The following is a 72089-nucleotide window of genomic DNA, read 5'->3' on the forward strand; positions in this document are numbered from 1 at the left end:
TGGTCTTCAGGACGTGAAGGAGGTAAACTAGGTGGTAGATCTTCTGCAAAACAGTCTTTAAAGTGTGCAAGAAATTCTTTATGCCTAGGGTGCATATGTTTTTCTTTAACTTGTAGTTCATTCACCCAAATTAGATAAGATTTACTACTTTTGCATAATGCACATTTAGCTTGAGTATGAGAAAGCAGTGGAAAAGCATTAGATGCATGCATACCATACAATGTAATATGTTTTCCTTGAAATTGAATATTAATTGAATGTGTGGAATAATCTATATCAAGGTTATGCTGGTGATGCCATGGCATACCTAAAATAATATCACTGGACTATAATGGTACAACTAGAAAATTCCTTCTTTCAGTGTATTCACCAATTTGAATTTCTAAATCATGCACCTCTTGTGTTCCATTATACCTTGTGCCTAAGAATGCTGCTTTAATGCGATAATGCGTAGGAACAGTTTGTAATTTCAATTCTTTCACTAACTTTGCAGAAATAAAATTATGAGTACTACCATCATCATGCAAAATAATCTTTTCTTTTCCATGCACTAAACATTTCATTGTCAATAAAGAATGTGGAGTTGGCATACCTGGTAAAGTATCCGAAGGAGTAACAATGTCGTCTTCATCTTCCGTAAAATCAGACATTTCTTCATGTTCTTCATCTTCCATTGCTCCAAGATAGTTGATATGGACAGGTGGCTTCTTCGATTGGCAATTGGCTGCTAGATGTCCAGGTTGGTGGCATTTGTAACACACTATAGGTTTGGCTTTAGATACATTGTTTGCAATGGCAGGAAGTCTAGGAATATTAGGATTTGGCTGTGGAATTGGCTTGGGGTTTTGATTGGTATTGGATGGTAAAGCAGATGGTTTTGCCCAAGACTTACGGAAAGATGATGAAGGTAAATGACTTTGATTAAATCTTCTAAAATTTGAGTTGAATTGCTTAGATCCATAGTTACCATTGGCTTGAAATTGCTGTGGACGCTTGTCTCTTTCTCGAAGTTTGTCTTCAGTGTCATGAGCTAAAGAAATTGCGTCTTCAAGAGTTGCAGGCTTGAACATATTGACTTCAGCGTAGTAATGCCCAAGTAATCCTGACATGTACTTGCGCTTGTGAGTCGCTTCAGGTACGTCTTCAAGCATGCGTAAGTGGAGTAATTATGCATTCCAAAAGTGTTTGGTGTACTGAGGAATAGGCTCATGATCTCTTTGCTGAAGAATGTCCCATTGCTTTATGGCTTTTTCATGGAATTGTGGAGGAAGGAAATTCTGCATAAACTTCTTCTTGAAATTCTCCCAGGTAGTGGGACAATCTATGCTCTTACGAACCATGGTCCACCAAAGAGATGCTCTATCCACTAAATGATTAGTGACACACTTGATTTTATCTTTTTCAGCGTATGTTTCCTCATGAAAGTAATCATCAAACTGACTGATAAATGCAAGAACAGTTTTTCCATCTCGAGTGCCATTGAAAGTACGGAATTTGAAATTTTATTTTACTTATCTTTGTTTCTTTGCGGATGGATTGAGCTTCGAGAGTCGCGTCGATGGTACGTCAGATAAGATCTTCAGATTGTGGTTCTTCTTTGTCGGTAGTCAATCTTTGTAAATTGGCCAATTGAACTTGTAATGCTTGCCGGGCTCATCGTTCTTCATCCAACTGCATCATAATTAAATCCAGCTTTTGCTTCATCGTAGGTTCAGGTAGATCGCCTTCAGCCATTAAATCATCCATATGTGGTTCCGTCATCCTGTAAAACTTCAAAAGACCTCACACTCTCAAAATCCAATTAGCGGGATGAGCGTAGCTCAAGTTCGGGTGTACAAGGCTTATATATTTTTGTGTGTGGCTTTCACAATCTTCGTCTTTGGCTATTGCGGGATTTGTAATCTTTGAAAAAGCTGCGTTTTGACCTTCTGCGTGTGCTGAAATTGGTTCAGCAAGTCTGCGTATGCGAACAGTACCTTCCAGAGAACAACTTTGCAGTTCAGAGCTTCTGCGCAGGAACAGTCCTTCTAGGAGTTTTGGACAGAAGTCAGTTTTGACTTCAAGTGACTTGTCTGACTTGCAGAGTTGCAGACTTATGAGACTTGTAGAGTACCAGAACTTGCAGAACTTAAGTGACTTAGAAGACTTGCAGAATTTGTAGACTTTGTAAATTTTGTGTGACTTGATTTAGTGTAGTAGGCTTGAGACTTAGGCAGCAAACGACGTCGATTTTTAGGGGGGGGCGTTTTTTTCACGGCGCGAAAATCACGATGACCTCCTCTGATGCCGCCGACTGTGATTTTGAAGCTTTTAAGCTTCTTTAAACTTAATAAGCTTTGTATTAAGCTTTTAAGCTTATGAGTTTTTTTGAAACTTATCTCTGTATCTCCACGACTTGTATAAGAGGATGTAGGAGTGGTCCTCCGTCGTTGCAGGCCGGTCCTTTGCGATCAGAGGATGGAAACAGAGATTCTTGACCGCCAGGAATCCACCCGTATCGACTGTTCGCGATGAGATTGACCGTAGAGCTCGATCGTTCCAGGAGCTCCGCCTTCGCACAAGATGGGTAGCGATTGGAAGCTCTCGATCTCAGCTTCACTCTGATACCACTGGTGCGTAGATCGGATGCCGTATGCTCGCGTAGTGAATGCCGAAAGGTCCCCAAGAACAAAAGAACTCTACTTTTTGCACAAAACTCAAGGTAAAAAGCATGCACGACATGAACAAGAGACCAATTGGGTGCAATCTCCCCCCATGCCTTGTGTGAGTGCCCCACAAAGCATGTATTTTTATGTATTAATCATCTTCAAGCTCAAATAATAGCCCCAATTACAAAATAGCACGCTTTTGGCTTTTGAGTTTGCTTTAGCACAAAATAGAAATAAAGCTAATGGGCGGCGCCCAAAGAGTCAGGCATACCCAATACAATGTCCAAATACAAATATCATAATCGTGCGCCCATGCGCATACAAAATAATAAATAAATATCCAACGCCTCAATAAATAGGCGCGACAAAATATAGGCGCCATGCCTAAGGTATACGCCCATCAAAATATAAGTGATAACTCGAATACTCGCTATCCTCCAATGCTCTCCTCCGCCACTGCTGCTATCTCTACACATCAACTGAAGCATTCACAATCGTTAGTAAAATAATACAATTAAATCGACAAAAGTGAATACCTAGCAGTCTTCAGCTACATAAATAAATCAACTGGTTAGAAATCAATCCTAACCTTAATTTATTACGAGTGCGCACTTTAAACTAATAAACGTTTATTAATTTAATATGTATTTTGCGGAATCACCCGCTATGGAATCACCCACGTACACACTAAATTAATGAAACGTCCGAAAAGGATAGGCGTCCCCATCAACTTCTCGCACAAAGAATCCACTTTGTGTATGAGCTTTGGTCATCAAAGTTTACGGAATCCATCGTAAAACCTCACGGAATCCACCGTGAAATATGCCTCCTGGCATCAATTATCAAGTTGTCATTTTCCAAGCAAAAGGCTGCTTATGTTCATGTTCCTTGAACAAACATCCCTACTCAATGACACCCTCCATAATTGTTCCACAACCTTAGTGATGATCACCATATGTCCTCATTGAAAGAGAAAAAACATGCAGACTGAAGCTATGGTGGAAAAAAAGACAAATAGTATGTGTGTGTGTGTGTGTGTGTGTGTGTGTGTGTGTGTGTGTGCGCGTGCGCGTGCACCCGTGACCCCATGCAGACTGAAGCTATGGTGGGAAAAAAGACTGAAGCTATTGAGAGAGAGAGAGAGAGTGTGTGTGTGTGTGCGTGCGCGCGCACCCGTGACCCCATGCTTTTCCTTTATGTTGTTTATCTTATTAAAAGAAAATGAAAGTGGTTTGGGAGCATGCTATGCATGCTACATAGAATTGGTTTTAGGTTTGTGAAATCCGTCAATTATAATATGGTATATATAATATAGATGTATATGTGCATGCATTGATATATGTATACATATGCAGACTTCTACAAACACCCCCTCCGCCCATACATAGTGTAGTCACACATATCTCATCCATAAGTATATCTATATGGAATATTTATACACGAGTACACATATACACATATATGCATGTGTGTGTGCGTGGAGAGAGAGAGAGAGAGAGAGAGAGAGAGAGAGAGAGTTTCTGTGTGATAATAATATGAGACAACAAAGAAATAGTACAATTGAGTCTTATTTGGTTATGAATGATGCAATAAGCATATTAAACAAGGAATAAGTAGAATATTTACACAAATTAAGAATTACAAAACAATAACTTGTGAAGCAAAGAAGCCTTGAGATTGTAATAGGAATTATTGAATTATTGAGCTTATATGAGTTGACAATGTCCATTTCAAGTTTACCTACAAGGGATTTTATTCGTGTTGGTTTTGTCATTTCATATGTGTTCTATTTTGTGTAATGGAATAAGTTGTGAGTTATACTCAAACTAGGTGTAGAGGGTAGAAAGGATGAGTGGACCTTCAACGTGATACATGCCTTGCTACCTAAATCTCTAGGCATCTTGAAGGTTGGAAGGCTCTCAAGAAGGCTTTTTTTAAATGATTTTGCATAAATGGAAATGGTCCTACCAAAAGGCGTGACATGCTTTTAAGCATGACGTGTATCTTTGAGAAGTAGTTGTCATGAGATTGTTGGCCACACATGCTTGTGTAGTGCATTTGATAGGTACAAGGGTTAAAGTGATGAGTGGTTAGGTGTAGGATGCTCGAATCAATCAGTTCGGGGAGAATTTTGGAGCAATCACAAGTGCTTGTGTGGCAGCTGTTTTGTAGGATGGGAGACTAGTGGTACGTGGGTGAAAGAAGCCAAGGTATTTCATACGCAGGTGTCAATCATCCACAAGAGAAGGCTCACACTCGCAAGAAGCACCAAGGTAATAAACCTTGTTATCAAAAGCGCACGAAGGTGGAAAACAAGAAGCATGATGAGTCGTGGGAGGCCTATACTGATGACTCATGAGTAAGCAAACTGTTACTTCAGTATTGTGAAATGTAAGGGGAAGGGCGCATTTATTTAAAGATGGGAGCACTGACGGCACACAAGGAAGACGTGTGAAAAGGAATGTTAAAGGCGGGCCCCCGGGTCGGGGTGGGGCCGCCTGGTCCCATGTTAAAAAAAATAAAGGAGGGTCACAGGACTGTGGTCTTTCGATTAAGGGGGCCTCTTGGCGAGGTTTAAGCACTTTGGCAGGCTATTATTAACCGACACATAAACCCCTTGTATGTGGCTGTGCCACCTCGCCTTCGCTTTTCTCCACCGTTTCCTTCCTGCACAGCCATTTTCTTCTCAGGCAGGCCTCCTTTTGATCACAAAGATGGCTTCTTCTTCTTCTTCTTCTTCTTCTTGTAGCTCGAAGTAAAAAGGCCGTGTGGTGTCAGTGTTTCTTCCCCTTCTCGCAATTTGCAGCTTAAAGTAAAAAGGCCGTGGCGTGAGTGCAGCTGGATGATCACAGTACCTCCACCGATCAAATAATTGCTTGTCCCTGCAAGCCTTCCGCAAACATGAAAGGAGCGAGAGCCGTGGCCGCAGCTGCTGCCCTCGGCAACATGCTCAACGGATGGGACAGTGCTACCCTTGCCGGTCAGAGTTCCTCTCGTGATAGGCCATGCATTTCGCTTTCTATTTTCAATATCTCCATGAAATTTCCTTGCTGGAAGGAAGTATGAATCTCCTGAAGGAGAACGTGAGGCGTTTTGCTTCTGTTCCATTGGCTTTGGATAATTAGATCAAGTCTCACAGTCGTTTCTGAAAGGGGAGAATCCGATGTGTATTGAATCGTTAATTTGAACAAACTAATCCTGAAAGGTAGTTGAAAGAGCTTACAGACAGATTGCTCCAAGTTAAATAAATGTCTGGCACATCGACCAGAAGAACTAACCTGAGACAAAAATCCCCTTACAGTTCTTTACAGAAAGCTTTTGACTGACAGCTGCAATTATTGGGCTATAATTATTCTGGCTTCGCCAGATGATGATTTTCGATGGGAATAATTCATAAAACCACTGATCACAGAGGCCTTATTTAGGCTTTCCAAAACAGGTATAGACGTCTCTGCATGGCTCTGCCCGTGCATGAACGAGTAGGAATTGCTTTTGGAATTTGCCCTAAACTGTCAACGGAAGTGAAGCGAATCATGAGAGTGCTCTTTTTTAAGCAGTTGGCTTGAAGGCATCCTGAAGTTGGATGGCTTGAAAGTTTTCCAGATGGGTGCAGTGTCAGAGTGGCATGTCCTGTATAAAAGCATCCCAATTTAGCATGCCAATGCATTTTATGCATACTTCCATTTAACATTCACATGCTGTCAGGAATCCACTAGCTTGAGTTGCATGGACCTGTCTTGATACTGTTGGTTGGATGGGCATCGATGTGCTTATACTTGGCCAATCACACAGATGACCATTTAACTTGCCAATGTATGCCAGTGGATGGTCATTGGCAGGATCATTACTTTGGTTTGGGAATGGTGCTGAAGTGGTAAGTTATTTGTTTGAACAGGTTAGTATAGCTACTTCAGTGGAAACATGTGCTATGATCAGCGAGGATTCAAGTTTTGTGATGATATTTGTGATTGTTCATACTCACGAATACATGGTGACTGATCAGGATGTCAGCAAATGTGCTCAGTCTATGTTGAATAGGCTACTCACAGTAAACCTGTTTGCAGGAACTGTACATTTGTGGAAGTTCTGTACAAATGACTAGCTGTTGCAGAATTGTAAGACATGTTATTGCACATAGGTGACCTGGACACTGTTCAAAGATATGCTTGGGCTTTCACTGAGAAACATAGAATGTATGAACATGATGAAAACACAATAACTCAGACAAAGCAGAAAACAGAAAAGTAGGGAAGGAGTGTAGAATCTGACGAATGAATGAATGAATGTTGTAATTGGTGAGTGAAAAATAAGATAAAGTATGATGCTCAAGGAGCAGAGATGTACCACAACCACTGACTCTTGTGAGAATGGGCTGAGGGAGAGTGCCAGAGTGTCATCCTCTGTGTATGAATCCTGAGTGCAGCAATAGCACCAAATCCAATGAACATGCAGCTGGTGGAGGTGAGGCTGATGTCATGCAGCAGCTGAGGGCCAGTTGGATTGATGAATGACTGTCTGATGGTGAATGACTGAAACCTGATCAACAACCTGCTGAATGGGCAAAATGCAGATCAGGCTGAGGTGTATGACTGAAAACGTAGCTGGATCTGATCAAAATGCAGGCTGGATGGAGTTGCCTGCAGGGTTGCAGGTGATGAGGAAGACTGAAAATGCAGCTGGAACTGATAGTCACCTAGCTGGAAACAGGCTGTGACAGCTGCAGATCAGGTGCCTGGCTGAGGATGAGGTCTCAACAGCAGTAGGATAGGTCGTCTGATGTGGATGACTGATGTAGATACTGGAAACTAGGTTTTGGCAGCTGCAGCAGGGTATGGAAGCCTCTGAACAGCAGCAGACTGGTTGAGGATGGTGGCTGAATGGTGGATGATGACAGTGATGCATATAGATGTAGAGGGTAGGCAAAAGGATGGAGGGTGGTGTGCATGCTAAGTCCCTTTTATAAGAATAGTTGGAGCAAGAAGATGTCTTATGTAGCTGTCTAGAGTGTCATACAAAATGGCATAAATTCCTTCTTAGGGCTATTTTAGTGAGCCAAAAAAAGCCAAAAAATAGGGTAAGCAAGTGTTGGTGGCTCAACGCATTGGACTAGTACCAGTTGACCTGAAAGGAGGGCATTGAATAGATTTTCAAAAAACCAAGAAGCGTCTTTGTGTCTCTTAGCTCACTTTTTGTTGCTTGGGACTCTAGGCTCACATTATGATTGCTTGCCTTGGTCAACCTTATTAGAATTAGCTATTAAGGATAGTGGAGGCTTGTGGGGCCCATTGAGACCTTAGATGATCTTGGAATGTGTGGGTTGTTCCATTTTAGGGTGGATTAGATGGTCTTGTAAGTTGCACAATCACTTTAGGTATCGAGTTTTAGTGATAATTAGGGTTGGCCATGGTTGAATAGTTGTCCAACTCTTTTGATCTCAACCACCACTCAATAAAGATATAGTCTTTGCAGTTGCCACCCGTCCTCTATTGTGATCCTCAACTTCTAACCTACTTAATGCTGTCTAGCACACCTGAACGAAGTTTTAAATGTTTTCCTCTAAAATGAGATGGATCAACTTGGTCACAAATTCAAGTTCATGTGCTATTCACAATTAGAGCTTTTATTAGTCACTACCATAAACATAAATCTTGCATTGGTATGAAAAGTTCCAGCCATATATCTCAACGATTGCATTGAAGGAAAACGAAAATGCCTAAGTGGTGTGCGCAGCGAGAATGGAGTGTGTTCAACAGTAGAGAGTGCAGAGAGAGTAGAGACTTGAGTTGGGTGTGTACCAGTGTGGTACACACAAAGAATGAAAGAATGTATTTATGTTTTAGGGTACGGTACATTTACACCCGCAAGAGTGCGGTCACATGTACAAGTAAAATATATACACGGGAAGTGTAGTGGTGTGCGCAGCGAGAATGGAGTGTGTTCAGCAGTAGAGAGTGCAGAGAGAGTAGAGACTTGAGTTGGGTGTGTACCAGTGTGGTACACACAAAGAATGAAAGAATGTATTTATGTTTTAGGGTACGGTACATTTACACCCGCAAGAGTGCGGTCACATGTACAAGTAAAATATATACACGGGAAGTGTAGCGAAGGGCCTTTACACCCAACAACCTCCCACTTAAAGGTCATGAGCAAACCTTTAACCAACTTCCACTAGTCGAATACAATGCTCATGTTGAGCCTTTGCAAGATTTTTTGTGAGAGCATCTGCAGGGTTATCTTGTGTTTTGATCTTAGTCAGTGTGACTAGACCATCATCCTGAACTTGTCTGATAAAGTGGTACCGTACATCAATATGTTTAGTACGTGCATGAAACATGGCATTCCTAGCCAGACATATAGCACTCTGGCTATCACATCCAAGTACAGGTGTTTTGGTGGGCAGCCCAAAATCCTTGACCAAGCGACCAAGCCAAACAGCTTCTTTCGAAGCTTCAGTGGCTGAAATATATTCAGCCTCAGTGGTAGAAAGTGCTACTATCTTTTGCAATCTAGAGCACCAAGAAACTGCCCCACCAGTCAAGGTAAATATATACCCACTAGTAGACTTGCGAGTATCCAAGTCACCTGCCATGTCTGCATCACAATATCCCTGCAGATCTAATGTACCCTTTCCATAGCAAATACATTTTCTTTGTGTGCCCTTAAGGTATTGAAAGATGCATTTCACTGCCTCCCAATGTGCTTTGCCAGGGTTTGACATAAACATGCTCACAATTTCCACTGCATGAGAAATGTCAGGTCTAGTGGCAACCATAGCATACATGAGTGATCCACAAGCTGAAGCATAAGGAATACCCTTCATAGAGTTGGCTGCCATGTCATCTTTTGGGCAATCAGCTTTGCTGAGCTTAAGGTACGGTGGTAATGGAACACCAAGTGACTTAGCATCTGTCATAGAGAAACGATCAAGTACTTTGTTGATGTACTTTTCTTGTGAGAGAAATAAGAGCTTCTGCTCTCTATCTCCCGTCACACGCATGCCCAAAATATGTTCAGCTGCACCCAAGTCCTTCATGGAAAAGGCTGAATTCAGCTGTCTTTTCAATGCATTAACCTGGCTCTTATGCTTACCAACAATAAGCATATCATCCACATAAAGCACAAGGATAATAAGGCTTTCATCATCAGCCTTCTTTGTGTATAAGCAGTGATCTGCATTGCTTCTTTTAAACCCATGTGAGAGCACGAAGGCATCAAACTTCTTATACCACTGTCTAGGAGCTTGTTTCAAACCATACAAGCTTCTCTTAAGCTTGCACACCAAATGCTCCTTTCCTGGCATAACAAAGCCCTCTGGCTGTTTCATATACAGCTCTTCTTCTAAATCACCATGCAGGAATGCAGTTCTAACATCCATCTGATCAAGTTCAAGATCCATAGATGCAACAATAGCAAACAATACCCGAAGAGTCGTCATTTTGACAATAGGTGAAAAGACTTCCTGAAAGTCAATCCCCTCTTTCTGAGTATAACCCTTAGCCACAAGCCTGGCTTTGTATTTGGGTTTGCCATCCACACATTTGATTTTGTAGACCCACTTGTTAGGAATAGCTTTCCTATCTTTGGGCAATGAAACCAAATCCCAAGTATTATTCTGATACAATGACTTCATTTCTTCCTGCATAGCTTGCTCCCACTTTTTCTTTAACTCACATGACAATGCCTCTTTATATGTAAGAGGCTCACTCTCATCTGTGAGTAAAATGCAGTCCAAAGAGGGATCAAACCTCTGTATGGGTCTCCTGACACGTGTAGACCTTCTCACCCAATGATCTGTGTTATCACGCAATGGATCTACATCCAAAGGAATGTCAATGACCTCATTATTTGGCTGCTCAGGTTGCTGTAATAAATTTTCAGGCTACTGTAATTGATGTTCAGCATGCTGATTTTGTTGCCCAAACTGATTTTCAGCATCCCTTTGCTGCCCATTTGCATCTGGCTCAATAATGACACGCTGATTATCATAACTAGCATCAGATGGAGCTGAATTTCAGTGGCTGATGGCTGTTTAAGTGGCTGATCATGCTGAAATTTCACTTTCTTTTTGTCTACATCACTAGATGTGGCATTTTTCAGCAGCTTTGATTCATTAAATACCACATCTCGGCTGCGTAGCACCTTTTTCATGCTTGGAACCCAAACTCTATAACCCATTTCACCATCATCTCCATAACCCATGAAAATGCCTCTGAGGGATTTCATGTCAAGTTTAGTTCTGCTATCAACAGGCACATGTATATAGCATTCGCAGCCAAAGACCCTTAAGTGGTCATATGAAGCAGGTTTGCCAGACTAAACCTCTTCAGGGATGCCACTATCAAGTGCACGATGTGGAGGTCGGTTGCAAATATGCACCGCGGTTTTAAGTGCCTCCCCCCAAAACAATTGCGGGAGATTAGCTGTGGACAGCATGCACCGAATCTTCTCACACAAAGTGCGATTCATTCGCTCAGCCACACCATTAGATGACGGATTATAAGGGGCTGTAAGCTCTCGTTTAATCCCATTTTCATCACAAAAACTATTAAATTGTTTAGATACGTACTCTCCCCCATTATCTGTTCTTATGCATTTCAGTTTTAAGCCCTTTTGAGTACTAACAAATGCATAAAACCTTTTAAAGGCATCCAATGCCTCACTTTTCTGCTTAAGCAAATAAACCCATAGCTTTCTAGAGTGGTCATCAATAAAAGACACAAAATAACGGAAACCACTATGAGTTTTTATTGGCATGGTACATACATCGGAATGGATGAAATCCAAGATACATGCCTTCCTAGAGGCTCCATGAGAGTATGAACTCTTTACATGTTTTCCAAAGACACAGTCATCACAAAAGTCAAGCTTTGAGTTTTTCACATCAACTCTTCCAAGTGAAGAAAGTGCATCCAAACCCTTTTGGCTCATGTGTCCAAGACGCTTATGCCATAGCTCCATGTGTGACTGTACTTCTGCAACTGCAACAAACTTTCCAGGAAGTGCCTTGCAATGAAGATAATACAAAGTTCCCTTTTTACCACCTCTAGTGACCAGCATAGATCCTTTTTGTATTTTCCACATTCCACCACCAAAGGTAGTGTAGTAACCCTTGCTATCTAACTGCCCAACAGAAAGCAAGCTCTTCTTAATGCCAGGTACATACCTAACATCATGAAGAATCAATTCCTGGCCATTTTCAAGAGCCAGGTGTATGGTGCCCACTCCTTCAATGTCACATGCATGATTATTCCCTAGGTAAACTTTCCCAAGATTACCTGCTGCATAAGTAGAAAAACACTCCAAAGATGGAGTTACATGAAATGAGGCACCACTCTCAACAATCCACGATTGTGACAAACCATCATGAGCAGATAACAAGGCATCTATCACATCCCTTTTAGTGATATACATGTTTTCCATTGTCATAGCATGTGAATCTGAAGATGCAACCAACAAATCAGCATCTTTATTGTCTTCTATCTCCTCAATGACAACACTAGATACCATATTTGCCTTTTCTGTTTCTTTAGGGGTAGAGCTGCTATCCTTCTCATTCTTTTTGCCTTTTGCATTAGCCTGCTTCTTGCGTTCTTGCTCCTTCTTATAGTACCTACAATCGGGCTTTTTATGCCCTTTGCGTCCACACTGATAGCAAGTGACATCTTGCTGTTTTTCTTTGCTTTTGCTGTGATTTTTATGCTTATTTGCAGCATTTGACTTCTTTTCAGTCCATCCTCTAACATTATAGGCTGATCCACTGTTTTCCCCACTAGACTTGCGTCTAATCTCCTCATTGAGGATAGAACCACGTACACCATCAAATGTCAAGTTGGGGTTGTTGCTCAATGATACAACCAATGCTTCCCATGAATCTGGCAAAGTCATGAGCAAGAAGATAGCCTTTAGCTTAGGATCAAAAGCCGGCAAGCCTGCATCCTGTAACTGACTCAAAATACCTGTAAATGCAGCCAAATGCTCTGAGGTGGGCTTAGACTCATCAAGCTTTAAGTTGACTAACTTTCGCATGAGATGGACCTGATTAACAGGAGTAGTATTCTCATATGTAGCTTTGAGTTTCTCCCAAACTGCATATGCACTGTTGAGTCCCTTGATATCAACCAAGATATCATCAGTAACTGCCATTTTGATGTAAGTAATGGCCTTTTTATTCATTTTAGCCCAATCTTCATTTGACAAAGGAGCAGGTTTTTGTTCTGCCAAAGCATCTTCTCAATCCTTCAGAAAAAGGATACCTTGCATACGATCTTTCCAAAGATCAAAGCCATTGCCATCAAATTTGCGAATCTCAAAAAGATTCTTTGTGTCAGCAGTGGATGCACTTCTAGCCATTTTTCAGCAATAAATTTCTGCAATAGAATGCTGAATGCAATCAGCCAATAGCAAGGTTGCTGTATATAACAGCAAATATACAAACTTGCACTTCAAAGTGTGCCCAAGAAGCAGATATTTTACTGTAATTGCAGTCCAAAGGGCTGATTACAGCATATACACAAAGCAAATCTGATACATATGCATACAAGACAGCTCCCACTTCAATAATACATCACCGTAATGCCCAAATGCAATAACCTGAGTGCTGTATGTGCCACTGTTTCACTGCACAATGAGCATTCAGCAATACATGTACCAAGAGAAGCTGCCTTTTCATAACATTTGATACATCCCAAGTCCAAATTTCTCCCACTTAGCAGTGAATCTGCTGTAATTCCACTGTCAAAGCACAAATCGGCTCAAAATACATCACTAATGTGAAAAGCCCCAAATTTTCTGCAATAAATCTGCCCCAATTGCATTAATACATGTTTCCGAGAGCATAAAACGGGCAAATTCAGTAAAATTTCATAAAATTTTGCAAAAGCCCCAAATTTTCCGGGTCCAAGTGTGCACGAATGTCAACCAATCTGACTTAGCTGAGCAAAATTTCACCAATACAGCAAAAGGCCCAAATTTTATGGGTCCAATGTTGAGAAATTTTACTCAAACGAGCAAAATTTCACCAAATTTGGCGAAATCCCCAATTTATACGTGCACAATGTCTGCAATTTTGACGCAGATGTCTGTATTATGCATGAACAGCACTAAATCTGGAAAAGCCCCAAATTTTCTGGCTCAAATCTGCACAACTGTGAGATTTGTGCTTGCGCACGCGAACCGGGGCCTGTTTTAATGTGACAAGTCACAAAAATTGCAAAAAATGACTGTCGTGACCTGTCGACTGATCACACTGATCAGAAATGAACTGCCGCCTGTCCACGCTGACCACGTCAGCTGTCGCCTGACTGTCGCTGAGCAGATTTGGCTGTCGCCTGTCCACACTGACCTGTCAGCTGTCGCCTCACTGTCGCTGAGCAGATTTGGCTGTCACCTGTCCACGCTGACCTGTTTCTGACCTGACAATTGTCTTTCCAGCTGTCGCCTGAGTAAAACGTGACCTGAACACTGTCGCCTGACTGTCTTGAACAGAAACGTGACCTGGAAAGCTGACGACTTGACCTGTGCTGACCTGGAATGGCTGCACCTGACCTGTCTGGTTACAGACTGAGCAAAAACGACCCTGCAGCACTGTCTCCTGTTTCGCGCGTGCTCTCGCCTGACCAGCAGAGATGACGACTTGCTGATTTCTCACGAGCGAAGCGCTGGCGATGTCTCGCATAGGCTCCAGGAAGCGCGCACACCTTAGCCGAAGCTCTGATACCAGTTTGAAGGAAAGCGAAAATGCCTAAGTGGTGTGCGCAGCGAGAATGGAGTGTGTTTAGCAGTAGAGAGTGCAGAGAGAGTAGAGACTTGAGTTGGGTGTGTACCAGTGTGGTACACACAAAGAATGAAAGAATGTATTTATGTTTTAGGGTACGGTACATTTACACCCACAAGAGTGCGGTCACATGTACAAGTAAAATATATACACGGGAAGTGTAGCGAAGGGCCTTTACACCCAACATGCATATTAAGAAAAATGTGAGACATGTCTTATGGATGAATATGCTAAAATGTTTAGTGCAGCTTGAAAACATTCCCTTTAGCATCATAGTTGTCTTATGGCTTAGCAAACACTTAAAACATAATCCTTGGGAATACTCTTTTGATACTCTATACTTGGGGCCATTCACACTTGAATTTTATTATCATGTTTCACTTAGACCAATCATCTCTAAAGGTCTACTCATGTTGTGTTCAAGGCCAACAATTTTTATTCATACTGTTTACCAAGAAAAGAAAATAGAATAATAAGCATCTTATATCTCCCCAGGTAAAATCAAGATAAGCTTTACATAAGATTTATCTAATATATTGCAATAGAAAGGCCAAGTGAGGTCAATCACTCGTCTGTAATGCGAAACTACACGTGACTCTAAATGGAAGGTGTTAGAATCCCAAGTACTCCCCACATCTCTATCCAAATTCTAGAGATAAGAGTCTTTGCAATAGATGTGTCTTGTAGATTCATGGCAGTGTTATGTCTTATTGTTGAAACAGACCAAGCGATAATACTAGTAGTTAGCTCCCATCAGTGACAATGTACCCTAGTTCACTCTGTCTTCAAGAAGTCTAACATGGGGGTTTATGCTCAAGGTCTATCCAAAAATAAAAAGGGTTGGCTTCCTTGAAAATCCTTGTGTCCGCATTTTGGTTCTCTATCTGTTACCCAAGTTAAGTCACTATTATGAGCGTCAATTTTACCTTGCAAGTCTATGCTAAAGGCTCTTCTTTACGCCCTTGGGTGTTGGGGCAATCCCCTAGGTAGTGCCTTCGTATCTCCTTTGGTGCTCTGATACATTTGACACAAACAATGGGAAACGTGTCATAGCCAAGGCAAATGCCAATAGCCAATCTCTTATATAGTATTAATCTAAGAAAGAGTGAGATTTTCCCAGGTCTAAAGCTATCATCTAATCTTTTTCAACTGTCAAGCAAGAAGGAAATGCCATTTATACCAATGCTGGGTACTCTACTCCTTAGGATTTTGATATATTATAAAAAGATGACATTGCAAGGTGTGTCGAGAGAAGTATCCCTTGCATATCCATTCTTGAGTCTCATCGTAATTTTTAAAGAACTCTCCTTTGAGATGCCTAGTTGTAAAGATAAACATAAATGTCCGACAATGCATGGCAAAGAGGAATGGATAAAGAATAATACAATACTCAATGTATATAATACACTATGCAAAGTGAATACAAAACCTCACACTCTTATCTCTTTGAAGGACCAGGGTAGAGAGATGAGCTGGAGAGTGCATCGTATTCTATACGAATCATGAATTGCCCAGCAAACAGCCTTTGTGAATGATCAGCAGCTGCAAATGCAGATTTGTGTGTTTGGATTAGGCAGTGATAGCTTGCACTCAATGGGCAATAGGCTGAAATTGATGAAGAAGATGCATGCGGCAGAGCTGAGACTCCAAAACACAGTAGTATAAAACGTGACCGTGTGCGAAAGTCTTTCCATTTCCAAAGAAACCTACAATTTTTGTCTCCACTGCTGTAAATTCTTTGAATTTTCCATTGACTCTAGCCGTATATTCAGCCTTTAATAACAATACATAGCCTTTGCAACACACCAATCCCTTAAACATTGAAATTCTTGTTTCCTTTTTATCACTGATGAGAAACCTCTAGCATGTTAATGGTATATTAACAATATAGAGCGAAACATTCTTGTTGTCTCTCTCGTTGACAACAAAAGTACTTGAAACAAAAGATTGCACTCACTGTGTTTCCAATTGAGGAGAAAAGGATAGAGAAGTTGATTCAAAAGCAAACCCTCATTGTCATAGTTAGAGAATAGAAGAATTGCAACAACAAATTTCATTCCATGACTCCATTTTTAACACATTGCCATTGAGCTATGAATCCACAAAAGCCTCAATCAACTGTTGCAAGTCTCTCTCCTCACATTGCGTTTTTTTTTCCCTTGCTCACATCTCCCATGTTTTTTCTTTTTACCAAGGTCTCTCTCCCTTGCTAAGTGGTAAACATACCGGTAAAAACTTAAAATTCTGCTCGGGGTCATAAAGACCGTAGTGGGACCTCAAATCCCGCAACATGACAGCACTTCCTGCACAAGAATGCACTTCAAAACTAAGTGGCAAAAAACACCTGGAAAGCATGCGAGTTACCACTCAAGACTCCCATTCCTTAACACGATTCATTCCTTAACACGATTCTTGCTATGGGTAAGCATTGAAAAGTTGAATGAACAATATTTACATTACTTGTTCCGTTTGTTCACATGTAGTGACACAACCACAGCCAACTATTATCACACACTAGCATCCCACCCCAAAGCAGCGAGGGTATCGGGCAAAGGGTGCTCATTAGCTGACCAATGGCTTACAAAGACTACCAATACTATAGAAGTGATGGTTATCTTAACCCAGGAGTCCAAAGGGTCATCCTAAAGAGACCAAGGCATTAGACAAAGGATGCTCATGGGCTACTCAGTGGCCTACAAGGACATGCAAAAGATGATGAAACCGCTTTGAAGTTTTTTTTGTTTTTGGTTATTTTTGGTTTTTTGTTTGTTTGTTTTTGTTCTTTCAAGTATTTGTGTAACAAGTCTTCCTTTCGTGGATGGGTGGTAATTCCGTGATTACAACTTAGTTATCGCAACAACATTTATTATAAAATTGAGAAATGCAAATTAACTTACAATCTTGGACCATGTACACGTTGTTGGCCCCAAAGCTGGTGTCTCTTTTGGTATTTCTTTAACTTAATTGAAGAAGAAGTTGATGTACAATGGGGTTCTCCCAATCCCTTTCAGTATTCCAACTCCCTTTGCTGTCCAAAACGACCAGCAAGTCTTCAATCTGATTTGCCCTTTGATGCGGGCAGTCAATTGTGTTGGAAGAGAGGGAGAGAGACAGAGTGGATCAGAAGATGAGCCTCAGCTCATTGTTGTTCTTTTTCCATTATTCTTCATCTTTCTCACTGAAAGAGACTTACACACATAGGTATGACTAACCAAGACAACTGTGGTTAAGTCACTGACTACACCGACTTATTGAATGTCACATGTGTACAACTGTATCCAGCTAATGTCGGTCACACACATAAAGATAGACTAACTGAAGAGTAACGGGAGCTTGATATTCTAACACTCTCCCTCAAGCTCAAACCATGTGATAAACTTCGATTAGCTGTCTAAAGTATATGAACTTTTCTTTACTAAGAGACTTGGTAAATATGTCTACTACCTGGTCTTCAGTCTTCACATGAATCAAGTCAATCTATCCTGTAAGAACCATTTCTCTGATGAAATGATAGTGAACCTCAATATGTTTGGACCTAGCATGGTAGACAGGATTGCTAGTCAACATAACATTGCTGAGGTTATCACTGAAACCAGCCTTCCTTCTTAGAATGGGTGGTGATAACTTGATTTAAGGGTTAATTACAGCAATAAATAAATGCACATAAAATGAAATACACACTTAACCATAACATTCTTGGACAGTAGACACCCTGTTGGCCCCAAAATTGGCGCCCCTTGCGGTATTTCTTTAGCTTTCATTCAATTGGAAGGAGTACAGCTCGAGATTCTTCAATCTCCTCCTGCTAACCAATTGCTCTTGTTGTCATAAATGACTAGCAAGGCTTTTGGGTCATTTGCCCCTTGATTCACCCAGGACTTCTTCTCCAATTTGACCCGTGGCTGGCCAAATGCTGCCCCAAATCAATTTGGGATGGGCTGGCTCTTGAAATCCCTTGATAATCTTCAATTATCAGCTGCTGATTTCAGTCCCTTGAGCCTTCAATCTTTGGCACGAATCCCAAGGTGGCCGTTAAACCCTAATTTCTACTGTAAATTAGGGTTTACTGCAGAAATTACAGATCAGCCCACCAAAAATGGCTGAGATCTCCTTCAAATGACTGAGAATTGCTGAGAATGACTGAGCATAGGTTGAAGGAGATGAGAGAATGCTGTAGAGAGAAAATTTTGAGATTTGTCACGAAGAACTGATCAAAATCAGCTGTTGCCTTGCTGTACCAGCCCCAAACGGATGCAACAATAACAATAGGAGCATTATAGACTGTGATTTTCAAGAGAAAGTGCATCAGCAGCAATTGCCAGCTTCCCAAGGTCAAGAATATGCAATTTCCATCACTAAAATGGTCTCCATTGGCTGGGAAATGGCCCCAAAAGCTAGCAGTAATAGTCCAACACCTCTTCCCAACAGCTCCAAAATGAAAAAACGAGATTTCCCTCTCCCTTCAGCCCTATTTAACCTTTCTCCCACTTGCACGGGAGAGTTTTGCCAAGTGGCAGCTTTCCTAATTCATTTTCAGTAATTTCTAGTCATTTAATTAATTTTCAGAATTAATTAATTCTAAAAATTAATTCAGCCCATAATCCATGCCCAAAAAATTTTCCTTGCTCATCCAAAAATTAATTGGCTAGGCCATTTGCAACCCAAAGTGATCCCATGCATTAATTGACCCTTGGACAAGCATTAATCCATTAATTAATGCCTAGTCCCTAGTGTCACCACTGACATTTAATGGCCAATTAATGGTCCTAGGGGCAAACCGACACCAAAATTCACCTAGAATCTAACACAAGTGTAAATTGTTACAACTTTTGCCTTTGACACCTATCTTTTTCATAGGGTCCTTTGGCCTTTAACTGCGAAAAAGTAGCTTGCACCTCACATGTGCAAAACATGTGCATCTTTTAATTGCACATTTGATTAATCCTTTAATTAAATGTCAATTAAACATAAGCAAAGCATCAAATTTTTACATCCTCGTGACAATCACAATGCAATTTCACTTTGCTTTCCAGCTATATTCCCAAGTCTTTCAGCAGTTTCATCAACCATGCTTCGCAAGCCGCTAAGGTAGCTCCTCTGTACTTAGCTTCTGTATCAGACAATGCGACAGTAGGCTGTTTCTTACTTTGCCAACTGATCATACTGCTGCCCAATCCAAATGCATAACCACTGGTTGACCTCCTGTTATAGGCACAACCAGCCCAATCAGCATCAGTAAACCTTGTTAAGTCAAGGGATTTTCCATATGCATAAAACAGCCCATAATCTGTAGTGCCCTTTACATATCTCATGATCCTCGTGATTGCATCTAAATGTGGTTTGCGAGGCTTTTGCATGAACTGAGTAATCAGCCTCACTGGAGAATATAAGTCAAGACCGTGTTATGCGAGCGGTGATTGAGAGCAAGCCTCACTCACAACTCGACAACGAGACGTTAAGGAGTGCCGGTTGGGGTAATTGACTTTGTCGAATGCATAACACAACTTGAAAAATTCAAATATTCGATAATACACCACAAGCCACATATAAAAACAAGACAAAACACAATGCCTCTTGAAGCTCAAAACAACTAAAAACCCGAATGTGGGTAGAACATTACACAACCACAATACAACGAAAATACCACGAAAACAAACCAAGTGAGATATATTTTCGTACCTTAACAACCTTGAGCCGATGCTCGGCGCTTTGACACCCAAAAGCTCCAACTTCCAAATTGGCATGACAAGAGCTCACTCTGGCATGCGACCCTCCACTCTTCTCTCTCACAAAATACAATTGTAATCAAGGGGGAAGGCCCTTAACTCTTCAATCTCCTCTCCTTATATAGTTTTCTATCCACACTCACATACATTAGGCTTTTTGCTTTCAGCTTTTGGCTTTTGCTTTTCTACTGCTTTTCACTATTTTTGTTTTTTTTGCTCTATGCCTGTTTGCAACTTGTTTGGAACATAAATTCGTCATTTGAACTCCGAATACAGTTGTTCGGGTACGATCGGAACGCATCTAGTCGACAAGCCAACGCGGGCAGAATTACGAAAATCCATCAAAACTGAGCAAAAATATTGATTTTCGTAAATCACATGATTTTTCTCAATCTTTTAACTTGGACGACTTATTCCCTTGGCCTATTGTTATTGTAATTGCACACTCTTTCACCACACATGTCCTCTTTTCCTTCAAGAAATACTCATTGACGATGTAAAACTTACGACCTTGTTCTTTGATCCTTGAGTCTTCAAAATAAACATTCTCTGGATATAAACCTGTTTTTTTATGCAGTGTGCCCTAGCAGGAATATGCTATGAAAGAGAACTCTGTGCACAACCATACATGATTTAGAATAATAACAATTGATCTAATCCATGACATGCTATCATTCAAACAATGCTCACACAAAAAATATGGATGCATTGGAAGAATTGTGCTTAGCCTATCTAGATGTGATCGTGCGTCATGCAAAATGCAAACATAGTTCCTTGATTATTTAAATCCTTATCCTCGCCTCTCAACTCTCATCAATAAAATATTAATCTCCGCTCCTTCCATCCAAAATCTCACAATCACTCTAGAAAATGATGGTCCTCAAGATGTTGACCAGATAAGAACAACCCATCTCACAATTGGTGGCGTCCTTCACGACTCTCTAAACTCACCCAACCTCCTTACACACTCAACCAGAGGTTCCTAACTTTGTGATGAGCATCCCAAATATCGTGTGTGCAAGAAATGTGCGTGCTCAATGACAGGTGCTCTCTCATGTATACGTGTATCTAAAACTTACTGCATATAGCTGCAGTGGACCTCATGCCGTGCTAGTGCTCAATGATGGTGCAAAACGTGTATAATCCTAACCCATGGCATGGAAGTATATGATAAGAACAGGAGACGACCCCCAAGTGTAGTGCATCAACAAGTGCAACGTGAAGTGCTCGTGAACCCTTTATCCCTGTGATGTGCAAAAGTCTCGACAACAAAATATACCTTGTTCCTCAATGTTCAGTAGCTATTGACAAACACAAGCTTCATCCTGTTCAAAAAAATACCAAGCTCGACCAAGGCTATCAAGTTTCACACTCAACAAATCAAACAAAATGATAGAAGCAAATCCTAGGCTAAACAAACACAAGAAATCCAACTACGAAACAAACTGTCACGCAAACAACCAAACTAGCAAAAATCAAACCTAACTATAGTTTGGCTAGGGCTTTTCAGTTTTCAGAAAAACACTTGACATATTTAGCCCTCCCCCTAGTCTGCAAACATTCATGTGCAGCAGTTGCTTTCATAAAACGATGCAACATTTATGAGCCAATAAAAAATCGAATCCAATGATCTATCCACAATCTTCTCAACAAACACAAATGGCACATTTCTCTCAAACAACTCCTTTATATGTAGACATAACTCATCCAAGAAATTCTCATCAAAATTCTTCAGACAATCCTCTCCATCTAAGGAAAATATATCATCCTCCAAATTCTTCAGATCCCTCAAATCATAACCACACTAAAAAATGTTCAAATCCCACAAATCCCAACCACAATCCAAAATCTTCTTATCCCACCTATCCTCCCTAGGAAAAACCATGTTATTTTTAAAGTCTCTAAATAAAATTTTGACCCTTTCTTTGTTGCCAATGTCAAATTCATCCATTGATTTATCTACAACTTCTCCTAAAGATACTATGCAAGGATCTCCTAACTCAATATCCAAATCAAACACAACATCAAAAGGAGTCAACTCCGGATTCATAACACCACAAAAACCAACAACATCCACAAATGGGGTCACTCCAGGACACCCAGCCACATCACTCAACTCATCAACAATACAAGACTCCATCGAGTCTTTCACACACAAAGAGTGGTAAACACCTTCCATAGTATCCTTACAAGAAACCTCATAAGAAACTGAAGAAACTTTCACGTCTTCATCATCACAAATAACATCTTCACAATACAACAATTTTGGGTCTAAAACCTCAACCAAAGACTCCTTAACTACCAAATCCCCGACTACTTCCTCACAAACCTTTTCCAACTCTATTATCTTGATTTTAAACCGCTCTTCCCTCAAATTCTCAATTCTTTTTAAAGCCTTACTTAAATTCTCTCACATCCTCACCAATGTCACTCTCAAGATCCTCAAAACCCCAATCAGAATCATTACAAACAACTTCAAAACCTTCAGGAGAACTCAAAGAAACTAAAAGACTATCAGATGAAGTTTTCTCTTCGTCATTGTTGCCTAAATCAACCAAATAATTATCTACACAACTATCAAGGAGTAAGAGATTAGGTCTACTCAAAACCACACCATCAACACCACAAATAAAAGCCTCTCCAGGGCTACTCAAAACATCACCAAATAACTCACAAGACTTAACTGAGTCGACAACACCAATACCAGAATCACAACAAGAGTCAGAACCCAAAATCTCAATACTCTCTTGATAAAAAAACTCATAACCAAACTCACAACAAATCTCAACAAACTCGTCAGGCAACAAATTCGAACCCTTAACTTCATCTTAAAAACTTACAGTTTCTAAGCCCTCCCCCTCATAGTTTTCCAAAAGACTCAAAAAATCATCCTCTATTCTCTCTTCATCTTTCAAGCAATCAGATCCATCTATACTATCACCAAGGCAAACAAGCTCACTCTCTAAATTGTCTTTAATTATCAATCATTTTCAATAATCACAAGAAATCAAAACAAACTCACATTCAAAATAACAACAATGTCAATTTCAGCACTCAGTGGGGACATTAAAAAAGAGATGTTATGCGAGCGGTGATCGAGAGCAAGCCTCACTCACAACCCGATAACGAGATGTTAAGGAGTGCCGGTTGGGGTAATTGACTTTGTCGAATGCACAACACAACTTGAAAAATTCAAATATTCGATAATACACCACAAGCCACATATAAAAACAAGACAAAACACAATGCCTCTTGAAGCTCAAAACAACTAAAAACCCGAATGTGGGTAGAACATCACACAACCACAACACAACGAAAATACCAACAATTCGAAAATAAACCAAGTGAGATATATTTTTGTACCTTAACAACCTTGAGCCGATGCTCGGCGCTTTGACACCCAAAAGCTCCAACTTCCAAATTGGCATGACAAGAACTCACTCTAGCATGCGACCCTCCACTTTTCTCTCTCGCAAAATACAATTGTAATCAAGGGGGAAGGCCCTTAACTCTTCAATCTCCTCTCCTTATATAGTTTTCTATCCACACTCACATACATTAGGCTTTTTGCTTTTAGCTTTTGGCTTTTGCTTTTCTACTGCTTTTCAGTATTTTTGTTTTTTTTGCTCTATGCCTGTTTACAACTTGTTTGGAACATAAATTCGTCATTTGAACTCCAAATACAGTTGTTCGAGTACTCAAAACGATCCGAACGCATCTAGTCGACAAGCCAACGCGGGCAGAATTACGAAAATCCATCAAAACTGAGCAAAAATATTGATTTTCGTAAATCGCATGATTTTTCTCAATCTTTTAACTTGGACGACTTATTCCCTTGGCCTATTGTTATTGTAATTGCACACACTGTCACCACACATGTCCTCTTTTCCTTCAAGAAATACTCGTTAACGATGTAAAACTTACGACCTTGTTCTTTGATCCTTGAGTTTTCAAAATGAATATTCTCTGGATATGAACCTGTTTTTTTATGCAGTGTGCACTAGTAAGAATATGCTATGAAAGAGAACTCTGTACACAACCATACATGATTTAGAATAATAACAATTGATCGAATCCATGACATGCTACCATTCAAACAATGCTCACACAAAAAATATGGATGCATTGGAAAAATTGTGCTTAGCCTATCCAGATGTGATCGTGCGTCATGCAAAATGCAAACATAGTTCCTTGATTATTTAAATTCTTATCCTCGCCTCTCAACTCTTATCAATAAAATATTAATCTCCGCTCCTTCCATCCAAAATCTCACAATCACTCTAGAAAATGATGGTCCTCAAGATGTTGACCAGATAAGAACAACCCATCTCACAATTGGTGGCATCCTTCATGACCCTCTAAACTCACCCAACCTCCTTACACACTCAACCAGAGGTTCCTAACTTTGTGATGAGTATCCCAAATATCGTGTGTGCAAGAAATGTGCATTCTCAATGACAGGTGCTCTCTCATGTGCACGTGCATCTAAAACTTACTGCATATAGCTGCAATGGACCTCATGCCGTGCTAGTGCTCAATGATGGTGCAAAACGTGCATAATCCCAACCCATGGCATGGAAGTATATGATAAGAACAGGAGACGACCCCCGAGTGTAGTGCATCAACAAGTGCAACGTGAAGTGCTCGCGAACCCTTTATCCTTGTGATGTGCAAAAGTCTCGACAACAAAATATACCTTGTTGCTCAATGTTCAGTAGCTATTGACAAACAAAAGCTTCATCTTGTTCAAAAAAATACCAAGCTCGACCAAGGCTATGAAGTTTCACACTCAACAAATCAAACAAAATGACAGAAGCAAATCCTAGGCTAAACAAACACAAGAAATCCAACTACGAAACAAACTGTCACGCAAACAACCAAACTAGCAAAAATCAAACCTAACTATAGTTTGGCTAGGGCTTTTCAGTTTTCAGAAAAACACTTGACAACGGGTAAAAGTCAAGTATATCAAGCTGCCCATCATCTGTCAATATACAGTCACATTCTCTATGTCATTCCCAACATCAATCTGCAGCTTGACATTCTGATTAAGAGGTGTCTCCATAGGCTTGCATTCAGCCATACCATACTTCTGTAACATGTCATGAGCATACTACTTCTGTAGTAGCTATATACCTTGAGGCGTAGAGACTACCTCAATCCCAAGAAAATACTTCAGCTCACCAATGTCTTTGACTTTGAATTCAGCCTGTAAACATGATTTAATTTCAGCAATGCCCTCTTCATCATCTCCAGTGATGATAAGATCATCTACATAAATCACTAGAAACACACATATCCATGATCTGTCTTCTTCGTGAACAGACTGTGATATGCATCACCCAATCTAAATCCATGTTGCTGTAAATAACTGTTGATCTGAGCATTCCATGCCTTAGGTGTCTGTTTCAATCCATATAAAGCCTTTTTCAGCTTACATACATGCGAATATAGCCTTCAGGCTACTCCATATATACTTCCTCAACCAAATCACCATTCAAGAAAGCATTCTTGCCGTCCATTCGCCATAATTTCCAGCCTTTGCATGTTGCCAAAGCAATGACAGCTCTGACTGTAGCCATTTTAGCCACCCGACTGACAGTCTCCTCATAGTCAAGGCCATACTGCTGCGCATACCCTTTTGCAACCAGCCTGGCCTTATAGCATTCTAACGAACCATCTGACTTGCACTTAACCTTGTACACTTATTTGCAACCAATGGGGACTTTGCCTTCAGGCAGCTCAACCAATTCCCATATCTCATTTTCCAAGGCTGCATACTCCTCATCCATGGCATTACACCAGTTATCATCTGTAATTGCATTATCAAACTTTGTAGGTTCTTTGTAACCAGTCACACTAGTCATATATGCATAATGGCGGGCTGAATAACTAGTGTATGTAAACTTGTCAAGTGGTTTTGTGACTCTCTCAGATTTTCATAATTGTGGCTTACTTTAAGCTTGCCTCTCATGAGACGGTACATAACGACTTTGCCTTGCTCCAGGCATCATAATAGACGGAATGCCCAACTCACTATTCAAACTGTCACTGTTGGATGACTCATATCCTACTGTAAGTGGATCTGTCACATCCTTAAGCATATTTTCTTTTTCCTTATCCAATCTCCCCCTCACTGACATATCCATGTCAGTGGACGTAAGAGTGTAACTGCGCAAGCGTCCTGACCAAGGACTTACTGTAGGTGATCCATCACTTGTAGGACCACTCATAGATGTACTCACTGTAGGTGTATTTTCAGCATTACTAGTGTTGGTTGATCCATTAGTAGCCACTGCAATAGGATTACCATACCACGATGCCAGCTCATAAAAAACACCTTTGCTAATCAATGTCTCATGTGTAGACGGTACATAACACTTGTAAGCTTTCCGGTCTTGTGCATAACCAAGGAACACACTCTTGACAGCTTTAGGATCCAATTTTTTCCTCTTTTCATCAAGAATATGTACATATGCAATGCTGCCAAATACCTTGAAGTGTGCAATGTCAGGCTTATGATCATATATCCTCTCATATGGAGTTACATCATGAATCCCTGTTGTAGGGGTTCTATTTAGTACATAGACAACAATCACTACTACTTCAGCCTAATAACCATTTGGCAAACTCTTCTCATTCAGCATAGCTCTCCTCGATTCCATCAGTACCCTATTTTTCCTTTTTGCTACACCATTTTGCTGCGGTCTATAGCTACAAGTTAACTGTCTTTTGATTCCATATTTAGCAAGGTACCTGTCAAAGTAATTAGAGACATATTCTCCACCTCTATCTAATCTAAGACATAAAATTTTACAACTCAACTCATTTTCAGTATGCTTCTTGAATGCATCAAACACATCATCCTTATGTTTCAGTATGTAAAGCCAAGTGTATCTGCTAAAATCATCAATGAAGGATACATAATAACGAGCACCACTAAATGAAGCATTATGAGACGGACCCCATACATCTGAATGTATCAATGTAAGGGTCGTGAGCTATTTTGTACATGTCTCATAAATGAAAATCGTGCCTGCTTTCCAAACTAACATACATCACATACATGTCCAAAGTCATGATACTTGAACTTAGGCAATCTAAGCATAATCTTCTTATGCTGCATAGATTTCAGCTTTTGTACATTCACATGGCCAATCCGCTTATGCCATATTTCAACATCCTGTATAGCACCACCATCACATGCAAACATGGTTGCTTTCAATTCTGGAATTGACGCATCAAGAGTAGACATTCTGCCATCTCTTCGGCCTCTAGCAATCAAACAAAGCATTCATCTCTATTAAATCTCACTTGCAGATTCTGTTCTGCCATCTGTCCAATTGACAAAAGATTCTTGGTTATTGTAGGTACTTATAGTACATCATGCAGACTCTTTTTCTTGCCATCATGCATCAACAAAGATACAACTCCTTTATGCTGAATAGTGTGCTGGGTGTCATTCCCAGTACAAACATGTCCATGCGAACCTGTAACCATCTCATCAAACCATTCTCCATGGGGTGTCATATGATTTGAAGCCCTTGAATCAATGTACCATCTTCATCTCTGTTTTGCCTAGATGCATTCTTAGACATATGCTACATGGCAAATAATCTGTCATCGTGATCATTAGAAACTTCTCTAGATGAAGCATAATTTCCATGCTGTCTATCCTTGGCTTTCATGTTAGCCGGCTTCTTATGACAATTTTTGGCTATATGTCCATATCTACCGCAATAATGATAGTCTTTGTCCCTGTTGGATTGATCATTTGACTGCCAGGATCCTCCTTTGCCTCTAGGGAATCTTCCCTTGCCTCGAAAACCGCCAGATCCATGCTGGCCGTATTCGTGCCATGCCAAGCATTCTGCTGTTGCTGTCCATAAGTGTTTCGAGTGTCTCCTCGATCTCAAAAAGAGCCACGGCCTCTACCGCCTCTGCCATGCGGGCTAGAGTAAAGAATAGTGTCTGCTTTGAGACACACTAGAACCTGTATTCAGCCCAAGCTTAACTTTCTCATGTAGCAGCAAAGCAATCAGCTCATCCCAATTAGGGGATTTAACTCTCACAGAAATAGACGTATCAAATGCTTTATACTCTTTGCCAAGTCCATTCAATGTCATTGCAATTATATCATCCTCAGACACTGAAGATCTAATGGTCGCAAGCTGATCCGCTATGTTCTTGATCTCTGTAGTGTAGGCCTGAATGCTTTTGCCATTCCTAGACATGTTATTGAACTATTGCTTCTGTTGAATCTTTTTTGCATGTGTTACATTTTCATAATTCTTCATGAGTATGTCCCATGCATCCTTTGGGGAATTGTATCCAATGATTTGAATAACCATATCATCTAATATACATAAGGAAAACCAATGTAACACCTTGCATGCTCTCTCAGTCCATAGCTTATGAGTCATTTTATGATCATTTGTCGGATTTCTTTCAGGCATTTCAGGTTCGGCCTCATCACCTGTACATAAGTCCCAATAACCTTTGCCAACCAAAAATTCTTCATACGGAACTTCCATAAAGCAAAATTTTTGTTATTCAATTTTTCTTCTACAATTTGAGTGATATTGTTAGTACCTTGAGCATTCGCCATAGTTGCAGCTTAGGTATTCAGTGATGTATATAATCTGTAAGTATCTGACTCCTTTTCCTACAGTTCAAGACCAATTTTCTGCAATTCAGGACAATTTTCTGCAATTTAGGACAGTTTCTTGCAGATTAGGATAGTTTCTTGCAATTCAGGACAATTTTCCTACAGTTCAGGAACAGTTTCCTGCAGTCTAGGATCAGTTTTCTTGCAGTTCAAGACTAGTTTTCCTGTAATCTGCTTGCTGTAAATTATATTCCAGCAGTGAAAAAAACACAGTCAACTGAGCATAAACCAAGCTCAAGTCAGTTCAAAACATTCTATAGTAGTGGGAAAACCAGTTTCCTACAGTTCCAGACCAATTTTCTGCAATTCAGGACAGCTTCTTGCAGATCAGGACAGTTTCCTGCAATTCAGGACAGTTTTCCTACAGTTCAAGAACAGTTTCCTGCAGTTCACGATCAGTTTTCCTGCAGTTCAAGACCAGTTTTCCTGTAACCTACTTGCTGTAAACTCTATTCCAGCAGTGAAAAAAACAAAGTCAACTGAGCATAAACCAAGCTCAAATCAGTTCAAAATATTCTATAGTAGTGGCAAAATATCCCAGCAACAAACTATGTCCATGCAAGCATCAATGTTTGTATTGTATGCAAGTAGCAGTATCAAATACAGCCAGTCCACTGCTATAACCAGTAGTATTTTCTCTATTAAAACAAGAGTATTCAGATCTCAAAACAGCCCCAAAACATCTCATTCAGTTGTCACTTTATGCAGGAGTTGATATATGTCAAACCGGTTAGAATATATTGTATGTATGTCAAGTGAAGATGATATGTATCCTTCCTGCAGACAATAACCAGTCAATACCCCGGTATAACTAGCGACTAATCAGTCCAAACTTTTGGACTTTCAGCACTCATAGTATCCCAAAAAGCATCTACCACTTAAGTGGTATGATCCAAGCATTTGTCAGTAGCAAATAAGCATCACAGATACTTCAACCCTCTAGGTACATTGTTTCCAAATTTAGGACAACAACTAGTTCATTGTTTCTAGCCTGTAAATAAGCTCCAAAACTGAGCATTTAACACTCCAATATCATGCTCTGTTGGACCAAGAGAGGGCACAACAGAGAGAGAGAGAGAGAGAGGGAGGTCGAGCTAGAGTGAGCATGAGAGTGTGAAGGTTAGAGAGAGTGTAAGCAGAGTGAAAGGTCGAGTCGATTAGAGTGTACCAACAATGTGTTGGTACACAATGAATAAGCACGTAAAGGGTGCGTTTACATGTACAGTATGTGTGTACTATACATGGGGGTTATTGGGCCTTTATCTCAACAATCTCTCACTTAAAAGGTCCGATGTGAATCTCTAGCTAACCAACTCCCACTAGTTGAACGTAATGCTCGTGCTGAGCTTTGCTTAGACTTTTAGTGAGAACATCTACAGGGTTATCTTGTGTTTTAATCTTGGTCAATGTGATTTGACCATCTTCCAGAATCTGTCTGATGAAGTGATATCGTATATTTGTATGCTTTGTGCGTGAATGATACATGGCATTCTTAGCCAGATACATAGCACTCTGGCTATCACATCCCAAAACTGCAGTATCCTTAGACATGCCGAGATCATCTGCAAGTCTGCTCAACCATATAGCTTCCTTAGAAGCTTCAATAGCTGATATGTATTCAGCTTTAGTGGTACTCAGTGCAACAATGTTCTGCAACCTGGAACACCAAGAAACAGCCCCACCAACAACTGTAAAGACATACCCGTTGGTGGATCTACGAGTGTCTAAGTCACCTGCCATGTTTGCATAACAATAACGTTGCAAACTAAGTGCACCTTGCCCATAGCAAATACTTTTTCTTTGTGTATCCTTAAGGTATCGAAGAATACACTTGATAGCTTCCCAATGTGCTTTGCAAGGATTTGACATAAACCTGCTAACAACTCCCACTGTATGAGCAATGTTTGGACAAGTAGCAACCATAGCATACATAAGAGAGCCACAAGCTGATGCATAAGGAACTCCCTTAATAGCATTTACTTCCATGTTATCTTTCGGGCTGTTGGCTTTGCTAAGCTTGAGATTAGGAGGTAAGGGTACCCCAAAAGGCTTAGCTTCAGCCATGTTAAATCTGTACAATAATTTCTGCATTTTATCTCTACGAATCCTTATGCCCAAAATATGCTGTGCATTCCCCAAATCTTTCATGGAGAGAGCTGATTTCAGCTGATTTTTGAGAGCATCCAAGCTAGTCTTTCTTTCCCTAGCTAGTAACGTATCATCCACATACAAAACAAGTATGATGGGGCTGCCATTTGTATCCTTTTTCATGTACAAGCAATGATCTACATGGTTGCGTGTAAACTCATGAGATAGCATAAAAGTGTCAAACTTTTTGTACCACTGCCGTGGTGCTTCCTTCAGTCCATACAGGCTGCGTTTCAGCTTACACACCATCTGTTCTTTTCCAGGAACTACAAAGCCCTCGGGCTGTTTCATGTAGATTTCCTCATCAATGTCACCATGCAAGAAAGCTATTTTTATATCCATTTGATACAAGCTCTAAATCCAAAACAACAGTAAGAGCAAAAAGCACACGTAAAGTGGTCATCTTCACAACAGGCGAGAAGACCTCTTGGAAGTCAATCCCTTCCTTTTGTGCATACCCTTTGGCAACTAGCCTTGCCTTCTACTTCGGTTTCCCATCAACTGTCTTTACTTTGTGCACCCATTTGTTTGGAAGTGGCTTCCTTCCCTTGCGTAGTGACACATGATCCCAAGTATCATTTGCATATAGAGATTTAATCTCTTCCTGCATAGCTAGCTCCCACTTACTGCTGAACTCACATGACTTCGCCTCCTTGTATGTAAGAGGCTCACCCTCATATGTAAGCATCACATAATGCAAGGAGGGGTTAAACCTATGTGGTTGCCCTCTTATGCGTGTAGACCTGCATACCCAATGATCAATATTTTCAGGAATTGGGTCTACATCCGGAGGTATATTATTTTCAGTATTTATTGGCTGCTGTAAGCCATTTTCAGCATGCTGTTCATGCTGTACAACACCTTCATTTTCATTTCCAGCACGTACATTTTCATAATCAGCAAGCCTATCTTGCTGTCCATGACCTCCTTGTGCTTCTATTTGCTGTCCATCATCATCTGGCTAAAAAATAACCGGCTGATCATCAATTTCAGCCTGTGGTACAACACCTTGAGGCTCATTTTCTGAAGAAATGGGTGGCTGCAAACTCTAATATTTCACCTTTTTTAGATCTTCGTTAGGGGTTAAAGTGACTTTCAACAATTTTACCTCATTGAACACAATATTACGGCTGCGAATAATTTTCTTGGACTAAGGTAAACACACTCTGTAGCCAAATTCACCCTCATCACCATAGCCCATGAAAATGCCTTTGGTGTTTTTTGGTTCAAGTTTATTCCTTAGCTCATCCCTAACATGCACAAAAGCATCACATCCAAATATGCGTAAATGGTTATATGAGGCCGATTTGCCAGACCAAACCTCCTCAGAGATGCCATTATTTAAGGACTTGTTTGGAGAGCGGTTGCAAATGTGAACCGTGGTTTTGAGTGCCTCTTCTTTGGGGCAGCACAAGTGGTAGATAAAGGCAAGAAATGCACAAAACCTACTAGGAGAAGAAATGCATGCTCTAGAATGAGCTGCCTCCTTTGTCAAAACACATGATAGACCCGAGACTCACAGGCAAGAGATGACAAAGCGTGATAAACATGATTGCTAATAGATTCAAGCCGACCACCCTCTCACTGAAAAGGATAAATGCACATATGCATGTTTACAAAAACAGAATGCCTATGCATGGGGTAATGCAAAGGGATTTGTATATTGCTATGCTTAAGAAAAATGCTATGTAATGGTGCTACTTATGGGGAATTGTTCACTTGCCCAAGCATCCTTTTACAATCATGAACATCAAGATGCAAATAGATAATGATAGAATAGTACAAAATGCCATTGAAATAGAGGTGACCAAAATCTTTCAAGCACCAAGAGAAGAGGCCGCTCCCTCTCACCACTAGATGGTGGAAGGCAAAGCCATAAGGAATCCCCTCTTTCCATCATGCTGAAGTAGAAGGATGTTGAGATATCAAATTCAAGAAGCTTGTTGTATTCCATTAATTCCTGTTTTGGTTTCCATTTATAGTACCAAAAAGGCTTTATTTGTATCATTTATTAGGAGCTGGGTGCCATTCGAGGAAGTTAGGGCATCACCCCAGGTAGTTCAATGCCTCACGCCTATAAATAGGGAATAGGAAAATCCATCTTCACTCCACACTTACTCTCTTATTCATTCTTTATTTGTATTGTTTATTAGGGTCTGGGTGCTACCTGCGAGAGTGGGGGGACCACCCTAGGTAGTTCAATGACTTGTGTCTATAAATAGGGCATGGGTGAATCCATCTTCACTCCAAACTTACTCTCTCATTTATTCTTTATGATTCCTATTGAGCTAAAAATGCATTAGTTTTATTGAAACAGCCCCAAAACTTAATTTTAAGTTTTGTATTAGAAAGAAATGTATTCTTAGAGAGTGTCTATGTTCCATAAGCACAAACCCTAATTGGAAGGACCCAAACTTTCTATAAATAGGTATGTTGCCCTCTATCCAGCCACAATCTCATTTTTGCAGCTTGTAGGTGCTAGAGCTTTGCTATCCACGCCCCATACACGGAGGATATCTTAGCCAAAGTTGCCCACCATTGTCTTTTACCATCAGCCACCAGTTTCTTAGCCACTCACGGATTTGGACTACTTCAAGTCATCATCTACTTGTGATTATCAAGGTGGCTGTTGTCCACCCTCTGAAGCATGCGTTTTTTGCTGCATATTGCTCGTGGAGCTTGTTTTTCCCAGTGCTGCTATCGCCGACAGTCGGCTTTCCCCAACAGCTTGCATTTTCATCATTCTATTGCCACTTGTGTTGATCTCTCACTCCTACTGCTGCATTTTGCTATTTGGGATCATTGACCAGCTGCCATGTTATCGTCCTGAGCTATCTTTGCCTTTTCCTATTCGCCTTCTGCTTGTTTGTCTCACTGCTTCAGCATCCTATTGCTGCGTTTACTACTACTAGATATTCGTGGAGGTTGCCTTGATGCATTTCAGGATCTGTTAGAGTATGGCACTCTCTCTAGCTCATACTCTTTGCCTCGGTCCTTGAGAACAAGAGTTTGGGGTTTAGTATTCTTCACTGCATAGTGTATTTGCTGCATTAATCATTGTAATCTATTTAGTATTCATTCTTTATTCTTCACAGTGTTCATTGTCTCTGCATTAGCCTAACCCTAATTGTGTTTTTTATCAATGTTTGTATTTGTCATACGATTTTTTTTAATGGTAGAGTATTTCTTTACATGGTATCAGAGCTAGGTACTCACTGAAAAGACTTAGGCTCTCGATTGGAAAGCTCACCTTAAAAGAGAAACTACAGAAGGGAAGATGACATTGAGCACTTCCACACCTACTCAGTCGCCAAAGGAGCCTATGTTGAGAACTAAGCAGGAGTAGCATCCATTGCCAACTCTGCAAGGTTCGGTCATTGCTGGAGATCCTGCTGACTACGTTGGAGATATGCATCATTATTTCATTACAGATGAGAAGTTGCAGTTGATCTTGGCTCATAGAACTAGGAAGTTTGAAGAGCTTCCTTGACAAGCCTTCAAACGAAAGTTGTGTGAAGAAGGTATAATTGATTCTCTCTCATTAAAAGTTGCGCAAAGTATACAAGTTCCTATTTCTTTTTCTTCAATGGCATTGCAACATTTTGGTAAAGATCATGATGAAGGTAGAGTCCCATATATTGATCATGGAAAATCTTCCATATATGTTATTACACGAAGGGGTGATTATAAGAAAAAGATTGGTAACTCTTATTTCTCCTTTACTTCTTTCAATTTTGTTTCTCAAAGTTAGAATGAGTTTGGTGTTTCTTTATCATTGCATTCCATATCATCATCTTCATTTCAATTTCCATTCATTAATCAAATTCAACTTAATGCATCTACATTTTAAAACCCGTCCAACCCACCCACTTCTTCTCTGACATCACCATTACCATTTACACGATTCAACTTTTCATATCTGACATCTCATGTTATTGCATACACCACACCAGTGGGTGCTTCATTCCTACACACCTTTGGGTTATAGCCAACATGGGATCCCTATCTCTGCTTACCTAGGTGTTGATCAGTTGAGACTACAGTTTGCCTCCATGGCAATTCCTACTGGGCCATCTGGTCGTGCTATTATGCCTTAGCCAATAGTTGCTCAAAGTTTAAGAGTCTTTGTGCTTGCACCACATGTACTTGTAGGTCCTTCTCCTAGTTTTTCTATCTACCTATCATATCCCTCTTCCTATCGTTACGATCCCTCTTATACTTTGATACTTTATACTTCTTCATCCTCATCTACTAAGCATACTTTTGTTGACAAGACTCATTTTAGCAGGTCTAACTCTATGACTTGGCCGAATTTGATGAGGCATATTCTTGACTCACGGAACTTATGGGATCATGTCTAGGGGTTGGAATCCGAGCCAGACCCACAATTTGTTCCATTAGGGATTGTTCTCTTGTGGGAGGCCAGAAATGCCTTCACTATTGTTGAGTTGATGTAAGGTCTCTTACTTGAATTCCATCATAGCTACAACACTTTGAGTAGTGTTAGAGCAGTGGGAACACTTGACTAATCACTATATGACTTGGGATAAGACCTATCATATAAACCTCGACCGTGAGCTTCAAAATTTCAAAGTCACTGACCAGGATGATCTTAAGGTCAAGTTGGCTGAGTATTGGTGGGTATTGATTAAAGATCAAGTGTAGGCAACCGAGAAAGACTTCGAGCCTCACACCTCAATCAGGTAACCCCAATAGGGGAGGTAAGGTGGAGGGATAGTGGCATACCAGACCCACACTACCATCGGTCGACCATCACAGTCAGTATCATTCTCAATGTTAGAGGGCATATCTAAGTTATGCCACACAGGTACTTGGTGGTATTTGGTGCCAGTTGTTGACTTAGGTCATTCATTTGGCCATAAGTATCGGTTGGTGATACTAGAGAAGTGGTGTTTAATGGTACCTAATGCCAATCTAATAGTCAAAGATAGTGCAGAGACACACGGGAATGGAAGTTGCCTAGCCAATTCAATTATTGACCAGTCAGATTATTTTTCAGGGCATCCAAATAATTATTAGATTAATTTTTAATATTTAAAGACTGTGAATTAATATTTAATTATGGATAGTGTTGGAAAAACCATTTGGGAAGGTTCCCACTTGTCAAAAATGCCCATGCAAGATTGGAAAACGTCTTTAGAGGTTGGAGAGAGGGACTTTAGTATATTAAGCCTACAAGAGAGAGAGAGAGGAGATGTTGCTGGTCTGATTTGCGGCCATTGGAGGACCTTTTGAAGCAGCTAGGAGCAGGAGAAGACCAATCAGCAGCAGGTGATAGCATCCACAGGCCATTGATGCAGGGCAGCAGAAGTAAATGATTGATTTTTTTCAGTTCTTTGCATCTACAAGCTGTTGAGATAGGGCAATGGAGGTAAATGACAGATTTTCTTTAGTTCTTCACGAAGAAAGCCTGAGTTTTCTCTCTCCTCAGTATTCTCTCTCATCTCCCAATCTTTCTACAGCCTTGCTCTGAAGATTACAACATTGAGACCACCAGAGGTTGAGAAATTTCAGATTTGTCTATTGTAGATCCTAATTGCAAAGCAGAAATTAAGGTTTAGCAACAACCTTGGGAAGCGTGCTAGAAATTGGAAGCTCCAAGACTTGGATTCAACAGGGCTGAAGCTATTTTCAATCAAATTCAAGTGGAGGGACCAACAAATCAATGAATTTGGTGCTTTTCCCATCTCCATCAAAGCGGGTGAAGGCCAATTGACTGCCCAAATCAGATTGAAGACTTGTTGGTCATTTTGGATAGTAAGGGGAGTTGGAACAAAAGAGATTAGGAGAATCCTATTGTACATCAACTTCTTCTTGAATTAAGTTAAATAAATACCAAAAGGGGCGCTAGTTTTGGGGCCAACAGGGTGTCCATTGTCCAAGATTGTAAGTTAATTTGCATTTCTCAGTTTTGTAATAAATGTTACTGCTGTAACTAAGTTGTAATTAGGGAATTACCATCCATCCACAGAAGGAAGGCTGGTTTCACCTGGACTGGTACAATCATCTTCATTATAATTGCGTTTTTTCAGCTCCTACTGCCATCCCAATACCCAAGAGAAAGTTCCCGGCCATTAGCCATTTTATGGAGGCTGCATTTGTAACATATTCAGGTTGTCTACAACAGGTTACATCCTCTTTGGCCTTTTGACAAGTTGGGCAGCCTATTCTTGGGTGTGCCCTTTTGCGTTTTGCACGCAGCCCATCCACTCCAGCACACGTTTGGCAGGTTCAGCCTGCGTTTCAAGCAGGCGGCACTCTCCTGTTGCTGGGCGGCAGTGCCTATCTACTGGTGGGTTATTTCCAGGTGCAAGCGGCTCCTTTCTAGGTGGACACACACTTTACCTCCCTGTGTTCAACTACTGGGAGTTTCCCCCCTTGAATTGGGCGGCACCATAGCAGCTTGGGTGGCCTGTTTTCAGGCAGCCAGATTCAGCTTTTTCAGTCCTGGGTTTGTCTTCTATAGCCTGATGACACTTCAGCGCTTTGGACAGACAGACAGACAGACAGACTCACTTTTTTGCTGTGTTTCTTTCTGGGAACTATCTTGGTGGCCTAGAGGACTGCACAGCTGACTAGTGGTAGCTGTATTGTTCTCTTCCTATCTGCATTTTGGAGCAGGGCTCCCTGGCTAGACCTACATTTTGGCTCAAGACAGGTCTCTTTATGTGTACCAGACAGGTGTGGCGGATTTCAGCCCATTTTTTGGTTGCATTTCTTTTCAGCAGTTTTGTAGACACCTGCGTCTGCAGGGTAGTCTAGCCTCTCGCCATGGAGTTCACTCTCACCTCATATACTCCCTGTTTGTGTTGCTGTAGATCAGTCCTTTTCTGATCAGCCCATAGATGGACCCCGTACAAGTGGTGGACACCCTAGTTGCAGCATCTTCTTTGTTTTCTTGTAGGCACTTATTGGAGGATATCTATGTTTGATGTGTATGCTATGGGGGATCATGTGGCTTGGGATCATTCAAATTGACCACCATCCTATCACTCTTTCATGTTATATTCTTCCGGGGTTTCGAGTCCCTAATTGGCATTGATGGCACTTATTGAGCAGGTGCTTGATCCATCCTCTCTATCGGCATTTGACAAGCTGAATGAGATTAGCTACCTCTATGGTGATGCCATGTGGAGTGTCTCCTACACGATTGTGACCTTTGGGATTTTGTTACTATCCCTATACCCCAACCTATTGTGGATCCTCATGATGGTGTGACCATGGATTTGGCAGCTTCATGGGATCGGTTGAATGCTAGAGCCCGCTCTATTCGCCTTTTGAGTTGTACCGATTCTGTGCTCATGCATGTTAGATGTATTTGCACCATTGTAGAGATTTGGAGGAGATTGGCATTTGTCTTTCGGATCTAGACATTTGGGCATTGATTATTTCTGGAGTTAAAGCAATGACAACTTTTTGTCACAGATTTCCCTACGATGAGGGATTACATCCATAGGATAAAAGAAATTCGGGATGAGCTTTCGTTCCTTGGTACGAACATTTCTTTAGATGACTTAGTTGTGACCCTTCTCTCATAGCTTTTGTCACCAACATATGATGTGTTCTACACCAGTCTTCTCACTTGTCGTAGCATGGGGACGCTCAGTTGGGAGGAGCTAATCCCATTGGTGCTTGAGTAGGATGCATGTCACAATGAGAGAGATTTTTGCCGAGCCCTTGCACATGACCGTGCTTATGTGGGTTTGTCTACCGGTAAAGGACACATTAAGCTAATCCAATTGGTGCTTGAGCAGGATGCACATCACAATGAGACAGATTCATTGTGTTATCTTTATTGAGCTAGTTGTCTTTGTTGAGGATTCTTCTATAGGAGCCACTTTTGTGATAGGTTGAGAGATGGGGCTATCTATGCTCCATTCCCCTTTCATTGTGCAAGGCCCTCTGAGATAGCTTTCTATTGCTGCACTTGTTCTTGATTGTGTACCATTTATCCCATAGGTTCCATTCCATACCCCACCATCTCCTCTCGTGGTTACCCCATATTTTCCCATCCCTTTTAGCGGGGGACAATATCAGTGATGCGTCTGTGGATTTCTTGGCTCTTTGTGTTTTAGAGGGGGTTTCCCTAGGATCATAAGGAGTTTCTTTAAGGTTTCCAAATTACTTTGGGTCTTTCTTTCATGCGATGACCTCTTTTCTTCGTTATCGAGCCACCATTCCTTGCTGCTTGTCCCCTTGGTCTTTGTTGTTTCTATGCAGCTTATGGCGCCTTCGATAGTTCCTTGCTATTGTCTCCTAGTTGGGTTTGAGGCTTGGTTCATCCATCCCCAACTAGAGTTTTCAAGAGTGACTTGTTCGAGGCCTCTCTGTTTCTATTACTTTTTGGTGGCTTTTCATTTGATTAGGTTTTTCTATGGAGAGGGGGTCTTGCTCCTTAGTTGGCATTCTTCATTAACAGACTTCATTGGCATTGACCCTCTTCCTGGCACCCTTGAATTTGCATCTCCTTTGGCCTTTCGCCACATCCAGGATTTGAGAGAGGGTGTTAGCAGTCGTGTGTCTTATATGGTCATCTCCTATGTGTGAGCCTTAGTCTAGGTTAGATGGGGACATTTGGAGCTCTGACATTGTATTTGTCTATCATTTTGTGTTTTAGACACTTTAGATAGAGAGCACATTAGTGAATTTCTTTTTGGGCACTTTTGGCCATTTTTAGGGTGTTTGACCATATGTAGGATTTTGCCTATATATAGGCGGCCTGCCCTCCCACTTTCACCATCAATTATCCATCATTGATCCTTTGTGTTAGCCATCCCTCCTCATTTTCTCATCCTCCTGCTACTGTCTAGTGCCCACCATGACACGTAGAGTTGTGTGTTGGGGTTGATTGTTGCACTCTTGGTACCTTTAGCCATTGTAGACACATTGTTGCTTCTCTCTCTTGCATTATGTCTTTGTCTCCTTTCCGTGTTCACTTTCCTCTTCCCATTGTGCACTTTCACAATTTCTAGGTAGTAGGGACCCCCCAAGAGTTGGTGACATGCTTGGAAGAGAATACAACAGTAGGTGACAATAGTTGAGGGCTGTTTCAGCCAATCAACATCATCCATCAATGGACACATTGTAAAGAGCCTTGTACTCAACCTCGACTGTGGAAGTTGCCACCATCTCTTGCTTGCAACTTGACTAAGAGATGAGAGTTGTGCCTAAGGAAAAGAGGTAGCCTCTATGGGAGGAGGTATCGGGATCTCTTGCCCACTCAGAATTAGTGTAACCCTGCAATCATAAACCATGGCTAAAAGTCAACCATTTGATCAACTTGGGTTTCAACTTGGTGGCTGCTCAAGTGGTGACTTGTACATGTCACTGACTTTCCAATTGGCATACTTGATTATGCTATCTATCCTAGTTGACTATTGCAATGGATCCTTGACTATATTGGAAGTAGTAGATTATGTTTTAGCTTTTTTAGGATGGGTACAAGCTGCTTGAGGTTGCTTTTGACTCTCCTTTGGTAACATGGGTGATATCCTTCTAGGATCTAGTTTACCTCATTGAGTAGTGGCATGGGGTTTTTGCTATTCTATTTCCCATTTTAAGTTGGTTTATTTTTGTTTGACACCTTATTCATTTGATTGGCAATGTTTGAGGGTAGTTATGCATTTTGACGAAAGGCCCCATCTCTTCTTTATGTGTATAATCACAAGGCTTTTAGGCGGTCTTGGTTCCAAAGGATGGACGAGTTCCTTTGAACTCACCATTCTACCCCTTATGACCCAAACTTATATGTCCATGTCACTTCAAAGGGGGTTAGCTACATCTTGCTATATGTTGACGATTTACTTCTCGTTGGCGGGCTAAGATTTTACTTCCATAGCGGAAATCAAGGCCGAATTTAGCTGCACATTTTAGATGACTGATCCTAGTTAGAGCTATCTTTTTTTCTGGGGATGGAGGTAGTTCGTTTTGAGGGTACTATTTTTGTGTCATAGTAGAAGTATGCTCTTCAGTTGGTGGACTAGTATTGCACAAAGGGTACTATTTTTGTGTCATAGTAGAAGTATGCTCTTAAGTTGGTGGACTAGTATTGCACAAATCAGACATGACTTGTGTTTTGCCTCTCGATCCCATTGTCCACTTATGTAAAGATACCCTCAGTCAGTACTTTGATGAGCATATCTATATGTTAGTTGTAGGGAAGCTTCTTTGGTTGATTCACACTAGGCTAGATTTAGCATACTCAGTTAATTCGCTTAGTCAGTATTTCACTACACCTAGGATGTCACATTGGATTGCTTGTTTACATGTTTTTAGATATCTTTGGTATACCTATTCTTATGGCATCCATATCAATTGCCGCGGCTTCTATATCATAGTCAAACTTTGTGATGGATGTGTCTGTAATAGATAGATGCCAAGGAATTGTGCAATTTTGCCATCAATTAACATATCCTCAGTCATTCTTTTTGGTTTTCTGTATCATATATGTCAGTTTTGGTAAAGCATATTTGCTTTAATCACTATAACTAATGCTATAAAAATATTTTCATTTCACAAATCTAATAAATAGAATAAACTTCTGACAGTCATCTTAATACCCATAGCTAGCATTTAAAACAAAAAATGTTTTTCATTTCTTGTGTGATTTCTAGTTGTCATGAGAGCAGGAGAGAATTTTATAGAAAATTGCTCTATTTAAATGCAGGATTTCTGTCTTTCTTAGTCCCCTCTCATTACTTTTGTCTGGGTAGTTTGCCACCCTCTTTTATTGGGCATTGAAACTGACCAGGGTTGTCCTTGCAGGGGCTTTGCTCTATATAGAACCGGAGTTTGATTTGGATACACAACCTGTCCTTGAGGGTTTTGTTGCAGCTGCATCTCTTGTTGGAGCAGCAATAAGTACTACTTTTGCAGGATCTGGAGCAGATTGGCTTGGTCGACGTAAAATGTTATGCATATCTGCAGTAATATTTTGCATTGGAGCTCTGCTTATGCTGTGGTCCCCAAATGTTTATGCACTTCTGGTGGCTCGCCTGATTGATGGGGTCGGAGTGGGGTTAGCTGTGACAGTTGCTCCAATGTACATTTCAGAAGTAGCCCCCTCAGAGATTCGTGGAGAGTTGAATACATTACCACAACTTGTAGGTACAGGAGGAATGTTTCTGGCATATTGCATTGTATTTGGAGTCTCTCTATCTAGCAGCCCTAGCTGGAGGCTGATGCTAGCCGTCATTATTATACCCTCACTTATTTATTTGGTCCTCGGGCTCTTCTACTTACCTGAGACTCCAAGATGGCTTGTGAGTAAAGGCAGGACAAGTGAAGCCAGACGAGTTCTTCAGCAGCTTCGTAACAAGGAAGATGTATCAGGTATACTTTGTTATACAATGTCAGGTTCATGCTAGCAATTTCTTGTAAAAGGTGTGCCAAATGACATCTGTTCCATACTAAGAAAGAAATCTTTCAAACATAGTAAAGTGTGGCAAAGTTTGTTTTTAATCCTCTACTTCAAATGTTCTTACATTTGTTTATTTTCTTCAAAAAATTGCTAAGGAAAAGAAGGAAAAACAGATCTTTTAGCTTATCAGTATGTCTGGGATTGAGATTGATCTTAAGCACATTGTAAGCGGTCATGAAGTTCATATTAGGAAAGCTGACAGGCTGACAGTTCTCAAGCCATGTTATAAATTTACAAAGATCCAATACGCTCTTTGAAAACAGTAACAAAAACCATCTAAATGTGTCTTAGTTGTACCTTACGTTTTATAGCAACTTCTTTAAACATTTGGGACAAACTTGTTAAGGTCCCACACCGATTGATTTATGGCTTCTGTTTCTTTCATGACTGGTAATTTCAATAATCTTAGTTGAATGGTAGGTTAGTGATAGTGCCTAGCATTTAAACCACCGGAAGCATCAAACACAGACTATGTGGCAGAAAGCTACGGGTGAGCAGCAACCTTTTACTCTCTTCAGTGTCTGTCATCTGCTTTGCAGCTATGCCTCTCTGGCCCTAAGGACTGTTGCCTTTAGGAATTCATGTCTTCATGCATACATATTACTGTAATGGCAGAACAATATTCCATAATGCATAGTAGCCTTTTTCTTGCCAATAGCATGTGGCTATATGGACAAGCTCAAGAATTCATTGTCTGATGTGGACATGCAGTCTCAAAATGACTTTCTTCTGTCAGGAGAGATGGCATTGCTTGTTGAAGGGCTTGGAGTTGGTGAAGATGCTGTTTTGGAAGAGTACATAATTGAGCCTGCTGATGGAGTGGAAGAGGAAGGGTATCCCGCTGGATTGGAACCTCATATTAAGATTTTTGCTCCTGAAGATGGGACATCATGGATTGCAAAGCCAATTTCTAGTTTGGGAGGTTCACAAGGAGTGCTTTCAAGACCTGCAAGTATTATTCAACAAACTACTCCAAGACGCCCAAGTATTCCTCTGATGGACCCCATGGTTTCTTTGATGGGAAGTCTGAAAGGTACATTTGCAGACCATTTCACTGGGTTTCCCAGTACGCAGAGCATTGGTCAAGGGCATCAGTTTGAGGCCTTTGATGACGGTAAAAATGAGAAATGGGATGAAGAGAGAATGCATGAGCAAAAGGATTATGGCTCTGATGAAGAACCTGCTGGGCAGATGGATGAAGGTCTAAATAGTCCTCTGCTTTCAAGGCACAGCAGTGCTCAATGGGAAGCAGATCTGTCCAGAGGTGATTCAAACATTGGAAAGTCCATTTCAAGGGCTAGCTCAATATCGAGGACCACCTCTAAAGACAGGAAGAGAATAGGGTCAACTGTGTCTCAAATCACTGTAACGCCAAGCATCGCACCCCAGGGGAGTTTTATGGGATCTGTTGGGAGCACAGGCATTGGAGGTGGCTGGAATTTGGCTTGGCAATGGACAGGTCCTGAAGGGACTGAAGGTCAACCTGATAAGGGAGAATTCAAAAGGGTCTATTTGTTTCAGGAAGGCCCTGTCGATGGCTCTCGAAAAGCATCCATGTATTCGCTTCCTCGTATGGGCAGTGCATTAGGTGATTTGGAGCCTATTCAAGCTGCAGCACTGGTCAGTCGACCATCACAGTATGGAAAAGATATCACCATTGAGAATCAAGTGGGACCTGCTCTCATTCATCCATCACAAATTGCAAAAGCAGGACCAGCATGGTCTGAACTGCTTGAAGGGGGTGTAAAACAAGCCCTGATAGTTGGTGTTTTATTGCAAATTCTTGAGCAGGTTGTGATCACCCTTTGCTATACTGTTTATTTGTAACAGATATCTCTGGTGGTGGCTTAACTAGAAACTTTCTTGTGAACAGTTTGGTGGAATAAATGCAGTCCTTAACTTTACACCCGAAATACTTCAGGAGTCTGGTGCGGAGGTGTTGTTATCTCAGATAGGGATTGGGTCCGACTCAGCTTCTGTTCTAGCCAGTGGAGTCACCAATTTAATCTCCCTTCCATGTATTGTAGTAGCAATGCGACTGATGGACAAATTAGGACGGAGGTACGCCTATTGCTTGAACTGGACTTCAGTATCTGGAAGGTATAAAATGCTTTTGGGTGTTTCTGTAACTAATCGTTGTTTTTGTCTTTGTTTCAGGATGATATTGCTGCTTACTTTACCAATCCTTGTTTTATCCTTACTGGCTTTAATAATTATCAACCTTGTTCCAACTAGCGATGCCGTTTTTGCAGCAGTTTCGGTTGTGGGTGTTGTCATTTATGTGGGCTTTTTTGTCATGGGCTTTGGTCCTATTCCCAATATGCTGTGCGCTGAGATATTTCCTACAAGAGTAAGAGGAGTCTGCATTGGAATCTGCCAGGCTGCAATGTGGATAACAGACATCTTGGTGACTGAGCTGTTCCCAGTTCTGGATGACTCTATAGGTATTGCAGGAACTTTTGGGTTTTTTGCCTTCTTCTGTGTGGTAGCCTGGATATTCATATTTCTGAAGGTTCCAGAGACGAAAGGAATGCCATTAGAGGTTATAGTTGAGTTCTTTGCTATGTCTGCTGCGGAGAAGAAGAAGCCAGTAGACATGGAGGATGCTAGAGTGGATGTGGAAAGCTGAGATGCCATGTGGTATTTTCTCTTATGTTGAAGTTGGTGGAGGTAGACACTATTAACAGGCAAAGCCAGGATAAGCAACTAGGGTTTGCATTTGTAAGGGGTGCTTGGCTTCTCGATTCAATGCTAACTATAAGGGTTGCATTTGTAAGGAGTGCTTGGCTTTTGAGTTCAATGTTAGCTTATGCGGATGAGTGGAACATTGAGGCTTTTCCACTGGGCCGTTGTTAAGCTCAATTCATAGATGATTCTTTCTCATTCCTTTCTCAAAGTACAGTACATAAGTGCCCAGTTGGGACTTGTAAACAGTCCAATTTTTTGGTAACCTATTACCTTATAAGCACTTTTTTTTATTGCAACCAAATCTGCATCTCTGTCGCTAAGATGGGCACACTTCATCTTAGAGCCTTTCATAATTTTAAAAAGCCTTCCAAAAACGGTCCATAAGGGAAAAAGCTTCTTCAAATATACATAAAATTGAATTAGCATTCCTTGTGTGCATGATAATGCTAGCCACTTCTTGGTAGCTTCATGCTATTGAGTGGAGCTATCATGAAATGGCATCATGGGAGAAACAACGTTGCTATGTGGTATTTACCACTCCCTTTGCTTTGTCCCCACGTATGGGGATTGGGGCATGTTGGGATTCTTTTTTTTTCGTTAAGCATGTTGGGATTCTCTCTTTCCCTCTCTCTCTCTCTCTCTCTTTCTCTCTCTATAATGAAGTGGCTACCCTAGTTGTAAGTTTTTTATATTGTTAACCCACTTAAGTGGTTTCAAATTTCCCTTTTTCTACACCTATACTATATGACAGTACGGAATACAAAAGTGAAACCCAAAACCTTTTCGTCACCATGCGTCCAACTCAATTAATTGAGCTACACTTGTTCAATCAATTCTCTCTCTTATATATCTCCAATCTCTCTCACCTCTCTTACATTTTCTCAACATCTTTCTTCACACACACATATGTATCTCTTGGTAGTTTCGTCCACCACTAAGCAGCTCTTGCATGCACAATAGTAAGGGTAGTTGGTCACCCTAATCCACACCAGTTGTGGTGGCCTCAACAACATTGTGATGTCCACCACGAACATGGTTGTCTCCTTTTCCTCCCCACCCCCATTGCCTTGTTGACACTGTCCACGTGACCGCCACCTTTAATGTGTTGTATGGTCACCTAAGCTTCACTTTGTGTATGGTTATCTCACCTCCCATGTTAGTACAAGCATGTTACTCTCCCATCAACATAAATGCTTGAAAGATGTGTCCAAGAGAAGGTTGCTCTCTCGGTTTGGGTCCTTGTCAAGAAGTTGAGGGAGGAATCTAGTTTGGGTGATAGATTACTTAGCTTAATGAGCTCCTTGTGTGGGTACTTCATATTCAGCAACTTAGCCTCATCGTTGTGGTTATCTCACCTCCAGTGAAAGGTTGGTGGTAAGATTAAGTTGATGTTGGTAGTGAATCAAAGCTCACATGAATGCACTACTTTCACATCTAAGATGCAATGGTTGTCATCTCTTATGTCCTTTCTTTCATTTGTTTTGCTTTTCCCCTCATGTCATATTCTTCCTTCCCCTAGGGTAAAGGAGCTAATAGGGTGACACCCCCCAAAAAGTGAAATGCATTGCACCCCAATTCAGTGGTTAGTATACTTTTTAAGCCATTTGAAATTGACACAAATTCTTATGTATTCTATACAAGTAATATGAGTTAAATATACAAGCTGTGTACATTTTCTTATATTTTAAATTTTGTTAAACCTTAAAACAATGCATCCTTCAGTGTTTGCTATTGGCCTCTCATAGTCGAGAATCTTTCATTTATAACCAGGTCTACTAGATGAAAATATGAAATATCTCAACTTCTTTTATTGGAGTGTCATATGATATGTATAGTTTCACTATGTCTACTTGGAAAAAAATATCTAAATACTCAAATTTATATAAGTCACTTGGAAAAAAAATGTAATGGGGGGCCATTAGATATTAATATTTTCGCCTCTTTTCCCTTTGTTAGAGAAGCACACATATTGTTTTATGATTGGGTGGCGTTTTCTTATGTTGCTCAAGTAGGCTAGTTAGTTCAATATGTTTCACATTTCCTTAGAAGCTCCCTTGTTGAAGATTGGCCATGCATGCAATGAAGGACCACTTGAACATTCTTTGCTTTTAGTCTTGTGTATATGCACATTTTCTCTCTTCATTGCTAGGTAGGTCAATTTAGCCTTCATTGAGTCAGAAGTACCGTTGTGACTCAGGATTGCACCTAGATCACAACTATGAAAAAAACCCTCTCTCACCATAAGGAATTCAAATATTGTTGGTTTCGTGCAACTCAAAATTTGAGCTCTGTTAAAAGTGTTAAAGTAGAGCACCAAACATGTCATGTTGAAGATCATGTATGAAGTGCAACTGAAATGAATGGATAAGCAAGTTGTTGAACTAGTGTGGTCGTAGCCTATAGGATAGTTAAGGATATATATACATCAATTGTATTCAATGGGGATGCCCACTTATCTAAAAAACTTCCTCATAGTTAATAAACACTACCAAAGGCTATTTGTGGCATTCTTGATTGATAAACCACCATTTAAACTATGAGATAAACACAACAATTGATTTTTATACCCTTGAAGCCAATTGTGACATAACATACAAGCTAGAATCTTATAGAACAAGAGACAAGATAAGTTATGTTCCACTACATTAGAATGGAAGTATAAACACAAGCAATAGACATAGTGGCACAAATTTGTCTATCAACTAGTGTAATAACATGTTTAGGATCACAAACAAATAAAAATTCATGCACATTTACTCACGTGGCTATAAACATGTTATATCTAAAAGTTTAACATGTATATATACGAAATTATAAGCATGCTATAGTTCAAATTTATGCTAGGTCTAATTTGGGTCTTTTCTTTCAAAAGTAGAAAGAAAGAACACAAGAACATAGAGAGAGAGAGAGAGAGAGAGAGAGAGAGAGAGAGAGAGAGAGAGAGAGAGAGAGAGAGAGAGAGAGAGAGAGAGAGAGAGAGAGAGAGAGAGAGAGAGAGAGAGAGAGAGAGAGAGAGAGAGAGAGAGAGAGAGAGAGAGAGAGATCTCAAACCCAAGGTTCAAGAGCTCCTACATCGTTGAGGGAAACTAGTTCTACTAAGATCAAAGATACAACTTCTTTTCTTTCTTTTGATGTTTAGGGCATCTACTTTGGTCTCATATTTTTGTTGTTTCTTATTGGTTTTGTGTGAGCATGTAGCTTTAGGTTGTAATTATAGGTGTAGTAATTACAACATTATTTTGCAAAACAAACAGATCTATAGCCGTGGCCTTAAGTGGGCTCTTCTACAATATAAACTTGTATATGCATGTGGTGTTGTACGTTTTGTTGTTTATTATGTTGTTTTTATATTCTTCTCTTTTCTATCTATTCTTTCGTTCTTTTATTAGTTAAATCTATTGCATTTGTATTCATTGCGACTGAGTGCAGTGAGGTTTGCCAAGTCATATGCATAGGTGTGGGTTTTCTTTTGGGGATGAGAGAGGTTGAGAGGATAATTATGTCTTGATTGTGTGGAGCATGGGAGTGGGAAAAACCTATAACCATAGGAGAACTATGCCATATATTGTGATAGGTGAACCAAAAATTATATTCCTTTGTGATGACTGTTATGGATTTGTGGCTACTCCTTGGAGTTTGGGCTAGAAGTAAGTGTACATTAGATGTAAATGTAAACTAGACTAGACATAGGCTAGGTTAGATGTTGTGGACATTGTAGATGTAGCCATAGACCTAACATAGGCTCTTTATATTTCTACACTTTTGTCATCTATGCATAATGTTTCATTGAGTAGCCATTGTAGGTAAGCCTATCCACATCATGCAAAGACAAAGGAACCTTTTCAATGTGAGAAATTGGGTGGCATGAATCATCACCCGTCTGTACATAACTTGGATTTTGTAAGTCCTGCATCTCTTCAAACCATTCAACATGATTGGCCATATGATTAGATGCACCTGAATCGACATACCATACATAATCATGTCCCCCCTTTCTCGTAACTGCATTCATCATATACTGCATAACAAACAAACACTCATTTTTGTCTTCATTCTGTTTGAAGATGATGAATAGTTTCCTTGTTGCAATTTACCACATTTTGAATATCATTCTTCTTAGCATAACAATGGGCTGCCATTCCATCACTCTGGGGGATAGCACTGGACTCATTGTTGGTGGGAATTAGAAGGTAAACTCAAAGGGTTGGCATTTATTTTCCCTCTGTTCCCACACAGCAAGTTCCATGTTTCAATTTACAGGAAGTTGCTAAGTCCTTCACTCTTTCCTTGCTCTTAGCTACCCATTCTTTGGATCTTTACTTCATTTCTTCTAGACTTTTATTTTGCCTTTGGGCTAAAGCCACCATTATTGGCTCCTGCTCTTTCCACATTTGGGTTGCTTTTTCTTTCTCCTCTTCTAAGCACTTCATCTCACCTTTCAACCTTTCTTGTTCTTCTAGCTGTGACATAGCTTCTTCTTCATTTCCTCCATTTCCTTATGGTGCTTTTCCTCTTCATGAGCTTTTGTGGTGTCTTCTGCTGTAAGTCTATCTGTTGTCTCCTCTATCCTTTCCAATTGCCCTCTTAATTCCTCATGTTGCAAGATAAGGAGATTATACTCTCTTTGTAACCCTATCAGCTCTTGTCTTTCTTCCTTGAACCTTTCTTGCCTATTGTCTTCCTCTTCCTTGGCCTTGAGTTCTTCCTTCAGCTCATGTCTCTCCTTTTGATACCCTACTACTTGGCACATCCTCTCTAACTAGAATGGTGCCAGTGCTTCCTTTTAAGCCTCCAACTTAGCCACAATTATCTTCTTTTATTCCTTTGTTTTTTCTAGTTGCGTAAGGAGCTCCTTGACATAGTCATCATACCACATCGACGACGGCACTACTGTAGGTATCGATAATGTTGATGCATCTACATTTTGCTTCTTAGGATCTTACTGTGATTTGGCACCCGTAGCTGTCGATCTCTTTATTCCCGCCATTGGATCTTCTCCACTTGAGTCTGGGGCTATTTCTTGCACTCTACCCACTAGATACTGCATCCAAGCCATTAGATTACTTTCATTCACCGTGTTTGTGGTGCCTTGGGTAGTTGTTGCAGTTGTAGTTGGGGCCATGGGATTGGATGTAGCAAGCCCTTGTCTTTTGCTTGCTCAATACTACTGCCTTGGCACTGATGCTTGGAATTTTGTCTATTAGTTGGCTCATGGTAGCTAAATCCTCCTCTCTGGTGTGCTTTTCTATTGACATGCAAATAGCTTTAGCAGTGTCTTCTTCCTCTTCCTTGCATAGTCTTTTTTCTTCTTCTTCCAATTCCCTCACACTCTCTTCTTCGGGTTTCTTTGACTCTTCTTGTACCTTTTGCATCTCAAACTTTTCTTTTTTAGTCATCCTCTCCTTGGTTTCCTCTCGCTTCTTCTGAGGAATCTCAATATGTAGCTTCTTCGGCCCTCCTTGGCCAGATGGCATCCCTTGTTCTCCGCCCTTGCTCATTGTTCTTTCACTCGACTGATCTTGCTCGTGGATTGGTGATCTCTTAGGGGTCTCCCCCACTTCCTCTTCACCTTCCACCTCTCCCACTGCCTCTTGGATAATAGTGGTTAGCACCCCGCCAAACCCTACAATCAATGCCTTGGATGCAAGTGTTTTGTGATCGGATTTGGAAGTGGCAGCTAGTGACTCACCCCTTGTTGGTTTTTTGGCTGGACGCTAGTGCATTTCCTGAAGATTCAATGGTTCTTCAGACATAAGCATTCAAATTGACTTCAGCTAGGGCTCCTACTGGCTACGATGCTTTCAACCATAGGCACTTGGAATCTTGTCTAAGCGCATTGTACCTATGACTAGAGAAGAGTGCATGCACAGTTTTCGCTTGTAGCTGGACGGTAGTGTTGGGAATGTCCACAAAACTAATTCCATCGCTAGTGTGCACCCTTGCCTTTGTCATCTTCAACATGCTATAGACATCCCTCTTTGGTATTTTTCCTTGGACATTTGCTCGCTCTAATTCTTTCTCCTCTAGTTTCGGTCTTAGCACAACTTCGACCTTCCTAGGAGAACATCTATGCCTTACAATCATTGTGCTGCTACCGTTGCTGCTTGCATCAAAGGTTCTCAAGAACTTTGTGCACTTGCTAAGGTCAATTTATTGCCTAGATTTTTCCACATATTTGTGAAGGTTGTCCTGGTCAATCATCCTCTTCATTGCATCTTCAGGATCTATTAGTTCCCTCAAGTTGTTGATGCTACGGTACTTGAGTTGATTAAAGACTCTTCTCTCGACAACCAACTGGTACCTATTATGAAGTTGTGCTACCATTTTGGGTTCTTACTGCCAAGGTTCAACGACTTCTATTAGTTCACTTGTGTGGCCATTTTTCAACATGAAGGTAAAAAGACTACAACTTTATACAATGAAACAAACGAATTTCAAAGATAGAACGGAAATTTTTGCTTCAAACAGTCCGTAAATTCCAAGCAAGCATTTCTAGAATATTCTTCTTAAATGCAAAGTCTCTTTATCTATCTTTTTACTTTTGGGTTTCAATTTTAAAGTTTTCTTCTTGTTTTTTTTATTAAAAAAATGCTTTTATTATTCGTGTTTCTATGAGGTTCTTTTTTCCACCTTACCCCCTCCCCCCTGGAAATGATGCAAATCCTTCCTAGGATTGGAGGATGAAGGGTTAAGGGCATTAAGCACATGGGTGTGATGCTTTTACCTTTTCATGAGCCAAGCATAAACTGTGGATTGTACTCTAAGGTACATGATGGTCCATGTCCTGAGGTCTAATATCAACATGCGTAATGTAGGTCAGGACATTAGTTAGGAAGTCACCAGAGTTGATTTGGCTAGCAACATGTAGTTCTTCCTCACTCAGGCTGCAATCCAAGTAAGGATGGGCCATAACATGATTTTCTAAGGGTTGACTATGGGTGCTGACCAATACTCTGAATGAGGTAGGAGCCACATAAGTTGGATCATACTCCGTGGTTTTGATGACGTGTCTTTGCTTGACATTGGCCATGATTCGGCATCTCTCTTGTTTCCATTGGTGACAAAGAGCATATCATTTTTGTAGAAAAGGAGAGTCTGAGTCAGCTAATGTTTTCAGCTCTTCTAGTTCTTGACTGGTTTTGTAGAGAATTTGCTCTTGCTATAGGATGTGATCAACCGTTGCTTGTGAGCTTGCTCTCGAGAAATTTCATTGGAAATCAACTCCTCAACTACCATAGGGACTTTAACAAACATGAATTCTGATTCTTCCTAGGTGCATAGCGGCGTGCATATGTTCCTTGCTAAAGCCTCGTCTAGGAGACTTAAGTCCAACTGGCCATATCTTTTAGCAAGCATGGTGAAGGTGGCATCCAAGAGTCTAATGCATGTGACCAAGTCATCCCCCGTATTCTCAACTAGATTAGAGGCCAAGGTAAGAATGGGTTTCTGTTCATAAGGGGGTCTAAGACCTGCAGGAGGTTGGGGTTTAACTAGGCTGCTAGATAACTCAGCAATTGGTGTTTGTTTCTTCGACTGATCCTTAGGGTGGCACATGTTAGCCACTTGTGTGATAGAAATGGTTTGCAACAACGCAGATGTTATGTTGCTCGGTACTTCTTGTGAAGCCATTGGGATACTAACAACATTAGGTTGAATTGCTTTAGGGGTAGTAGATTGTAGTATTGGTTGAGAGACCCGTTGTGGTTCTATGGGTTTGGTGGCTTTTGGCTCAAGTAGCTTGTCAGCTCTAGGTGGCTCACAAGGTCTTGGAGATGGGCTAGTAGTAGACGACTGAGGGGCATGTATGCCACTCATGGTCTTAGGCAACCAAATCCACTTGTTGCCTTCATAATAGCCTTGAGCACGCGACAAGGCTTTAGGCACCTATTGCGTCTTAGCCGTTCATTTGGTTCTATAGTGCCAACTATGTCTCCTAGTTTTAGGATGTGATGTTCGAGGATAATGGACATGTGAGGGTTGGCTTCTTTTGGGTGGATGTGGTTGTCATTTAGGCACCCATTGGAGCTGTGGCTTTGTGGGGTTGCTTGTGTTTTCTTTGGGTTGTAGTTGGTTAGTCTTGGCACTAGTGGCCTTAGAGTTCGGCAATACATAGAAAATCATAAGTAGGCTTTCAGTCTCAATAGAGATCAATTGGAGCTGACTAATGAGAGTCCAATGCTCATGGGTAAGGATGTTGAAGTTAGCTCCCTCATCGATAAGCGCATCAAATGTGTGCATTTTTTGAGCAGTGATTGTGATTTGCAAGTAAGCAGGTTCCATTGCTTCCTCATCTGTATCCTTGATTTCTGTGATGATGGCTACTCTCAATGTTGAGATAGATGGTTGTAGCATTAGTGGCTCATGCAATGGATTGGTTGGATGGTAGTTCTTCTTGAGGCGACTAATTAAAGAAGCTCATGTCCTCTCTAAGGTCTCGAGCTCTACGTTGCCAGTTCGACTAATGTTGTGAACTTTGAAAGGCCCTAATCCTTTGAATTTCATCTTCTATTTATGACTCTTCACTGAGTATAGCAACACTGGTCACCTTGCTCGAAGTCATGGTTCTTGACATGCTTGTAAAACCAACTCTTGCGTCTTGCCTTCTCACAGATTAGTGCATGACTAGCTAAAATTTGTCTTAGAGAGACATTCTAGCTCTAGTAGGTGTTTTGTCTTTGCCTCATTTCATCTCATATCTCTTGCACTGCTACTCTCAGGCTAGGAACCAAAAACTCTACTAGCAGGATCATTTTTGTCCCATAGGTCTCAATTTGATTTGCACTTTAAGAGGTTCAAAGAGAGACTATACAATCTAATGGGTGACACCCAGCCCATGTGCTCAATCTCATAAATGAATCTTGCCTTTAATAGTTTATTAATCTCTTCATAGTGTGAGTATGCTTTAGATTCATGGGGTAAGGTCGCTATTTCGCTAGAGTTGTAGCAGAATTCATTGGGATGTTATGCGTTACGACTCTCAGATCGACTCCCTTGAGTTCTTCTAAGGACCAAGCAAATACGTCTATGTATTCTTGCAAGAGAGCAACGAGATCAACCCCCTCTTGCTTAGCCAAGTCATCAGCTATAAACACGGGTCAAGGCTTTCCCCCCTTCTCCTGCTCAGTTGATGTGCCTGACATTGGCTAGCCCTTCAATTGGTTCACTTGCATGTCCCTGTCTCTTCTCTCCCAACAAGATCACTACCATGTCTCCTTTTTTGAATTTAGTGAAGTGCTTTGGTAGGTCTTGGGGTTTCTTTTGCTGTTTGGCTTTCGATTTCTTTGGTTGTCCTCTCTTTTTCTCCTTCAAAGGTCTGCGTTGTAGATGGACCATCAAGTCTCCTTTGGTGCATTTGGTCTTAGGTGGTTGGGGTATCTCTGGGTTGCTCTCATAGCTCACTTCCGAATCCAAGTTAAACTCGCAACCCTTGCTAAAGGAAAGAGTTTCCCCTAGTGGTTGTAGCTCTGAGGTTGATTGTGATATTTCAACTTTATTTTCCAATCTTCTTGACTTCTTGTAAATTATATTTGAATAATTCTAGACCATTAAATAGAGGAAGTCTTGAGTAAAATAGTCTAAGGTTTGTAACACGACACTTTCCCGGGTTGATATGGTCTGTAGCCATCCTGCATGGAAGTCACCACACGAATGCGAGTCATGGGCCATAAGTCAAAATTGATCAAATCCATTTAAAACTTAGCAAAGAAAGACAAGTCTAAAAGCTTTAAGATTTAAAGCTTAAAAGCTTTATAAAGAAAAATAATAAGAAGAGGAAAACAATGACAAACATGCTACTGCCCTTCCCTTCCGCCCCTCTTTTTTTATAAAAAAAGGCGTATGATTTTCCTCAAATTTGGAGTCCTTGATTGCTGAAGAAAAAGCATGAATTCTCCTCCTATATCACAATAGATAACTCCAACAATATCCCCCTCTTCTCAGCTCGATAAGAGGCTTAGATTGAAGCAAGATCGTCCAAGAGCTAGGTGAATCAGTCATGGCATATCTGGCAGCCTCTCTGGGCCTCAAAGATCAAATTGCTAGCATTAGATTGCATCTTGAAAGCTTTCAGATTGCTGATTTGCCAAGATACCCTCCATAAAGAGCTCCTCTTCTTGGCCACAACCCTTCTTTTTTGATTTAACTATAAATACAAGGCATGAGGAGCCATTGGAGGGCAGCTTGAGCAAGAGAGGAGATGCCCTTCTCAAGAGTATAGAGCAACATGGAGTGGGGCAAGAGAAGCACGAGGACATGAATGCTTGTCACAAAGACAAGGAGGCCTTACCATCAAGTGTTTCGACTCCAAATAGTCCTAGAGGTACAGATGGCACGATAGCCGAGCTAGTGGACAATTTCCACCTAGGGCATTTGGCATACAAATCAGTGATTCCACACTCATGGTATCTTAGCTCGGCCTTTTCTCAATTGGCTTGCTCTTGTTCAGGGTAGTGAGATGAGATGTGTGCTGGGTGGCCGAAAGTCGAGCATGCGAATGGTTCTTCTGGTTTTTTCCTCCTACGCCTCTACCACTTCCCCGACCTAACTCCATCACCGGTACTAGTGTTAGCCGTTGGCTTGACACTACATTTACCCTTAGAATGGTGTATTACCTTAGTTATTACTATTTCCCATGTGAAGCAGCCTTTATATGTCTTATGAAGTTCACTGCCTCATGAAATGCAGTTTTGGGGCAGTTGCAAAAACATGACCTGATGAGGCATTTTGTGTGTTCTTCTTGTCTATCTGATCACTTATGATGATTACTCCTAATGTATGATTTTTCTACCTAATGATGAAGAGGATCTGGCAGTTGGCGCCATCATGGCTGGAGTCTTGATCTTGTTTGTAGCATGTCTTGTGTGATTCATTCTCTATTTTCTGATTAGTAGTGCTGAATATAGTATATCTATGCTTCCATCTGGTTAGTTTTGAGTTTCTATGATTTCTGGGTGTGAGATTAGGTATTTGCTTCATGAAGTATTTCTCTGTTCTTTTATGTATTATGCATAAAAAGGGCAGCAACACTTTGGCGATCCTGCCATTGCCTTCTTGGAACCTCTGTGTCAAAACATTATTCAAAATGATGAAGGTTAAGCCCAGATGTTCGAAGTTGCTGCATGAAGCAATAGTTTTCTGCGTGAAGTAGAAGTTTTCTGCATGAAGACGAAGCACCAGAATCAAGACAATTCAACTCTTTTTATGTGGTTTTCTGTTTCTGGATACTGAACCATAGTCGAAATACTTTTCTTTGATGATATATATCTGAAAATTTAGTTGCTTCTTGGGGCAGTGGTATATTGCTTCAAGCAGCATGATGCATATTAAAGGTTTAACTTTGCATTTCTGCATATATGTCAGTGAATTACCCATACCGATCAAATGTTATTCTAACACGAAGCAAATCCAGATAATTACGGGAGTTATTGGCAGGAAAACAGAGGGAGTTATTGCAGGATGACAGCTGGGAAGCAGGAGGAATTGACACCCTGGATGAGGAGGTGTTTCCATCTTTTGGAGAGGAGTTCTACGATGTTGGTACCTCTGTTGGTACCGCTACTGTGTATCATTCCCCTGCGTCGTCTACCGAATCTCCCTCAAGCTCTCCTGATGAAGCAAAAGGAGTACCTAACTTGCAGGATCTTTCAACTCCTTCGGATCGTGTAGCACGACGATTACAGCATTTGGTGTTAGGAAGTGTAGTCCTATTGAGGAGACCAGTGGGTACTGCTAGGAAGTCTTTAACTTTTGATCCTTTGCCCAAATTAAAGAAGAAGAAGTTTCGAACTATGAATCCCAACCCACCACTTAACCCTAAGGTTAGGGCATCTACATTCTCAGGGAAGAAGAAAGAAGACCCGAATTGTCATGTCGCTCAATTTGAGACAAGGTGGGTGGCCAGTGGCTTCAACAATATGTTTGGGGATCAAGTCAAATTACAGTAGTTTGCGGCAACTTTCAAGGGTAAGGCTATGGATTGGTATAGTACTTATGATGCTGGATACTTTACCACATATGGTGACCTTAAAACCGCTTTCTTAAGTAACTGTTGGAGATGGGAGTATTGACAATTTCCAAAAGTGTAAAGTCATGTACCATTTGTCAGAAAGTGGGCCACGAGGCTAGAGAATGTTGGTATAATCCAACTGTACGGAATGCAAGGCAGCAAACAACATCTCCAGTGGCACCAGTTAACCAAATTGCACTTGAATTGGCACAACAAAGAGGATTTAGAGGCTTTGGTAGGAAGGGTCAGCCACCTAAGCAATGGGGCAATGACCAGCCAAGGTAGTGGAATAATGTTCAACAGAGGCAGCGAGGACCTTGCTATTACTGTGGCAGGCAGGGACACATGTCTGGACCTAACTGCGAGTTATGGGTACACCATAGGACTGAAAGGGGAATGCAGACTGGGGAGCAGCAAGAAATGCAACCGGCAGGACTACCCCGTGGACAGCAACCATCGGCACGCAGCAGTAGTCCTAGTAGAGTTACCTGCAGAAGTCATGGAGAGTGAGGCAGTAAGTCATCAAAAGAACCAGCAAGTTTGTGAAGCTATACAGAAAGAAGTGCTATGTAAGGGTGTGTTAAATGTTACTAAGAATGGTTTAGAGCCGCAGGTGAGTTGTGACTGTTCAAATTGCATAGTTGTGGAAGATTGTCTAGATGAGACAACAGTTTTGGCCATTACCAGAGAAAAAGATAAGAAAAAGATTAATTGGGAAGATCAAGAAAAGGCTAGGGAAGTGGCTTCCAATGAAGTTATGAGGTTGCAGAAAAAACAGTCTTCAAAATAGCTTAAAGTTGCAGAATTGCCTTATGAAGTTCGAGATAGTCAGCTGCTTCATGAGGAAAATCAGAAGGATATGCTTGTGTCAGGAATGCAGTTCAGTAAATAGTCACAAAGTTTGAAGCCTTGTGAGGCATTGCATGGTTCTCATGAGTTGTTTGCCGCACTAACCAAATCTTCATTACAGTTGACTTTGGAACAAATCCTTGATTTAATTCCAGGGTTTAAAGAAAAGCTTTTAGCTAAGATTATGTTGAATCAGGATGAAGTGTTTAAGCATTATGCTATGGATCAAGAACAGACCTCAGATTGTCAAGCGGTGATTCCCACACAGATGGAGGTGGTAGACTATAAAGTTCCGACTATTCAAGTTGACTATTTGGGTAGCAAGTTTGATGATGTTCTTTTAGATGGAGGTTTTGGAGTTAATATTTTTCCTGAAGAGATGTATTTGGCACATAAGTTGCAAGGACTTATGGCAGCACCATTTCAGGTTAAAATGGCAGATCAAAGAAGAATTCAACCATTGGGAATATTAAAGAATCAGCTTATTCGAATAGCCGGGCTGAAGTTCAAGGTTAGTTTTGTTGTTCTTCATATGGAAGGTTTAGGGGATTCATATAATATGCTATTGGGAAGACCTTGGATTAGACTAGCCAAGTTGAAGCAGGATTGGGGCTCAGATACAGCGACTATTCCTCATGGAAGTAAGGAGGTCAAGTTGTCCACAAGTAATCGGGTAATTTTGGAACCAAAGTACCGTCCGTTAGTTGCTCAGACAATTAATGTTGCACCTGAGATTGAAAATGATGAGGAGGAACTTTTTATGCAAGCTAACCCCATAGTTGTGCCAGTTTTTGAAGTGGATGTTCAGAAACTTTTGGCTCAGTATAGGGTATTTCCAGCGGTATTATCATCAGAAGTGGTTTTATCTTCAGAGCAGAACAGTTACCCCATGCATCAGCAGAGTGATTTGATGCAACAAACTGTTTGCCCCATGAAGCAGGACAGTGACTTCATGGAGCAGAGTAGTGATTTCATGCAGCAGAATAGTAATTTGGTGGTGGAAAGTAATGTTACTTTTGAGGGAAGTAAAAACACTGATTTGGGAACACTTAAAGACCAAAAGAAGCCTTCTTTGGATGCAGAGGAGGATTTAGATAAAGCGAGTCAGCAAGCTATTATAGATGCAGAGCTAAAATATGAGCATACCATGCACAAGTCAGCTAGAGTCTTTGAGGATGATGTCCAAGAAGTGTATTTGGAAGCTGAAATAGGCTCTAAGCCGATAAAGGTGAGTATTTTCGTTGAGGAAGACTTCAAACAGGAATTAATTAAGTTGTGTAAGGACTTTTAGGATATTTTTACTTGGGAATATACGGATATGAAGGGGTTTGATCCAAAGGTGTGTCAGCATAGAATTAATTTAAAGGTAGATGCATAGAATTAATTTAAAGGCAGATCCAAAGGTGTGTCAGCATAGAATTAATTTAAAGGGCACACATTGAGCAGGGTTTGTCAGGCCATTTACCTTGCATACTTGCTCGAAATGCATTATGAAGCTATATGGATGGTTATTGTGCTAATACTTGTCAAGTTTCTTAGCAACTACATGTATCTTCATTTGGCTCTTTGAATTTGGAGTGATTCCTAGTCCTGCTAGCAACAAAGTTGCTAGGGCTGCTCCACTTTGCTATGCAGTCATGTTATCTAAGAGTCGCTTTATGAGAAGCTCACTTAGTGGCGTAAGGTTAGATTCTAGTGGTCTCTTCCTCTCTACATTTGGGTCATGTACTATTTCAGTTAGCAAGCATTAAGACATTCTAGAATTTTGCATTTTTATTTCTTGCCTTAGCCTTTGAGCTCGATGTTCCTGATTATAAGTGACTATGCCTTGCAACTTTCCTTGCCAATTTCTACTCTTCCTCAAGGTCATCTATGATGTCCCTAGTTGGCATACTATGATGCTCCATCTTGGTTTGCAAGTCATATCGATTGATTATTTGCTAGATATCGATTGGGAATTTTTCCACGTTAAGCTCATCATTTTTGTGATAGGTGTTAGGGCTAGATATGTCGGCTATTTCTTGAGCCACTAAGGTATTGATTAGGTTAATCAAGTTAGGCAATGTTGAGTCCCTAATGGTGTTGTTCCTCCTTTTCTCCAAGTGATTTGGCTCCTCAAGCCTCCTACCTGAAAGTCTAGGGTCTTCTCCTAATGGTGGGTTCATTCAATTTATGTTATCTTGTATGAGTTCCTTGTTATTCCAAACAATCCTCTAATTAAAGCAATGGCCTTGTGAATAGTGCTCTTGACTATGCACCATGCGAAATCAAGCTTTCAGCTTTTCATGTGTATTTCAAGTGATTAAATATTGTGATGTAAAAATACAATAAATTCAATGAAAGTCTCACTCCCTCCATTTGTTCACCAATGTGGCTCTAAGGCACGGATTGTGGCCCCCTCTTAGTCTGCTCAGTCTCTATTGGGGTGCGCTTAGTGGTTGTAGTTACTTCTAGAGTGCCGGGTGTGCCAAAATATTTGGGAGAATTAGCTCTTTATCTTATCTAATTGCTTGGGAGCACACTTGGGTGTCCTACGGCTAGGGTTTGGTCCCTATCTGGGTTTGGTCCTTGGGTCAGAGTAGGTGAAAATTTGTGTTCTGTTCATCTGTCCAATTTTGACAGTTTCTATTTGATTCTTAGAATCGGGCATCTAATTTTATATTTTCAATTTTTGGTTTTTGACTTTGATTTCAATTTTTGATTTCGGAGCGTCAAATTTGATTCTAACTGTCGTTTTTTATTTTCAAAATTGATTCTGATTTTTGACTTTGTCTGTGATCTTGTTTGCACAAACACAGAGCATGGCACTTGATCAATGCATTTGGTTTCAATTCTCAACCCTAGGGTCCTACAAACTCCAAACACAATCTATGACATATAAACAACTGAGGTAGCTCATCTGTAGGTGTTGTATGCACTTGAATTGTGCTAATCAATGCAATCTCCACTCCCTTGGTCTCCTGTAACAACTTGTGAGCTCTCTCTCACTCTCAAACCTTGCAAGTGAAAATGAGCTCTCTCTCCCTTCCTCAGGGTCCTAAAACCCCTTTCCAACACTCCTTTGATGCCCCTTTCTCTTTCTTCTCGAATTCCAACTCCGTCTTCCTCTCTTGCACTTTGATTTTAGGCTTGTTGTTACAGAAAAACCTTACTATGTTTTTCTTTTTTCTTCCCTTTATTTTCCTACCTAAATGCTTACAAATCACAAGCAAATACCGATGCTAATCAAATCACCTTTCTAACTTTCAAGAATCCAAAACACTTACTTGCAATGAAGATCAAACACCCTTTCTTCCTACTTACCTACCTTAAGCACCAGTTCGGGGAAAACCCTACACCAATGCTCGATTCAGGCACACAAGTACTCAAGGCTTGAATCCATTGGTCTTGGCAATGGAGCCAAAATGTGGAAGCTTTTGCTTGACTACCAAGACCCACGGACCACTTATTGCTCAAGCATTTTGAGTCGAATGCTAATGACTACCTCTCACATAGCCGTGTGCACCCTCTACCCTACAAGTGTAATGAGCTTACCTCCATGCTCAATTGCCACACGAGACAAGAGATGAGAAGAAGAAGGAAATAAGAAGAAGAAGAAGAGAGAAGAAGATGGAGAGCTTCTCCACCACGGTCCCTCACCCTCACCCTCACCCTCTCCTCACTCACTCTCTCAAGCACAAGCAAGAACAAGAAGAAGAGAAGAAGAAGAGGAGAGTCACTTTTTACTACACACCAAGAATGAGCTTCTCTATTCACTTTTTGGCTTTTATACATATCCTAATTCCTTTTGGGCACCCATCCACTTTTTTACATGATCGGCCATCTTGCCTAGGTCTTCTTTTCCTATTCCCTTCTTATTACACAGTCCCTTCATCTATGTGCGTCTACACGTTAGAAATTGCACAAGAGGGAGCTTGATGCTCTTTTACAAAAATTTAGGGGTGCTTTTGCATTTAAAAATGTGCATTTTCCCTTTTGAGGTTGCCCTTATGCTTTTGGCCTTTTCTCCTCTTATTCCTTTCGTCGCGGGCCGTCTTTTTTCGTATTTTTGAATTTTCTTGAACTTAATTTTTCTTCCTTTTTCTCTATCTTGCATTGGGGTTAACATAGATCCGAAACCTTAGATAGGTTGTAGATGGAGAGAAAAAAGCCTAGGAACTAGTGGAAACATGCTCCTAAGCAAATTTATCGAAAAGTTTGGAGCAAGGTAAACCATCCCAAGTGCACAAAATTCTTGATTAACTATGATCCTGATAAGAGGACAAGCACAATCACTATGAAAGTATGAGAAGGCATACAAAGAGTGGAGATTCTCCTTTCCACACAGAGCTAGTACACAAGGCTCTAGATCTACCAGAGCACTCGTAGAGAGCAACTTAGGAGAAAAGTAACATTGTGGCAAAATTCAAATTCATAAAGCAAGAAATGGATAAAGATAAGATTAAGCTTGAGGCAATCCCTAGTGCAAAATTGAAATTGTAAGCCAAGTTGATACACAAATTGTTCTCTAGCACTTGGCAGAACTCAGCAATAAACACTTGGGTATGTCTAAAGAATTGGTTGTTGCCAGGCACCTAAGGAATGTGGATCTTAATGCTTATACAAGGAGCACAATCCATGAAATGGCCAAAGTTTTCAAATGATGCTATTGAGTTTGAGGAGGTCATGATGGGGAATAGGAAACTTACAAGGAGAAAGGTTACATGTAAGGCTACCATGGTTGGGTTTGGAGGTATACTAACCACCATCATCAAGGAAGCATTGAAGGACCCCAACACATCCAAGGAGTTGGTAATAGGTGCTGAAGAAGACATTGCAATGCTCTCCATGCAAGAGATAACTTAAAAAAAAAGGGGATACTACCAATATATGGTCCATTACATATGAAAAATAGGGACAAATGCAAGAAGTAGAGGGGCTCTCAGATATTGCAAACCAAGAAAAGGCTATAGACTTAGAAGGAAATGAAGATTGAAGAGAAGAGAAGGAAAATGGTAGAATAAGTGTAGCACATCCAGTTAAAGTCCATTCAAAAAAAAAAAGAAAAAGAAAAATAAAAAGAAGATGCACACAAGGATGATTAGAAGAACAACAAAAACAAAGGTTCCACCAGAGGGAAAAAGAAAGGCACCACAAAGAAAGATGGTGGGAGAAAAAAATACTTTTGGAAGAGAAAGACACCTTAGAGATAGCCTATAGGACTTATGAAGGACAAATGTGGATGGATAAGCTCAAACTCAAAAGGAAAAAGAGGAGTTGGAATGGAAGTAGAGGGAAGATAATCATCGGGCCATAAGGAATTTAGTAGAAGAGATTGGAAGGGAAAGTGTTGAGTGTTGAAATGACTTGTTTTTTGGCTGATTTTTGTTGTTTTTGAGAGCTGAATGGTTGATTTTATGGGATGATTGATTGATTTGGAAGTGGATTGAGAGTGTTTTAGATGCTATTGATTGTGTTTTGGAAGATCATGATGTTTGTTGATGGTTATGTGATGTTTTGATAGGTTCTGAATGGTTATGTATACCTTCTGTTTTGCTCTGTTTTGGTCTGTTTTGTTCTAATTGTCTTCTGTAAGGAGGGATGGAGTATTGATTGATGAAGAATGAGATATTGTGAAAGCTTAGTGAATGGTTTGTGAGAGTTTGGAATGGGTTGAGAATGAGTTATGTGGTTTTGATGACCTTCTGTAACCTTCTGTAGGTCTTCTGTAGAGCTTCTGTTCTGTTCTGTTTCTGTTCTGCTTCTGTACTGTCTCTGTTCTGGTACTGTTCTGTAGACTGTTCTGTATGCTTCTGTAAGTGTTCTGTGGAATGTATGTGTGATTTTGGGAAAGTTTTCTAGCCTTGGAAAGAGGTGAATACAAGTGCAAAAGAGCTGAAAGAAGTGGAAGAAGTAGCTGCTGAAGACTCAAGAGAAGACTAGAGTGAAGTGACAGTAGTGAGCTGTGAAGAGACACTGTAGTGGCTCTGGTGACCCTTCATATCAGACATACCTCTTGGGAGGGGTATCCATGACCTAAGAGCGATTATTGAGAGTAATTTTTGAGAGATTGTAGTGAGGATATGATGTATTATTGATGGAGTGTGTGAGAGAGAGTCAGAGATAGCCAATTATACTAAAACAGAGTGATTGTATAAGAGAGATTGAGAGAGAAGACTATATGGAGATATTGAAGATGAATACTATGTGATGTATTTCCATTCAAAGATGGTGTACTTCTTTGATTTCTTTGGTCTATTGATGGATTTTATGAAGATGTTGAAGAATATGGTTGATTCTATTAAAAACCGTGGGAGATTTACGTGATGCTGCATGAAGATTTGTTGTGCCTGGTGTTCTTTTCTTCATTGTGATCATATGAAACATGATAAACAAGCTTGTTGATGTTACAAGATAGATTTTCTTGCAAGAGAATTCCCTTTTCCTTGGTGTTCCTCTCGGGGCTCCATGTTTGTGGTGCGCACCCGGGGAAACTTGCCATCAACAAGCACCAAAAGAGGCTGAAAATGAAGGAATTGGCATTGCCAAGAAGAGAAGAATTCAATGGATGTTTGTAAAGTTCCTTCTTCCACTGAAGAGTTGGAATTCCTCATAATCAAAGCCACTTTCCATAAGAAGTTCATCCCACAATGGCGGAAACACATCACCATCATGATGCATGCTCTATGTGGTGGACAGTTTCCTCTTCCTATTGAAGCAGCAGAAACTTGCATCTTGGTGGCAAACTGTTTGGGAACAAACTGAAGAGCAAAAACAGAGAGAATGAACATCCATGGAAGATTTGGCATTCATTGAGAAGTTTCCAGACAACATCAAGTGGGAGATTGTGAAGAAGCTTCAGGAGTCTTGGTCTGTAGAGGTTCACAAAGACAAGAAGGAAAAGAGTTGGAATTTATTCGTGGACGCTCAACAGCAAGATACATGGGATGCTTGGTGTACTGATAATCTTCTGTTTGTTCAATTAGCAACCCACTGGAAGTTGGTAGACAGAGTGTTTTTCACAACATACACTATTGAAACCATCAGAAGCTGGCATTACTATAATGATGGCACCACCACCATGCTCAGACGTATGCATTTTGACACCTTCAGAACCGAATACCTTCCCCTGTGTAGTGGCATGAAAGCAGAATTCAGGGACGTTGAAAAGAAAGAAGTAGAAGAAATGTTGGCAAGAGAGTCCTCCAGAGACTGAAGCCTTCTGTTAACCCTCTGTGGAGCACTAACAACATAGTGGAGTCAACCCCCTGATGAATGACGCAATAAAAAGGCAAGCGTTAGAACGAGTCCAGAGGTACGTGAGAAGAGAGAAAGCAAGAATCAGAGCCGAGAGCGAGCTCGCAGCAGAAACCGCCTTTGACGCCCTTGCGGAACTCTTTACAGAAGTCCCAATGGCACATCAAGCCCTTCCTCCTCCTGCTGGAGGTCCACTTCCAAGCCAGATCCGTCCTGGAAATATTGATGACAGACCAGCGAATGTAGTCCCATTGCCAGTTTTTAAGGGAGAGTACAATGAAGACCCCGATCTTCATGTAGCAGAGTTTATGGTAGCGTGTGTGGCTAACAATGCCAGAACCCCTGAGCATTGGTTGGCAATATTCCCCGCCACTTTCAAGGGCGCGGCGTTTCAGTGGTATGAAAGACAAGCAGCAGGAACTTTTGGCACATGGGACGACCTGAAGTTGGCCTTCCTCACTAAATTCAGGCGTGAAGGTTTTGAAGAGCGGATGAGAGAGGAATTTATGAACCTAAGTCAGTCCTCTGGAGAAAGAGTAGAAGCATATGTCTCACGAATGGAATCCATCCTGAAGAGGTGGACTAACCATAATCTAGATGATGGCATTCAGAAGGGAGTGTTTCTCAGAGGATTACAACCAGAAGTCCGTAAGTTTGTGGAGCTGCAAAGACCAGCCACCCTGCAAGCTGCAACAGAAGGTGCAAGACTGTACGATGAAGTGAAAGCTAGACTAGCAATGAATACAGGAAGAGGAGTCCTACCTCCTCTGGTGCCAGGAATGATGTACCCATCAAATGCAGTCCCAGGGACTGTTCCCTATCCCTACCAACAGATGCCCCCGGTATCACAGTACAGTGCACCAAATCCTCAGTGGCCACAATCCATGCCTCAAATGATGGTTCAACCACAACAACAATGGTCCCAACCAATCTCCTCAATGCCAAATCAGCAGCAACAGTGGAACCCTACCAATTGGAGTCAACAGCCAACAGTTCAAACAGGAGCTCTGAATCAGAACCAGAATAGAGACCCCTCTGTACCAGCCCAACCCGTTTATGCAGTGATTACAGAGACTCCTCAAAACCCTCCTGCCAGTACGTCCGGAGGAGAAAGCTTGAAGGATTATTTATCCAACTCAGTTGCAAACATCAAAAAGGAGTTGATGGATGTGATCACAGAGCAACTACAGACGTTGAAAGTGAACACAGCGAGCATATCCAACGTTGTAGGAGCAAGAAGAGATGTGATGCGGTCAAATACTTGGTGTGGTAAGTGTCATCAAGCAGGCCATTTAGCCACTGAATGTACACGAAAACCAACTATTCCTGGGGCCTTCTGTTCCTACTGTTTGCGGAAGAACCATACAGAGGACATTTGCTCTCTGAAGGAGATGCATGATAGGAGAAGGAAGGAAGAAGACACAAGATTCAACTTGTTGGAATCCAAAATGACAACACAAGATATTGGACCCAAGCCTAGAGAGTTTGGTCCTAATTTCGGACCCAGAAGATTTCCTTCTCAAAGTTACAGAGGAAGACAGTCTGGCGGTGGTCAGAGATCAGAAGTGGAGTGTTACAGATGCGGGGAAAAGGGCCACATCTCACCAAATTGTCCAAATCCTCGAAGGTCAGTGGATTACAAGCCCTTATGTAGTCGATGCAAAGGAGAAGGCCACACTGCAAAAGACTGTCCAAGCCCAGCCCCAGTGAAAAACAGTGCTACTGATAGTCCAGCCAAGGCCCAAGAGCCTACCTCCAATTTAGTGGAATTGGAAGTTGCTGCCATCACGCGTGCAAAGCAGAAGGAACCGCCTATCCAGAAAGAAAATAACCCTCCTGCCAGAACAGTGAAGTTCAATCTTCCACCAGAAGAACAGAACAGAACAGAGCCTAACAGTGCCATACAGAGCCCTACAGTGCCACAGAGAGTTACAGAGACAGTTACAGAGACATGACCAGAGGTCCAGGATACAGAAGAGGAGGAAGTGCCACAATTGGCAGAAGAAGCTCCTGTAATTCCTCTGATGGAAGAAAGAGGGAAAATGAAAATGGGTGTTGCCCCATTCCCTAATCGGTTAGAGAAGCCAGTGGATCCTATTAAGGAATACGATCTGGTCCGAGATCTAGATACCTTTAAACCAAACCTCACATTCCGACAACTATTGATGTTGTCTCCCAGTTGCCGGAAAAGGTTCAAAAGTATACTGACGAAAAGACGTGGTTTAAGGATTGCTCCCTCCACAGTGACAAAGTCCAACAAGGCTCCAGAGCCTGTAAAAGAAGTGGACGTGGCTAACGCTTTCCTAGATCCGGGTACTCCAGAGACTGGCGTATGGATCGAAGGTTGCTTCATCGCAAATGCACTGATTGATGGTGGTTCATCAGTGAACATTATGACGGATGTGACAATGAAGGATCTAGGCCTACAAGGTGTGCAACCCACCCAATGGCTCATCAGACTGGCGGATCAGAGTAGAATCAAGCCTTTGGGCATTCTCCCATATGTGAAGACTACTGTGGCTGGAAAAGATTATTGGTTAACCTATCTGGTGGTGAAGCCAAACTCTTACGGTACATCCTATCCTCTGTTATTAGGTAGACCATGGCTTTTTGAAGCCCGAGCAAGGACGGATTGGTTCAAAGGCACTTTGACCTTGGGCAGAGGACCCAACAAAGTGGTGCTGAAACTGTATGGTTCTCAAAAAGGACATGGATCCACCTCCTTGGAATTATCTTCTGATTCCCCTAAAGAGGCTACAGATGGAACATCAGCAGACGAAGATGCTGTCAAACAGATCCTTCCCAAGAAAACAGTGGCACATTCCTTAACAGTGGATACAGTAAGCCGACTTCCAAAGGATGCAAAGCCATTATCAATGGGTGAATACTTCCTGCCTGAATCAGGAATGCCTTCTGAAATCACTTCTGACAGTGAGATAGAAGCATGGATGTACTGCTCTCCCTGTTACATGGTCACAGCAGAAGCAGAAACAGAGACCGAGACAGGAGAGAAACCAGAGAATCTGTTCTTCTGTTACAGAGCTCCTACAGAGACAGAAGCAGAAGCAGAAGCAGAAGCAGAAGCAGAAACAGAAACAGACGCAGAGACAGAGACAGAGACAGAAGCAGAAGCAGAAGCAGAAGCAGAAACAGAAACAGACGCAGAGACAGAGACAGAGACAAAAGCAGAAGCAGAAGCAGAGACAGAGATAGAAGGGGTTGGGTTTGATATGGACGAAGAAGATTATGAAAGTGAGCCAGAAGAATCTATCCCACTTGCAGAGGATACATTTGAGGAAGAAGTTCCAGAAGCATCAGAAGCCGATGAGCTCATGCTATGGGACAGAATGGCAATGGTACCATTTGGTTTGGTAAATGGATCATCTCATATGCAAAACCTTTATAAGAAATGGATTAAGAAGAGCAATCCGTCTTTTAAGTGTGGCTCCTGCCGTCCTACCCCATCCTTGCCAAAGAAAGATGATGATGATGCACCGTGCCAACAAGCACCAGTCCGACAAACCCAACAGGAATCAGAGGGTCCCTGTTATGTGACGTTCTTGGATGTGTCATCTTCAGAAGATGAGTCTTCAAGCCAAGAGGTAATTAATCTTGAAACCAAACCCGAAACGGCTCTTATCCCACTCCAACGTCTTAAGGAGCAACCTAAGTCTCCACCAAAAGAAGAAGTTGGTTCTAGTGGGACATCCGAAGAGGATACCACTCCCTTGAAGGAGTCGGATCTCTACCCAGAAGCAGTCCGCAGGACCTTCATCCGTGAAGTAGAAGGTGAAAGGCAGTTAACCTTTGTGGATGCAGAAGGCACTGAACGCCACTTGAAGGTGGGTAGCAGTCTCCCAGAAGAGGAGTTGTTAACCTTGTACAACTTATTGAAAGAGAATTTGGACGTGTTTGCATGGTCTTACAAAGACCTAAAGGGGATTGATCCCACAATATGTCAACATCATATTGACTTGGAGCCTGATGCCAAGCCAGTATGGCAACGACAGAGGCGAATGAACCCGAATTATTCCACATTGGTGAAAGTGGAGCTGCTGAAGCTTCTGGAAGCCGAGTTCATCTATCCAGTGGCAAATAGTGAATGGGTTTCACCCATCGTGGTTGTACCCAAGAAGAATGGCAAATTGCGAATATGTGTGGATTTCCGAAAGCTTAATTCCAAGACGAAGAAGGATCACTTTCCAATCCCTTTCACAGACCAACTGTTGGACACGGTGGCAGGACATGAGCTTTATTCCCTTTTGGATGGATTCAGTGGATACAACCAAGTCCAAATCGCAGAAGAAGACCAGTCCAAAACAACCTTCACCACAGAATGGGGGACCTACGCTTACCGAGTGATGCCATTTGGGCTCTGCAATGCCCCTGCTACTTTCCAACGAGTCATGATGGCCGCATTTCAAAATCATCTGCATGACTTTATCGAGGTATATTTGGATGACTTCTGTGTCTATAGTTTGATCAGTGAACACTGGGACCACCTGGAACAATGCTTTGACCGATGCCGGGAGTATGGGATTTCCCTCAACCCCGACAAATGCATCTTTGGGGTCTCTTCTGGAGTCCTGTTGGGCCACATTGTCTCAGCACAAGGGATATCAACAGACCCTGCAAAGATCGAAAAGATTGCAGCTCTGACAGCACCCACCAACCTCAAACAGTTGAGGGGATTCCTAGGCCATGTGGGTTACTACAGAAGGTTCATAGCCCATTTTGCGACAAAGGCAACTTCCTTGCACAAGCTTTTGAGAAAAGATGCAGAGTTTACTTGGACGGAAGAATGTGACAAAGCCTTCCACACTTTGAAACAGTGTCTGATAGAGGCACCCATTCTGCAACCTCCTGATTGGACGAAAGAGTTCCACGTACACACTGATGCATCAATTGAAGGCTTAGGTGCTGTCCTCTGCCAAAAGGGCTCCTCAAAGTTGGATCAACCGATCTATTATCCAAGACGAAAAGTCACTGATAGGGAACGAAACTATACAGTGACCGAGCTGGAGTGCTTGGCAATGGTGTTTGCCCTAGAGAAGTTTCGCCATTACCTCCTATCTACCCACTTTAAATTTTATGTGGATCATGAGGCCCTGTCCTTCTTAATGAACAAAGCAGATGTGAAAGGACGAATGATGAGATGGCTCCTTCTATTCCAGGAGTTCGACTTTGAGGTGATTACTAAGCCTGGTCGTTCCCATGTTCTGGCTGATCATCTGTCGCGTATCCCACAAACTGCAGACGAGGAGCAGGATGATCCAGACCTCCCTGATGCTTCCCTATTCTTGGTAGAAACTGTCACTCCTTGGTATGCGGACATTGCCAATCTGCTGGCAACCCAACAGTACCCTCCTGGTATTTCTAGTCGGGAAAGGAAGAAGCTCATGCTAGAATCATCCCCCTACACCCTGCTAGGTGGTGCACTGTACAAGAAAGGCAAAGATGAAGTACTCAGAAGATGTGTTGCCGGAGATGAGGTTGGGATTGTTCTGAAGGCTTGCCACGACGAGCCATGTGGAGGTCACTTTGCAGGAGAAGCTACAGCCAGGAAGGCTCTGCTAGCAGGATATTGGTGGCCTACCATTCATAAGGATGCCTATGATTACTGTAAAAGATGTGATGCTTGTCAAAGAATGGGGAAACCCACGAAGACAAGTGCCATGCCATTGCAACCTATCCTTCCGTTGAAGCCATTTGAGAAGTGGGGTATTGACTTCGTAGGTCCGATCGACCCTCCTACCAGAAGGAAACAGAACCGATACATCCTCGTATGTACGGATTATGTTACAAAGTGGTGTGAAGCTAAAGCCCTTAAGCGGGACGATGGTAACAGCGTGGCCCTGTTTATGTACGAGAATATCATCACCCGTTTTGGCAGTCCCTTGGAGCTGGTAAGTGACAGAGGCACTCATTTCCTTAACAAAGTCATGGAAGAGTTGACAGAGTTGTATAAGATCCGCCATCGCAAGTCCACTCCTTATTACCCCAGAGCCAACGGCCAAGTCGAAGTCACGAATCGCATCCTCTGCTCGATTCTGACCAGAACAATTGCCGCACATCGTCGTGATTGGGACGATCGACTTACAGAGGCCCTCTGGGCGTACAGAACCTCCCATAAAGCAGCAACGGGACAGACACCTTTCCAGCTAGTGTATGGTACAGAAGCAGTTTTTCCTGTTGAACTGGAACTACCCTCTTTGAGAGTGGCTATCAAAGAGCGTTTGGGGGATGACGATTCACTGCAACGCCGTCTCTTGCATTTGGAATGTTTGGACGAAATTCGTAGGATGGCTTTACAGTGCATGGAAGCCACGCAAGCTCGACGCAAGGCTTACCATGACAGCTTCATCAAGCACAAGGAGTTCAAAGAAGGTGATTTGGTCCTAGCCTATGATTCACGCTTTGGCAAGTTTCCTGGCAAGCTCCAACAGCGGTGGATGGGCCCCTATAAGGTACTTGCAGTCAACCCTAATGGCTCTGTCCAAGTACAGACCTTGGATGCCTCTGATGATCCCTTTCTGATCAATGGATATCGCCTGAAGAAGTACTTCCCTCCTTGGGGATCTTGACAATTACGGACACTTGATCTTTTCCCTCGTTGGCGCGGCACTGTACTTCTTATGATGCTACTTCTGATAGCCGTTCTTCAGTCAGTCCTGATGAAGTGGACGCAACCCTCTGTCTCCTCAAAACCCCCTTCTAGCCTTGATCTCTTATCCTCTATTTTCCACCAGCGACAGTGGCGAGGTGGGTTCTGACACATGGTTTTTCTACCATTCCCTTGCTCAATTTGCAGAAGAAAAAAAAAAAACAAAACATATCGGTCATGGGAGAAAAGGACTTAGGTTCCTGTCATGCCGACCTCTTCTTCGAGAAAAGGTGGAAACACCCTCG

The 72089-nt window shown here is 41.3% G+C and overlaps 1 protein-coding gene across 1 annotated transcript; it reads left to right on the forward strand.

The window, feature by feature from the left end:
• Positions 1-5218: 5218 nt before the first annotated feature.
• On the forward strand, positions 5219-45465 carry LOC148033544 (monosaccharide-sensing protein 2-like). Its single transcript, XM_087681487.1, has 5 exons — positions 5219-5628; positions 41749-42315; positions 43140-44194; positions 44277-44464; positions 44561-45465. Exons 1-5 carry the CDS (start codon positions 5550-5552, stop codon positions 45030-45032), a joined length of 2361 nt encoding a protein of 786 aa, XP_087537613.1. The 5' UTR covers positions 5219-5549; the 3' UTR covers positions 45033-45465.
• Positions 45466-72089: the final 26624 nt, after the last annotated feature.

This window comes from Lygodium microphyllum, chromosome 7, assembly GCF_053477565.2.
Source record: "Lygodium microphyllum isolate KBCC chromosome 7, Lygodium_microphyllum_v1.1.10, whole genome shotgun sequence".
NCBI lineage: Eukaryota > Viridiplantae > Streptophyta > Polypodiopsida > Schizaeales > Lygodiaceae > Lygodium > Lygodium microphyllum.

Coding starts and splice junctions, on each gene's coding strand:
- LOC148033544 (XM_087681487.1), top strand. CDS start 5,550: ATGAAAGGAGCGAGAGCCGTGGCCGCAGCTGCTGCCCTCGGCAACATG. Junction 42,316..43,139: donor TAACAAGGAAGATGTATCAG/GTATACTTTGTT, acceptor TTCTTCTGTCAG/GAGAGATGGCATTGCTTGTT. Junction 44,195..44,276: donor TATTGCAAATTCTTGAGCAG/GTTGTGATCACC, acceptor TCTTGTGAACAG/TTTGGTGGAATAAATGCAGT.